This window comes from Sturnira hondurensis, unplaced genomic scaffold (assembly GCF_014824575.4).
Source record: "Sturnira hondurensis isolate 20B ecotype Veracruz unplaced genomic scaffold, ASM1482457v3 Scaffold0023357, whole genome shotgun sequence".
NCBI lineage: Eukaryota > Metazoa > Chordata > Mammalia > Chiroptera > Phyllostomidae > Sturnira > Sturnira hondurensis.
In genome coordinates this window covers 6,062,333-6,134,421 of record NW_028095988.1, presented here as the reverse complement: position 1 = coordinate 6,134,421, position 72,089 = coordinate 6,062,333, and the positions used below count along the sequence as shown (strand labels likewise).

Genomic DNA, 72,089 nt, shown 5'->3' with positions numbered 1-72,089 from the left:
TTTCTTCTATATATTTTTCCTTTCCTATATTTTCCTTCTTTTTTACAGCCATGGGAATATTTCACTGTGTAAGTGTACCACAGTGTTTTATTCACTCACCTACTGATCAGCACTTGGCTGTTTCCAGATTTGGCTATTATAAACAATGCTGCTATGAACACAGGAGTGCATAGGTCTTTGAATTGGTTTTTCAGGAGTGTTAGATATATTTCCAGAAGTGAGATTCCTTAGTCAAAAGGCAGTTCTATTTTTAATTTTTTGAGGAAATTCTATACTGTTTTCCACGGTGGCTACACCAGTCTGCATTGCCACCAACAGTGCACTGGGGTTCCCTTTTCTCCACATCCTCAACAGCACTTGTTGTTTGCTCATTTATTGATGATACCCATAGTTACAGATATGAGATGATATTTCATGAAGTTCTAATGTTCATTTCTCTGATGATTAGTGATGTTGGGCATTTTTTCATATGTCCATTGGCCATCTGTATGTCCCCTTTAGAGAAGTGTCTGTTCAGGTCCTTTGCCCATTTTTAAAATGGATTGTTTGTTTTTTGAATGTTGAGTTTTATAACTTCTCTATAAATTTTAAAGGGGACTCTGGTCCACTGTTGGTGGGATTGCAGACTGGTACAACCATTATGGAAAACAGTATGGAATTTTCTCAGAAAACTAAAATTGGACTTGCCTTTTGACCCAGCAATTCCACTGCTGGGATTGTATCCTAAGAACCCTAAAACACCAATCCCAAAGAACCTATGCACCCCAATGTTCATAGCAGCACAATTTACAATAGCCAAGAGTTGGAAGCAACCTAGGTGCCCGTCAGTAAATGAATGGATCAAAAAACTATGGTACATATACACAATGGAATTTTATGCTGCAGAAAGAAAGAAGGAGCTCCTACCTTTTGCAACAACATGGATGGAACTGGAAAGCATTATGCTGAGTGAAATAAGCCAGGTGTTGAAGGACAAATACCATATGATCTCACCTCTAACAGGAAGCTAAACAACAAAGCAAACAAGCAAGCAAAATATAACCAAAGACACTGAAATAGAGAACAGGCTGACAGTGACCAGAGGGGAGAGGGGAGGGAATTTCAGGGGAAATAAGGGAGGGATTTAGAGGAACCTATATAAAGGATACATGGACAACAACTGAGAAGGGTGGAAATGGGAGGGAGGGGGGAGGATGGGGGGTGGGATGGGATGGGAGTAATAGACAGAAAACTATACTTGAAAAATAATTAAATAAAAAAATTGAAAAAAAAATAAATTTTAGATATTAGCCCCTGATCAGATGTACCAGTGAATATTTTCTCTCAATAAGTGGGCTGATTTTTATGTCTTTTTTAATTGTTTATTTAATTGTTTTTTTTCCATTACCATTGAGTCCCCTTATTCCCATCCCCCCCACAATCACCACACTGTTGTTCATGTCCACAAGTCCTCTTTAATTTTGTTGATGGTCTCCTTTACTGTGCAAAAGCTTTTCAGTCTGATGTAGTCCCATTTGTTTATTGTTTCCTTTGTTTTCCTTGTTCTAGGAAATATACTGGCAAAAACATTGCTATGAGAGATATTTGAGATTTCACTGCTTTTGTTTCCTTCTAGGATTTTAATGGTTTCACAAGTTACATTTAAGTCTTTAATATAGTTTGAGTTAATTCTTGGGTGTGGTGTAAGTTGGTGGCCTAGATTCATTTTGTTGCACATACCTGTCTCTTTACTATTTCTGCCTCATCTACACTCTAATTATTCTGCTTTAGATCTCCTTATTACTACTGTGAACTCTTTCGATTACTTTTTATCCCTACCTCTAGTCTTCAAATATATTTCCCTTACATAATCACGTGGCTTTCATGATTAAAACACTAAATGTCTGTAAGATAAAATCTAAAACTTTTAGTAGATTGTATCTACAAGGCCTGCATGAAATGATGCCTAGTCATTTTCTCAGCCATGTGTTCAACTATTCTTATTTAGTATTTCAACCTTAAACAACCTTCTAGTGTTTGTAGCTTCCCTGCAAAGTAATACGAGGTCTCAGTGATACAGCTTTATTTTTTAGCCCTTCTGAGACTTCACTAAAATAAACACAGAAATCCATAAAAATAAAATTAATACATAACTGAGGAGAATTTAAGAGAGAAATTATGAGCAAATGAGAAATATCAACAGATTTCTAGAGACCGGAAAATGCAGAATAAACAATTAACAACTTTAAACTAGACTTTACACTCTATACAAAAATCAACTCAAAATATATAATAAATTTTAAATTTAATAAAGTTTTTCAGGCTATGGCCTTGGTGAAGAAATTTTAGATATGACATCAAAGTCATGAATAATAAATTTTTAGTTATAAATTGGGCTTCATCAAAATTGAAAACTTTTCCTCTGTAAGGGAACTTATTGAAAGGATTAAAAAACAAGCTCAAACTGGGAGAAAACATTTGAAAATCCTAAATATAACAAAGATCTTATATCTAGACTACCTGAAGCCCTTTTGAAACTCAAAAAAAGGACAATGAATTCGTTTGAAAATGGGCAAAAGACATGCAGAGTCTTTTCGTGGAAGATGGCATATAGGTGTGAGATAAGTACATGAAGAGCTGTTCAATATCACTAACTCCCAGGGAGATGCAAATTAAGACCATGGTAATATATCACTATACCTATTAGAACAACTAATATTTTAAAATATTGACAAGCTAAATGCTGTTGGAGATGTAAAGAAACTGGATCTTTTATATGTTGCTGGTGGGAATGTAAAATAGTACAGACACTCTGGAAAAATAGTTCAGTACTTTATCTCTAAAAAAAAAAAAACTAAACATACACTTACCACATAACCCATCAGTTAACACTCCTGGGTATTTATACCAGAAATACAACAACTTATGCCAACACAAAAACCTGTACATAATTGTTCAAGTAGCTTTACTTTGTAATAGCCAAAACCTGAAAATCACCAAAATATCCTTAACAAGATGACAGTTAAATAAATTGTGATACGTCCATATCATTGAATACAATTCAGCAAAAAAAAATGATACAGGCGACATCTTGGATCAATCTCCAGAATTATACTTACTAATAAAAGTGAATATCAAAAGTTCACATGCTGTATAATTCCTCTTACATAACATTCTCAAAATGACAAAATTATAGTGATAGAAAATAGATTAGTGGTTGCCAGGGTTAGGGTAGGTAGGTGGAGGGGTAGGCATGTTTAAAAAAAATAGAACCCTAGGAAATGAAGTCAAGGAATTCTCCTAGAGTGTAAAGCAGAAATGCAAAGAGTCAGAAAGCATACAGAAAAATATGAGTCATAGCACATCAGTTTAGAAATCCAACATCTGGAAAACAGAATTTTAAAAAAGAATGAATAAAGAAAATGGAGAAGAAATTAATTATATATTTCAGATTTGAGATGTATAAACATTTAAAGTGGAATAACGGTAATTACAGTCGTCACCTAGAGACAGTCATAAAACTCCAAGATGAAAAATCAGTTATCTAAAAAGAATGAGAATGAAAAGACTTATCACAACACTAAATACTAAAAAAGTGGATCAATGCCTTCTAGTTTACAGAGACATTTTTAAAAATATTTTTATTTATCTTTAGAGGGGAAGGGAAGGAGAGAGGGAGAGAAATAACAATGTGTGGTTGCTTCTGCCAATGTATTGTGTGTCCCCTGCCGGGAACTGGCCTGCAACCCAGGTATGTGCTCTGACTGGGAATCGAACCGCAAGCCTCTGGTTCGCGGGCCCGTGCTCAATCCACTGAGCTACACCAGCCAGGGCACAGAGACATTTTTTTGACTCTAGAATGATATACTCAGTCTAATCTCAGAGAGAGAGAGGCATTTGCTAATATGATATATATTTACTACTTATCTTTTCTTAAACAGTGACTTTATGGTGTTGACTTGAAAAATTAAAGAACAGAAAAGAAGAAGAGGAGAGGTGGGATTTAGAAAATGTAGATCACACCCAGGAAAGTAATGAAGAAAATTCCTGGAGAGAGGCTGTACAGTGGTCCTAAAATCAATCAATCTAATTTAGGTTAGCGTAGGACATTTCATGGTGCCAGGAGGAAAACCTTTGGGAAAAGATCCCAGTTTTATAGTATATGGGGAAATTTTATGAAAATGTAAAATGCATATTACTTTTTCTTTAAGACAAAAGAGAAAAGCCAATTGCTAACCCAAAAGAGGAAGAAAATACCAAGGTTGTGTACAAAGCTATGATTCAAATGTGGAGAAAATAAATCACTGGCATATTTTAAGCAATTGATAGCAAGAAAAAAGAATTCACTGTATCATAGTAAAGAGTATATGCCCAGCATAGTCATAAAAACATAAACTTTCAGAGTCAATTTATGAAGAAGGGTTAAATATTGGGTTGCTCTTTCATATCAAATTACAAGTGATAACAATCTTGAAATAGAAATAATAGGGTGGTGATGAAAGCAAAAAGGTGGAGGAAACAGTAGAGGTGATAATATCATCTCTTAATAACATAGCAGGGTATTATTTATTATTATAAAAGTAACCCCATAGATGTAATAAAATGATAAATAACTCTAAAACATACATGAAGAGTTATAATTCTATTATGTAGTGGTATGTAGGAATCACCAAAAGAAATGCAGGCAAAAATACTTAAAAGCTTGCCTCTAAGAAGCCAAATAACTAGCTGTTAAGTGAAAATACTTTTTTTGGTTTGGCCACTAAGTTTTTTAAAATTGTTTTATGTCCAGTGCTTTATTTGTAATTTCTTTAAAGTTTTTGAAGAGAGAGCTTACGAGCCGTCTCTTCCAGGAAGCCTTTCCTAAGCCTGAGGGTCCAAATGGCTCTTCTCTGTGGTTCCACACCACCAGATGCATACTTCCAGCCTGGCTTTAATTTTGTTGTACACATACTTGGTGTTCATCTCCTCCACCAGACATGGCTCCTTCTGGAGTAGAAACTATATCTTTCTTATTATTCTATCCTCATCAGCAGAGCAGGTAATGATGATATGTTCACTTAATTTATAAATAATCCACTACATTGGGTAATCTATATTAAAGTCAACATTTCAGTCTGTTTATGGGGATTAATATAGACATTCATAAGATACTTAATTCCCCCCTAACCTCATTGCATTTCTTAACCTTCTATGACAGTAGAATAGGATAGAGGTAATGTAAAGCTACATGTTTCCAAATCAGCATTATTTAGTAGGCACTACAAGGACATTTTAACCATAATGTAGCATTCAAACTTCTTCATAGCTAGAATTTTGTGTTGCAACCATTCAAGGCCCGACAGGCTCATGGTATTCGGGTGGACAGAAGGATATTCACGGGGCCATTGGGGTGTCTGTCATGCCTTTATTCAAGGGTGGGTGATCCACGCATGCTGCAAGTTGCATGTCTCCATGGCATGGCACCTGTCTCCTTGCATGGCACATGTCATGGCACCCAGCAGGGAGTCCCTAGCCCTTTAACTACTAGAATACAGACAAAACCAGCAGGACTCCAACAGATATTGTGCAACAGAGCTCCATACTATGCATGCGAGCCCACTCAAGGCTATGAGAACAATCAAGGCTAGGAGAACACCCCTTATCAGGCCCTTTCTCAAGATTATGGGAAACTGCTTCCCTTAGTTGCCCAGACACCTGGGCGAGGAAGCCAGACTGCCTCTGTTTACCCTACAAATTTAAATATAAATCAAAAATTGGTTCCCCCTGAATGGTATGGCTCACTTGGTTGAGCCTCATTCAACAAAGCAAAATGCCACTGGTTTGTTTCCCAGTCGGGGCACATGCCTAGGTTGTGAGTTCAGTGCCCCAGTTGGGACACGTACAATGGGCAACCAATAGATGTTTCTCTCTCACATCAATGTTTCTTGCCCTCTTTTTTTCCCTCCTTTCCTCTCTCTCAAAAAAAATTCAAAGATTTGGTTTTAAGTCTATCAGGTTTTAAATCAACTTACCAAGTTCAAAAATGTTAATATCCCTCACTAACTCACAGCATGCCGCTATCAGCCTTAATTTGGTACTATTTCATTAAAATGTTGCAAGTGCAATTTAGTCCACATTGATCAGCAAAAGTTAAAGGGCAAAATTAATTAATGGAAATAGTAAAGGGCAAAAAATTAATATGATGGCACATCTAAAATGCTTAGAGTGTAGAGAAGCACTGTTATTTTGAGATTATCCACATTGATTTGCAAAAGAACAGAAGGAGAAATCTATGTATGAAGCCGAATTTCAACACACTAAATTGTATGTCAGCATTTAAAAAATTATTACTAAAAATAAAAACCACTTTAAAGATTTGAAACTTCTTACTGATAAACCTAACAATAACTAATGACATTACAAATAAGCTGTTTAAAAAATGTACAGCATTGCATTAAAACTCTACCTTACAAGTTGATGTGTGGATTTATACCAAAACCTCATACATAAAAAAGTATGACTTGCCCTGAGCAGTGAGGTTCACTTGGTTGGGTGTTTTCTTTGTGAAGCTCACAAAGAAAAAGGGCACTGGTTCAGTTTCCTGTGAGGACACATGCCTGGGTTGTGGGTTCAGTCCCCAGTTAGGGCCCATATGATAGGCCATGGATTGATGTTTTCCTCTCACATTGACATTTCTCTTCCTCTCTTTCTCCCTCCCTTCCCCTCTCTCTAAAAGTAAATAAATAAAATATTTTCAACAAAGGACTTGTTATCAAAATGCATAAAAGTTTTAGATGCCATATCAAATATATATATTTAAATCACAAAAAATTTCTGGTGATACTATTTTCAATACCTAAGGAACAATATAATATTCAAACAATTCAACAGACTTGAAGAATGGATGGAGACTTTAGATTAATCAAGGATAAGTAGTTGGCGATAATGAATGTTCTTATCTTTTGGAAGGTTTGTGTGACTGTCAAAGTCTCAACATAAATCAAATACAAAAATGAAGTCAGAGTGTCGCATTTGCTATTTATAAACCTCACTCACTTTATCTCACTTGCTCTTAAGAATAAATTCCAGAGTTAGCCCTGGCAGGTATTTTGAATTCCATTTTAGATAGAAGGAACATGATAGATTAGAATGAGAAGCTCCACATCACAGTTACTTAGAAGTAGAATGGAGTCTAGGATTTGAATTTTTTGATGTTTAATGGTTTTTCCACTAAGGACTGCTTTCTAGTCCTTTTCAGCTAGTAAAACACACATACCCTATCAAGTTTCAATTACAAGTTACTTTGTAAAAATTGAAACTGTAATGAGCCATTTGCCAACTAAGTAATTTTTAAAGCCTCTCCAACTCCTATATCCCAAGAAATGGCTCACCACAAGTAAATGAGAAATGATAGAAGCTTCCTACTAAAGCTACAGCAATATTCCATGTGAGCCCCAAAAAGCAGTCAGGAGTGACAGTGAATTCGTTTTAACAGATTATGAAATAAGTTTAAGAAACATTTGATAAACTACATTTTAATAATCTACATTATTTTTATAACCTACATGTAGAAGTCTGCCTACAACATCCTACTAAGGATGCCTACATTCTGTAGTAGGATGCCTGCTACACCCTATGTCTTACAAAAATAATCTTTTTGAACAACTCGAGGAAACACAAATGTAAATCTGTGTTACTGTAAAATTTAACAAGCATATATATATATATATAGGTTATATTTATTTGACTTGGTTATAGGTATATCTCTTCAAAAGAATATAGTTTACTTTACCCTAAAACATTTTTTTCTAAGTACATTCTAGTAACATTAGAACAAAACAAAATGAAACAAAAAATATTTCTACCTGAGTTGTAAGCTGCCTAGTACCTTTGATCCAAGGAGTTTAGGTACCCTAAGATCCATGTAACCCATTCCACCAAGCAGGCAGATATTTTGATTGCATTTTTCATCACTTTGGACTTTACTATTAATACTTCAGATCTATCAAAGCATTTTAAAAACTTAAACATATAATCCATGCATGGATAACAGTAAAAAGAGATGCTCTCCACATCTGGGGGATGATTTATAATAGAAAAATAGGAACCATTACAGAAAAAAATATGTTCTTGTTTCCTAGGGTAGCACTTTGCAGAAAACCAAGATTTTCTGACCCCAAACAATAAAGTTTCCTAGTGGAAATAAATAGCCCCTTTAATCATGTAAAAAGACAATTTTGATGGATTAAGCTCTGCAGTAATTTTAAAAAAAGACAATAATGGCCTTAGTGCAGACATTAGCCACACAGAGCTGTGAGGTCAGTGGCAGAATAGCATCAGCAGTGGAAAGTCAAGGTGGACTGGTCAAAGGTTTAGAACAGAAAGCAGAACAGGACAGCAAAGGAGATAGAATGGCAGCCCAGGGTTTCTAAACAGACAAAGAATCTAGGAAATTCTCTGTAAATATGGTGTTCCATAGAAATGGGTGGAGAATAAATTGAGCATCAAGATTTAGGAGTAATCAGATCCTTTGCCCATTTTTTTAATTGGTAGTAACCAGAGGGAAGGTGAGAGGTAGATAATGGGGTAAAAAAGGGGAAGGGTCATTAAGGAACACATATAAAGGACACATGGACAAAGCCAAAGAAGATAGGATTGAAGGTGGGAGGTGGGGATAGGTGGGGAGAAAGGGACTGGTGAGGGTTAAATGGAGACAACTGTGCTTGAACAATAAAAAATAAAATAGGGCCAAGATGGAGGCATAGGTGAAAACACTGTGCCTCCTTGCACAACCAAGTTTAAAGACAACAAAGTTTTAGTAACAAAAATGCAACCAAAACACAGAAAATTGAACTGTACGGAAGTCCAACAACAGCGAACCATTTAGCCAGACCAATAAGAGGGGTGGAGCCAGCGGCTGGTGGAGCGGGGTCAAGTAGGAAAACTCAGCCAGACTGACCCAGGTGCGCAGGTGGCAGTTGGCAGATCCCAGGCGTGGGGTGGCAACAAACAGACCCAGTGAGGGCGCAAGGTGGCAGGTTGACTATGGTTGCACATTTGCACGCAGATAAACCAGGTGAAGGAGCAAGCAGTGAGACAGACCATGCAGGCCCCAGCGGCTCTCAGGAAGCAGCAGAGGGTACTGCCATTACCCCTCTCTGACCTGCCCCTACATACAGTGTCACAACCCAGCGACTGAGTAGCCCTGCCCTGGTGAACACTTAGGGCTTCACCCCTCATATGTAACAGGCACGAATAGTCCAAAACATTAGGGCTCAAGAAGAACTCAAAGCCCCAGAGCCAATAACTCTAAGTGACCAAGAAATAGCCAACCTGTCAGATGCACAATTCAAAATACTGGTGATCAGGATGCTCACAGAATTGGTCGATTTTAGTCACAAATTAGAGGAACAAATGAAGGCTAAACTGATTGAAATGAAGGAAAAATGCACAGGGAACCAATAGTGATGGAAAGGAAACTGGGACTCAAATCAAGGGAGTGGACCAGAAGGAAGAAAGAAACAACCAAACAGAAAAGAAGGAAGAAACAAGAATTCAAAAAAATGAGGAGAGGCTTAGAAATCTCCAGGACATCTTTAAACGTTCCAACATCCGAATTACAGGGGTACCAGAAGGGGAAGAGGAACAGCCACAAGTGGAAAACTTATTTGAACAAATAATAAAGGAGAACTTCCCCACTCTGGCAAAGGAAATAGTCTTCCAGAAAATCCAGGAAGCTCAGAGAGTCCCAAAGAACTTGGACCCAAGAAGGAACACACTAAGGCACATCATAATTACATTAGCCAAGATTAAAATGAAGGAGAGAATTCTAGAAGCAGCAAGAGATAAGGGGACAGTTACCTACAAAGGAGTGCCCATCAGACTGTCAGCAGATTTCTCAAAAGAGACCTTACAGGCAAGAAGGGGCTGGGAAGTATTCCAAGTCATGAAATCCAAAGACCTACAGCCAAGATTGCTCTATTCAGCAAAGCTTTCATTTAGAATGGAAGGGCAGATAAAGTGCTTCTCAGATAAGGTCAAGTTCAAGGAGTTCATCATCACCAAGCCCTTATTATATGAAATGTTAAAGGGACTTATCTAAGAAAAAGAATATAAAAAACTATGAACAGTGAAAGGACGGCAAACTCACAGTTATTTACAACCTAAAACAAAATCAAACTAAGAGGACAGCTACATCAGGAGTGGAACCATAGAAATGGAGATCACATGGAGGGTTAACAACAGGGAAGTGGGAGGAGGAGAAGGGGGGAGAAGGTACAGAGAATAAGTAGCATAGACAGTAGGTAGAAAATAGACAGGGGGGAGGTCTAGAATACTATGGGAAATAGAGAGTCTAAAGAACTTGTGACACATGGATATGAACAAAAGGGGGGGATGGTGGGGGAGGGGTGTGCAGGGTGGAGGGGAATGAAGGGGGGAATAGGACAACTGTAATGGTATAATCAATAAAATATATTAAAAATAAAACAATAAAGTAAAATGAACAGATTTGGGAGTAATCAAGTAATATCCCAATCCTAGAGTCCAAAGACCGAGGTTTGACACCCAGCTTTATCACCCATGAGCTGCGTGATTTTCCTCAGATTGTTTGGGTCCATATCCTCAGTTTTCTCATCTGTAGTCTAGCATAAAATATAATAAAGGAAATAATAAAAGCATTTAATCTATGGGTTTTAAGAGATAATAAAAAATAGTTAATTGGCATAGTATACTCAATAAAACATACCTATTAAGATCATTAATATAGCAGGAAATCATTGCATTCCTTGTAGCTTAATAAGGCAGCTAGGACTAATGACATAGGAGACCCAGGAAAAGGATGAAACACTGATTAGCTCCAGTCCCACCCCAAGTAATGGTAGTAGCTCTATGGTAGTGGGTAAGAGCACGAACTTGGGAACCAAATCGCCTGACACTCCTCCTTACTATGGAACCTAGGGAAAATTATTTAATCTTTATTCCTGTTTTCTCATTTGTAGAAAAAGAACTATAAAATGATGACAACAACATAGAATTATTTCAAGGATAGAGAAAATTGCTTTTATTTTTTAACATACTTTGATTTCTTTTTATTTTTTAAATTTTATTTTACTGATGACACTATTATAGTTGTCTCTTTTTGCTCTCCTCCACCCAGCTCCCCCAGCTCCCTCAGGCAATCCCCACACCATTGTTATTGTCCATGGGTCATGCATATAGGTTCTCTGGCTACTTCACTTCCTATACTGTACTTTGTATTTCTATGGTTATTCCGTACCTGCTTACTTGTACTTCTGAATCCCCTCACCTCTTCACCCTTTCCCCCACACCTCCCACCCACCTGGAAACCATCAAAACTCTCTCTGTATCTATCATTCTGTCTCTGTTCTTCTTGTTTGCTTAGTTTGTTTTTTAGATTCAATTGTTGATAGGTATTTGTTTTTATTGACATATAATTGACATAAAACACTATACCAGTTTCAGGTGTACAACATCATGATTTGATATATCATATATTGCAAAATTATCAGTAAAACAAGTATAATTAACATTTGTTAAGATACATAATTATAAGCCTTCAATGTCTATCCATATTGTCACAAATGGGAAGATTTCATTCTTTTTTAATGCTTGAAATATGTGTATTTATTTTCCACATTTTCTTCATCCACTCATTCATCGATGGACACTTAAGTTGTTTCCATATTTTGGCTATTATAAATAATGTTACAATAGACAGGGGAGTAAATACGTCTTTTGAGTCAGTATTTTCACTTTCTTCAGATAAATGCATGGAAGTGAGATTGCTGGATCATGTGGTAGTTCTGTTGTCATATTTTTTTGACAAAACTTCATAATCCACCCTCTCTTTACTTCTGAATGAAACTTTGCTTGAACTCTGACCTACCTTTAACTCACTAGCAATTCAATAAATTACATTTTTGGCTATTTTGTTCTGTATTATACAAATGAGGTCATGAACCCTATAAATCTAGAAATACTACCAACAAGAAACACAGTTGAACACATTCACAAATTTTATTTCTAAATATTACCACTATCACTTTTTTAATAATATGGAAAAATAAATACTATTGAAGGTAGTGGTGAAGCATCAGAAATATCTCCTAGATTCAACGGACTGATAAGCATTTATTGAATAATAATAAATGAGCAATATTTATTGGCTACTCGCTTTCTTCATAACAATAAACAAAAGTGATTTCCTTATGGAAATATTGAGGTTTAGATTAAGTAACATGAAATGCCAGTGAGCCGGGACTCAAATCCATGTCTATCAGATAGGAAAGCTCATGCTCTGAACCCACCTTGTAGCCAAACTTCAGTAAACTAAATATAATTATTGTTTAAGGGTAGTGTGCATTCCTAGGGAAATATTCTTTTCACTCACGAGAAAAATAAAGAATCAAATAATAACAAAGCACAAAAAAATAATAAACTTGTAAAATCTCAGAGAATGTTTCGGATTTCCCATGTCCTCAAGCAAGTAACAGGGTGGTGTCAAGGGGTGATGAGGCCTAGGTACAAGGGTATACAGGAAATGATGAGGCCAATGGTAAGGGTATGATTTCATAAGTCTTTTATTTCTATTGCATATGTGTATTTGCATGTGTGGATATATACATATACATGGCACAAGCACACACACATGTGTGTATATATGTGTATATATGGCACAATAACTCCCCTTTTTGTTACAAAACCTTTTATTACAAAGTCATAAGCATGTCATTCTGTAACATAACAATATCACCTTCAAGCACACCTTAAGACATTTTAGGTGACATGTTCCAATTGCTGTCTCTCTCGTGTGAGACATTCATGTACCCTACCAACCACACTCAAGAAAGACTTACTTCTCTCAGACCCGGTATATAGATAGGTATTTCCAGGAGGTATCCAGCCATGTACTATGAAAAACAGAGATATTTACTGAAGAAGATATGAGAAACATTGTACAAAGGACAATGACGCTTCAGTTCCCTTCAAAGTAGACACTTTGGGACCTCACACAGTTCTCCCAATTGCCATCAGCTGCCCCATCATATTTTCCTGAATCTTGTTGATGGTCTGAAATTTCTCCCCTTTCAAAGGTGATTTTTAGTTTGGGGAAAATCCAGAAGTCCCAGGGTGCCAAATCTGGGCCTTAAGGGTGCTGAATCACCTGGGTGATTTGATGTTTCACCAAAAAACTCTGCAGGAGACATGATGCATAAGCAGGCACATTGTCATGATGAAGCTGGCAATCACCACTTGCCCATAGCTGTGGGGCCTTCTGAATCATCTGAATAGGTTCCTTGGAGGAATGTTCTAGATTAACACAAAACTTGATGCAGATTCATCGCTTTACTCACTCAGTCATTTTGAACATGATAGTCACACAGTACACATGTTCACTCAAAGGTGTCTACCACCCCCACTAAGTACAATGAAGTCATCATTGTTCATACACACACATTCCAGCCTACTCTCCTTGGCTGTCAGTTTACACTGATGTGGTGCAAACTATTCTTGTTATGTTAATAATAGCTGAACTTTTTTCCAGACACACCATAATTATAAAATTATATAACTACATAATATGTATACTATATAATATATACATAAATAATTATATAATATAGAAATACTAATTACATGTAACAATTATATGTGATATGTATAATATCTAAATAATATGTATATAATTTTATATAATATATAAATATGAATTATAGGCAACACTTTTATATAATATGTACAATATATAAACAGTATGTATAATATATCTGGTTTGTGACCTAAACTGTGTTTCTTACTATGGGTTGAGGGAAAAGCAGTCTGAAAACCATCACTCTGAAAGTGATAACATTGAGAACTTGACCCAAGTTGGAGTTAGTTTACCAAGATATTTAATGTGTTACTCAGTGGGACTGAGTATCTTATATTCCGTTTTAATGAAGGAAGCCTTAAAGAAAATAAAATTACGGAACACAGAACACGGAGTGCTGGTGAACTCAGGGAAAAAGGCTGCAGTGGGGAATGTGGAACATCCATGAGGGTGCTGATCCGAACTAAAGAAACAAAAGGCCACGTGGAGAAATAGCGATTGTATGAAACACCAAATTTCAACTTTTACAACTTTGTCTATGAACCCTTCCTCTATACCTACCTCTGTATATTTATAATAGCTATGAAGCAAAAATATTTATTCCTGCCCTTTTCTCCTTCATAGGTGCACCAGAGGATAAGAACTATGAAGCTGCTTTGGGTTTGTCATAATAAATCAGTATGTGAGACCTGCCTTTAGCCCAAGCAGCTAGAGATCAGAATCACTTAATCTTTCCCCAGCACTTTAATATGGCATAGTTTGGGGATCATCAGAATGACGGTTTTAAACAACAAAACAAACAAGCAAGCAAAATATAACCAAAGACACTGAAATAGAGAACAGGCTGACAGTAACCAGAGGGGAGAGGGGAGGGAATTTCAGGGGAAATAGGGGAGGGATTTAGAGGAACAAATATAAAGGATACATGGACAACAACTAAGAAGGGTGGAAATGGGAGGGAGGGGGGAGCATGGCGGGGTGGGATGGGATGGGAGTAATAGACAGAAAACTGTACTTGAAAAACAATTAAATAAATTTAAAAAAAGAAAAGTTTGTATTAATTTATACTAGGAAATTACCACAGTACTTTCCTGGTCCTCGATATACTATGCTTTTCACTTTTCTCTCCTCCCTCTTGCACTCATTTCCCTTGTTACCAGTTTAAATTCTTTTGATCAATTATTACAATCACTACATTTTACACCCCTAATTCTCTTTCCTCTCTCACTTCATGTTCATTTTGGCTGAATCACAATATTGGCGAAATATACTTCCTTGCCTTGTTAGTTCTGGAACCCCAGCAGCTAACATGGCTGAAGAAAACATATAACGTGTAATCTAGTGTCTTAAATTTATGAACATGAATCTTAGGGAGGTCCATAATGCTGCTTGTCAATCATGTTAGATTTGCCTATTTCCAGCTCTCCTAGACAAGCATTTTATAACTTATTTGTCCCCTTCACACTGTAAGTGTCTCAATGGACTAGGAGGAGACTTACGGGAGGTTCCAGCAGGACATACTTTTGAAAAGATCTTGCTTCCTGTCCATTAAGAAAATTAAAGCAATTAGGCCCTGGCTGGTGTGGCTCAGTGGATTGAGCGCCGGCCTGTGAACCAGAGGGTCGACGGTTGGATTCCAGGTCAGGGCACAGGCCTGGGTTTCCATCCAGATCTGTATGAGAGGCAACCACAGACTGATGGTTCTCTCCCCTTCTCTCTCCTTTCCCCTCTCTCTAAAAATAAATAAATAAAATCTTTTAAAAGAGTAAATTAAAGCAATTAGAAGAGAATACCTTTCTGTACCCATGTACTTTGCTTTCCTTCTTGTAGTGAAAGAAAACTATTGGTACTTCTACCTAAGTCCAACCCCTCCCATCTGTGTTCTTGATCCTAACTCACTTCCCCACTCAAGCACATGATTTTGGAAATTCTTTTCTTTCTCCCCTATATCATCAAATGTTCCTTCTCTACTGGATCATTTACATCAGCAATTAAACATGCTTTCTCTCCCATTTTAAAAAGAGAAAAACTTCTCTTGGCTGCACTTCCCCCTAGTTAATGCCTCATCAAATTTTTTGTTTGCAAAATGCTTAATAAATTGCCTGTACTCTCTATCTCAAATTCCCTTCTGATTTATTTTTCATTATCATCCAAGAGACTTTCATCTCCACCATTCTAGTGAAACTGTTCTCATGGTCACCAGTGACCTCCATATTGTTAAATCCAATCAATATTCTGTCCTTGTCCTAGTTGGTCCATCAGCAGTATTTGACACAACTGATTACCAACACTCCTTTTCTTGGTTTCCAGGTCATCACACACTGTTAGTGTTCCTCTAATTCAGCTACTATTCCTTTTTAGGCTCCTAGTCTTTCCTCCTCCTCTTCTCTGTTTGTTAGTTAAATTTATTGAGGTGACATTGGTTAATTAAATTATGTAGGTTTCAAGTGTACCTTTCCATGATACATAAATCTGTATATTACACTGTGTGACTACCACCCAAAGTCAAATCTTTTGTCACCATATATTTTCCCCTTAACCCTTGACTACCCTAACAACCCCCTTCCCTCTGGTAACCACCATATTGTCTGTATCTATGAGTTTCAGTTTTATATCCCACAGATGAGTGAAATCATATGGTCCTTAGCTTTGTATGACTGTCTTATTTCACTTAGTATGTTATTCTCAAGGTCCATTCATGTTGTTCACAAATGGCAATTTTAGTCTTTTCTTATAGCTGAGTAGTAGTACTCCATAGTGTATATGTACCACATCTTCTTTATTCAGTTCTCTATTGAAGGATACTTTGGTTGTTTCCATGTCTTGGCCACCATAAAACACTCTGCAATAGACATAGAGATGCATATGTCTTTGTGAATAAATGTTTCCAATTTTCTCAGGTAGATAGCCAGGAGAGGGTTTGCTGGGCCATATGGTAACTCTATAATTTTTTGAGGAACCACCATACTGTTTTCTTAGTGGCTGTACCAGTTTACATCTCTCCAGCAGCAGTGAATGAAGATGTTCACCTTCACTACCTATTAGGGAAATGGAAATCAAATCTACAAGATACTTAGCCCTGGCTGGTGTAGCTCAGTGGATTGAGTGCGGGCCTGTGAACCAGACGATCATGGTTCGATTCCCAGTCAGGGCACATGCCTGGGTTGCAGGCCAGTTCCTGGCAGGGGCCAGTTCCCAGCAGGGGATGCATGAGAAGCAACCATACATTGATGTTTCTCGTCCTCTCTCCTTCCCTTCCTCTCTAAAGATAAATAAATAAAAAATGTTTTTTAAAAATCTGCAAGATACCATCTCACACTTGTGAGAATGGCTAGTAAGAACAAGACAGGTAATAACAAGTGTCTGAGGGTTTGTGGAGAAAAACAGACCCTCAACTTCTTAATACAGGAATTCACTGGATTGGGTCCTTTTCTCTACATACTTATTCTCTTTGTTATCTCTTTTAGCCTTACCAGCTTTAATTATCTTTTACTTAGGCTGATAACTCACAGATTTATAACCCTTGCCAGACTAGTCTTCTGACCTTCAGGCTCACATATCCAATTGCCCACGTGACACTTCCACTTGGATGTCAACTAAATATCTTAAACTTAACCTAATCAAAATCAATATTCTGATGTCGTGTCAAACCTGGTCCACTGGAAGTGTCTTTCTTCTCAGTAAACTGAAATTCTGGTTTTTCCATGTTCAGACAAATGTCTAAGCAATGATGACTCCCTTCTTTTTTTTTCACATCATGTTTATCCCATCAGGCCAACCTATAGACTGTATCTTCAAAATACTCATATGCATAAAATACAACCTGTTCTTACCATTCCTCTGCTAATGACCTAGTCCAAGAGCCTCATGATCTCTCACCTGAATTTTTGCAATAGCCTTCTAACTTGTCTACTAACCTCCCACTCTGATCCTCAGTAGTTTATTCCCAGCAGGGTAGCAGGAGGAATTATTTTACAGTGTCAGATTATACTACCTATCTTCTCAAAATCATCCACAACGGCTCCATCCATGCACCAATTTCACTCATATTAAAGTTAGTCTTTACAATGACCTACAAGCCTATATAATATACTACATTCCATTATGTCTCTGATTTTGTCTTCTAATCCCTTAATGTTTCTGTTTACCTGTACAGTCCCTTTCCCCAATCTTGCTGTTGTTTAAACATGTTAAATACTTGAATTTCATGACCTTGAGGGGGTTGTTCCACTGCCTGGAATGCTCTTCGCCCAGATACCTACATGTCTCCTTCTCTCAAAACCTTTATGTCTGCTCAAATACTACTCCTCCTGTTATTGGTAGGATTCTAAGAAGGCCCCAAGATTTCTGCCCCCTGGTGTACACACACCCTTGAGTGTGGGGGGCACTTGTGAATATAATGGAATATCACTTGTGTTTAAGTTACTATATAGTTGACTGTCAGCTAAGCAAAATGATGACTAGTCAGATTATGATGAATGGGCTTGTCCTAAATGGAGAAGCCTTTTAAATAAGGTGAAGTCTCAAAGAAATACTCTAGCTTGCTTCAAAGACACAAGCCACTCTATTATGAATTGCCTGTGGGGAGGAGGGGGCACATGCCAATGAAATGCAGGTGGCCTCTAGGGCCTGAGAGTGACCTCAGCCAAAAGCTAGCAAGAGAACAGGAACCTCAGTCCTACAACCACAAGGAACTGAATTCTACCAACAACCCGAATAACCTTGGAAGATAATCCTGAGCTCTAAATGAGAACTATGAGAACCAGAGCACAGCCATCACCTTGATTTCTTGATTTCAGACTTCTGAGCTGTGTGCAGGGGACACAGGTAAACTATGCCTGGACAACTGTCCTGACTCACAGAATAAATAAAATAATAAATGTGTTATTTCAGGCATCTAAGTTTCTGGTAATTGTTTGATAGCAGTAGAAAACTAATATAATCAGAGGTCTCTACCAGCTAATCTATTGAAAATTGTACCCAGTCTATTTTGTAAATTTTGTACCCTTAATTCTCCTCCATTATATTTTTCATGTCACTAATATTTTTGTTTATTGTCTTTGACCAAATGAAATGTAAGTCCCCCAAGAGCAAAGGTTTTTATCTTTCCTGTAAAGTTTTGTCAACTACCGCCTCTGGCACATAGTAGTAGTTGGATAAATATTTGTTGAATAAATAAAATTATTAGATACATAATTAAAAAGCAAGAATAACCAAATTAATCAATTATTTAATTTATAATGCCATGTACACAAAATCTTACCTAAATTTTAAATTTACTTAATAATGACTGTTAGTATTTAATTTATCTTTAGGTATTTAAAGTATTATTTTTACTATTAAAAGCAATGAAAAAACTTTAAAATTCATAAGTTTGAATACTGTAAGCAATAATAGAAGTGCACATCTTTATTTTGGGCTTACAATTTGCTATTACTCTTCTAAGTATCTTTCTTACTAGTTTAAATCAGTTTATCCTGGTAAAAATATTATTACCCCCATTTTAAACTTAGTGAAGCTGAAGAACAAGAGGCTTAATAATTCAGGCCAGGTTGCATAGCCAGTAAGTGATGAAATGAGATTCAGACACAGGCAATGCAACTCTAGGGCTTGAGCTCTTTATACATAATATCTGTATTTTTCCAGAACCAAAAATTATAAGTCAAAAGACCAATGAAAAACTGTCAAAGATATTTGAGCCAGATGACAAAGGGTTAATAGTCTTACATGGAAAAACCCTTAAAATAAATAAGAAAAGCACAATATACAATTTAAAAATGAACAAAAACCACAACAAATAGATCACAAAAGAAGAAATTTAAAATGTAAATGACACCCCTGGCTGGTGTGACTCAGCGGATTGAGAGCCAGCCTGTGAACCAAAGGGTTGCCAGTTGGATTCCCAGTCAGGGCACATGCCTGGGTTGTCGGCCAGATTCCCAGGGGGGGACACGTGAGAGGCAACCACTCATTGATATTTCTCTCCCTCTCTTTCTTCTTCCCTTTTACTCTCTAAAAATAAATAAATAAAACCTATTTTTTAAATGTAAGTAACACTTGAAAAATATATTCAATTTGTTAGGTAGATAAAGACATATACATTAAATCCAGTCATATGTATGTGTGTGTGTATATATACACATGTTTTTTTTTCTTTCTTTGTGGCCTGGTAAAAGAAGTTTTACTATTTGGTGAGGGTCTAATAAACAGGCACTTTTACAAATTTTCAGGGAAAGTGTATATTAGTACAGTCTTAACGAAACAGAATTCAATAATATGTGGCAACTGTCTTTTTAAAAATCATATTAGGTGGACCCCAAAATTTCTTTCTTTATAAAATCTATTAATAGGAAATAATCAGGGGTAGAGAAATAGATTTATGTGCAAGATGCATATCTCAAGTCATTTAAATGATGAAAAATTAGAAACAACCTAAATATGAAGCAATGGTTAATGGACAATACTGTTCATTATTAATCCATAAATTAATATAGCCATTTGTAATAGTAATTTCCAAAAGTTAGAATAGTGATGGAGAAACGCTTATGGTAAAATATGGAATGAAAAAAGGCAAAACACATCCTCACAGGATGATCCAAATTATTTTAAATGTACTATATAGTATTTGTAACCTATGCATAGAAAAGGCCTTATTTTTAAGTTATGCAAAATGTTAACTAATGTTATCTATGCATTTCCATTCAATAGGTGATTTATTTTCTTCTTTATAATTGGCTGGAAAATTTTTTTACAGCATGCCTGTGTTCAGCTGAAATCAGAAGTAAGCAAAAAGTTAGATTATTTTATAATTTTTTGATTAAAATATACACTTCTAACTCATATATAAAAACAGGTGAGTCTTCTGATTCTTACCTTGTGCCCTGGTCCACATGTTTCAGGAAGACAGTGGCATGCCTGCCTTACAGATGACCCCACCATGAGACCACACCATAAATCCTCCAAATGAAGGTTGAAACTTCCTAGCTAACAACGCAGAATCGGTTTTATATTATGGAGCTTTTTCCAAAATATGGACTATTTTTTTAAAGATTTTATTTATTTATTTTTAGAGAGAGGGAAAGGAAGGAGAAATAGAAGGAGAGGAACATCAGTGTGTGGTTGCCTCTCATGCACCCTGCAGTGGGGACCTAGTCTGCAACCCAGGCATGTGCCCTGACTGGGAATTGAACTGGTGACTCTTTGGTTCACAAGCCAGTGCTCAATCCACTGAGCCACACCAGGCAGGGGGTGACTATTTTTTAAATATAAACATATACCTTAGGAACTCTGAGATTTCTCAGAATTCCTATTAAAAATTAAATATTTTCCAGCAACTATTTTTAAAATATCTGAGAATATACTGAAATTTGTAATTGTCATATTATCAAGATTTTTTGCTGTTATAGTTTTTGGTTCTTCATGTGGTAGCTGTCAAGCTACGTTTATTACTAGATGTGATTTCCAAGAAGCTGTGGCATTATTTTACCTGAATCCAAGTCAAAGCAGATAAATAAATACAACATTTCATGTGGTTATGAGATGTATGTATATAACATCTCTGAAGCATGGGTGTGTAGGTACACCTCAAAATATGATATGTTTTAAATAAATTTACAGCATTTTTTCTTTCTTCATGATCTGTAAAAATAATTCACCTCACAATGGACAATATATTGAATTCAATTAAACAGATTGACCCTTTTCTTCTTTCATTTGATCACTTAAAATCAATAATGTTAAACCTTGATTATCTAAATACCAAATTGCCAAACTCTAAAACTTAAGAACATCCTCCAAGTTCAGAGCTCTTCTCTCAAAAATAACAAACCCCTCATCCTGACAAACAAGAATTGTTTTCTGGAGTAAAAGACAGGCAATACGTGGACAAGTGCGCTGTTTCCCAAAGTCCGTGTAGGGCAAAGTACCCAGCAGCTCTATAAACATGTTCATGATCTTTTCAAGTTTGCCATGAATGATATGCAAATAAACTAATTGACACCGGTGGCCAAAGACATTGCAAACATGTCAAGGCCAGCTTGGCTGGGACTCTGAAAATAGACAGTCAGCATAAAGGTATAAAATCATCTAAGCTTCATCCTCAACTAGGAGAGTGACACACTGCTTTCTGACAAGTAGGTTAACTATCTCTGGCAGATGGCTCAGAACCAGGGTGAGGGCGGTCACATGATTCCTGAGGAAGGACAGGCAGCTCATTGTGGCCCTGGGTCTCTGATTTCAGGCTAGAAAGACGTCTTCAATCAATATAGCATTTTAAAAATGTGTATGTCATGAATGCAAATGCTACTTTACTTTGTTTTTGTTTTGTTTTGTTTTTCCCCAACTAAGGGCATGTTTCACTTAGGACAAACACTCATTTCCAACACACCTGATAAAGAAGAGCATGTGATTATACCTGCTTAGTTATGATCAGTAGTTCTGTCACATAGAAAAGGAAATGTTTTTTGCCATTTGGCTAGTGACATCTATTGGAGATCATCTGTTAAAAAAAAGCAAAAGACCCAGAGAGTGAACATGAAAATAAAGAGGATAGAAAATACAGTAACAACGCCCATCGTCGAGGGCAGTAAAAGCAGGCCTTTCAGGACAGCTGTTACCGTGGATGACCAGACGGCCACCAGCAGGAGAGAAGACTGCAATAGAACCAAAAGATGAAAACATCTTTGCAGCTGAGGGATTCACACACTCATCTGCATCAATCTCTTTTATAAGCCCATACTATATTCACAATAAATTTATAAATGAATAAATAACACACTATATGTTGATAGCATACATTACCCCTATCTAACCTCTGGTTACACCTCTCTGAACCCTAATACCCACATTCTCAAAAGTATGGAATCACTACAGTGTGTATGTGGTAGAAAACAGAAATAGTAATGCCCTATTCCTTTAAAGGGCATTTTACTTACTAGTTTGTTTAATGTTTATTTTCCTCAGCTAGGAAGCAAGCTCAGTAAAGGCAGCGGTGTTTTGTTTATGTGTTTTTGTTTCTTCATCCAATGCTGTATTCTCAGCACCAAGAATAGTACCGGCATATAATATGTGTCTGATACATATTTGTGGAATAAATGAAAAAGTGTACATATCATTTAGGAACATCATATAATTCGCTATATTTTTATAACATCAAAGATAAAATAGTTACTATTCCTTAAAACTGAGTGAGTACAAGTTCAGAAATTTTTGGTCTAGTATCATATCAGCTGAGGCGTATTTCAACTTGATAATTAAATAGAAGGTTCACACTTTCCAGTCAGTACTTCCAAATATTCTATCCCAAATACTTGAAAGTTGTAAAAGTCAAATACACTCCTTCATGACCCATCCACAAACTCATAAGAAGTAAGTGAGAACATAAGATATAAGTAGACATGAGAAAACCTGGGTTCTACTCTCCTGGGCTATAAAAACAATATACAGCATTGTTAATAATACTCCCCTAGTTCATTTGTTGCCAGGGATGTAGAAAGCTAAGCAGCTCTGGTGGCTGGGTACCAGTAGAGGGCAGCAGAGAGCTACTTTGAAGAAAACGCACACAAAAGGAAGATTTAGCTCCCCTCTGAGAGTAGTAGTAGGGTCCTTAGCCAGATCCACAGTGTGCTAATGAAGAGACAGTATGTTTGGAAAACCAGTCCACAGGGTAGCCAGCAAGAACTGAGTTCCCAAATACATTAATATATGAAGCCAAGGAGCAAAGGAGATGGCAGGAAACAACACCAGAATACTCAGAATAATTCAGACTCTGACTCAGCACAGCTCCCAGGAGCCACGGATTCAGACAGAGAGTGATTGCTCTGTAGAGCTTCTGAACCAGATGAAGTCTCACTTTTATTACAGATCCAAATTTTTGGATCCGAAGATCATTAACAAACATATTGGGAATACAGTGTGCACACAAATATTATTTCTCCTGTAGAAAGAATAGAAAATTGTTAGTATTAAGATAAGAAAATCATATTTGAACGAAGAGTAGCAAGTACTGACTCTACCATGTTGCAAGTAGTCCCTGAAATTCTCTAAAAGTTGAGATTTCTCAAATGGAATCTTCGTGAGAAGCCTAATGTACAGTGGCAGGGTCAGTCAGTAACCTTGGGTCCCAGTGTGAGGGGCCCCAACTCTGAGGACAGCAAGGGGTGAAATGCAACCTATTCAAGAACAGGATTCACCCTCCTTTTCTGTGTCTTCCTAGTGGAATGAGCTTAAGTTAGTAACTTAGCCTCTCTAGATCAGTTTCCTCACTTCTAAAAGAAAATAATGTCTGTCACTCTTTGGTCTAAGACAAACTCACAAGAGAAAACATGCCTTGTCAACTTCATACAAATATAGGGTATTGTTATTACCAGCCTGAATAGTAGGAAGAGCAGGAAGATACCTAGGGAACAAAAGAAAAGCAACTAAAAACCAACTTTTGGCCGATTCGAAATTTTCTTTGTAATGAATGGACCCAGTTCTTCTATCAGTCCAGGTCAGTATAGTTTTGATTCTCCTTGTATATGTCTTTGGCCTGACTGGGGCATAGAATAAATGCTGAGCTTATTCTCATTGTGGAGTAATATTTACCTCCTGTGAACAGTCTTCTCCTTGCTGAATGTGGGTAATGAAGTTCCAAGGCCATCTCCTGAAGGAATATGTTCATAGGGCCACAGAAGCAAAAAGGAAATGTGAGCTGTTTGCAGCCAGAACACTTTGGCTCTGGTTAATAACAATAACAATAATAATAAAAATAATAACCATTACCATGAGGACATGGGAACATGTTAGAGAAACTCAAATACAGACACCAGAGTTTTGTATTCAGTTTATTTCCATACTGTGATAATTCTGGATGGACAGCAAGAGAGAGCTAAGCACGTGCCGATGAGTTAGTAAATGTTGGCTGAAAAGCTAGGATTTGTGTAATTCTTTAAATCAGAGAAAGGGGGAGATAGTTGCAACATAAAGAATGATTTGTCAATTCAGCATAAACATGGAAGAGTCAAAAATGAAAGCAAGGCACCAGAACAGAGTCATCACAAGAGGGTTGATAATCGATTTATAGATATTTTTAACTATAAGAGAAAGTGGAAAGTTCAACCTCCTCATTTTGCATATAAGGAAACTAACGTCGAGAGAAGTGGTGTGACTAGCTCAAAATCTCCCAGGTGTTAACGACATTATTTTATTATTCTAGAATATTAACTGCTAAACTAGATAGTATCCCCATCAGGAGCCAAATCCATAGTAAGTGCATAGAACATATGGGTCAAAAATAAAATGGAAGAGACAAAATTGGCTTCCTTTAAAGTTACCAATTACAAAACCTGGGTCCTTATGTTCCAGTAGTCAACTGCTTTGCTGATAGGAAATGAAACACACTTGTGCTTCAGCCAGTGCCTGAACAAACTCATGTGCCCACGCACATGACCAGCTTATAGTCAGAGAGAAAGAGATGAACTCTTCTTTACCTCTGCCAAAAGTGTTAAATGCCAAGAAAATGCTAAATCGTTACTCTGAAAAGCCTTAGGCTATGTGTCTCTCTGCTGTTGCTAAGACCTGTGCTCAAATATTCCACTTAATTTATGCTATATAAAGAAGGGATCAAGTTCCTCCAGAAAAGGGAATCCCATTTCTTTGAAGTTCAAAATGTGTTGAGAAAAGGTGACATAGACAGGGCATATATGTGGTGAGTTAAAACATATTTTCAGTATGCTCCCTGATATTGACTACACAGCTATCTCAAGTCAACTAAACAGTTGGTTCAGACAAAAGAAAATCTCACAAGTTTCTACCTTTTCCAATTTTGTTACGCATTTGTGAAGGGATACATTTGTGTTTTTTTTTAAATATTTTATTTATTTATCTTTAGAGGGGAAGGGAAGGAGAGAGGACGAGAAACATCAATGTATGGTTGCTTCTTGTGCATCCCCTGCTGGGAACTGGCCCCTGCTGGGAACTGGCCTGCAACCCAGGAATGTGCCCTGACTGGGAATTGAACCGCGATTGTCTGGTTCACAGGCCCGTGCTCAATCCACTGAGCTACACCAGCCAGGGCACATTTGGTTTTAATTTAGGAAATTATTTAAATAAAGCACAACCCACAAAATTATTTTTTAGAATAAGTCCCTTTACATGAAATTTGAAACATTTAGAAGACTATTCTTACAAATTTCAATTCCCCTGTGTACAGACTTGAGGTAGTTAAGAATTATTTTCCTTTCTGTATCTCAACGTAATCTAAATTCAGTAAAATACCCTTTGATATCCAAAGAGCACTGCTTGCCAGGCAGACTACTCTGAAAACCTGGGTAAGCGATCCCTTACCTTCATCCGTGTTATTGAGCATTATCGTCACTAGATGTCGCTGATGCCGTTTGAATGGGATTCCTTCCCCCACCCACCCACTTCCTTTTTTTTTTTTTAAGATTTTTATGATTTGGGGAATTGTTTTTTATTGCAGTTGGAATTTTGGTGAGTGGATAATATTTTATATATTAATGAATGCAGATCACTTATTTTTGGGATGAAAAAAGAACTAGAAAGGTGAAGTCACTTGCCTAAAGATCCATAGGAAGAAAGCCAGAGTTGGAAAACTCTGTTCTCATGTTTACACTCACAGGCTTTTAAAAAGCAAAAATGTTCCAGATGGAAGCAGTGAAGGCAATCATCTTTTTATACCAAAATCCATTGAATAATAGTTATTACACGTTGCACTGGTTTTATTTTGCTTTCTCCCTGATGGCCTTCTCCTTGGAAACTGGATACACATGAAGCATGAGGTCACATGACTTTCCCAGGCCAGACTTTGAAGAGTAAGAGAAACTGACAAAAAGGTTTCATGTGAGTCCAGGCGAATTCTGCCCTCCAGGGAGGCTCCCGAGGGGTGTGGGAGGACAGAAAGCTCCCCTATAAAATTGTTAAAACTAGACAAACATGCACAACAAACCGTCTTAGAAAGACGGCATCTCCAACTCAGCTTTCCTGCCAACAGAAAAGAAAGCCAGCGGAGTTTTCTTCAGAAGGCTACAGCTAAGCGGGATGCAGCGGAGGCTGTGAGAGCAACTCTGAACCATTTTCACAGACTGAGCTGAGAAGAAAGGAAAGGGAAGGGATAACTGAAGCAAATATGAAGGCAAATTAACTAAGTGCCACGAATGAAGCTTTCAGATATCCCTGCTCTCAAGGGAAAACCAAAAATTCACCACCTCTTGGGTGGATTGGCAGGCAGAACCTAGAAGAGAGAGTTCTTATACACTCATTCAAAGTTGTTGGACCCTTTATTTGGCCCCACCTCAAGAAAAAAAAAGGTGGGGGAGAAATGGACGGGCTCTGAAAAGAAAGGAAAAAGGAGCCAGCATCGAGGCCAGCCTTGGGGAAATCTCCACAGATGAGCATTTTTGTTGCATTAAGTGGCCAGCATTAGCATCCTAAACACGTAGGAGAAGGCTAACATCGCCTGTTAATATAATGTGGAAGAGGAATGATGAACCTGGGAGTTGAGAGTGGAAGCACTAGTTTTACATAAAACAAAAAAAAAACCATAACATTGCTGAGGACTGAAGTCCTTGAGGGGGAGCAGATGGAGTGAGTTTGGGGTGAGCCCCATTCCACGGGGGTGGGGATATATATATATATATATATATATATATATATACACACATATACATATACATATACGTATATGTATATATATGTATATCTATATATACACACCACACACATATATATGTATATATACAATCTTAGAAATTAATTTCTACAGCATGAAAATAGCTTCTTGGTCCATGGTTCTGAGGTCACGTCTGGGAGGGAGGGCAGGAAGAGGCATCTTCAGGATGCCTTCTTTAACCTCCTGCATTTGGACTGAGAATTGGCAAACAAGTAGATTCTGCAACTCAGCATTATAACGGTCCCCTCTAAAGCCATTCCGCTGTTTCCTTTTCTCACACTTAGAAGAGATAGAGGTATCGAAAAGGATAAAGATAGGGACGGGGACAGGGACAGGGACAGGGAGGGATAGGGATAGGGATGAGGGGAGGGTGCAGGAAAGAGAAGAGGGAAGAGGAGGGGGAAAGGGAATGGAGGGAGGAAATGAAAGGGAGGGCAGGGGAAAAGAGAGAGAGAGAAAAGGAAAAACTGCAGGAATAAAACCCATTTGAAGTCCAATTACTTACGAGAGTGGTTTTTTTCCCCCAAACAAATCCAAAGTGCTTGTTCCTTCCTCATCTTTCTAGCAGATTTTCAGCTTGAACAGTGTTCTAGGTACATTAAATGAAAACTTTGGATGGACGGGGGGTAGAGAAATGTCTGGAGGGCCAGCACGCAGCTGTGAAAAATCTGCCACTCTGGAATGAGCCAGACAGTGAGTGCACTCAGAACTCTGGTCACTCCTCTTTCCATGGCCCCTACACCCTCATTTAGCATCCGCTGTCCCCAAGAAACGCTTGAGACTGGCTGGGCAAGATCCAGGAGTGAGGACGGCTTTTTCTGCCTGAGGAGCCTGTGGGTTCCACCAGACTAAAATACGAAGAGGCCTCCAGTCGCTTGGGGCCCAGCCCCAACAACAGTCCTCTCTCCCCTGCTGTGCTGGTTTCTGGAAACGTGGGGACTCGACTGTAAAGACCGGGGATTTTGCCTCTCCGTTAATGCCTTTACCTCAGGACGTCAAGCAATTCATTTGGGGAAATCAGAAGAGCCGTTAGGCTCTAAGAATTAATCAGGCAGAGCCAGGATCACAGACCTCAGTGTCTGGGGATTCGGAGGGAAGTGTGGACTGGGGAGAAGTCGCGGAAAGCCCCTGCAAGCAATTGGTCCATAGAGGGACCCAGGCTGTGTTTGTCTGCAAGAAAGCCCTATAAAGCACTGGAATGTGGTGGTTCTGGAATCAGTTATTGCTTCATAAGACCAGAATTCAGGCTTGTCTAGATAAATTTTGGGTGAAAACCGTTTATCTCCCCAGACCCCAATACTCCCGGACCTGCTTCCCTAACGCGCGGCGGCGTTTTGCTAGAGAACCGCGTTGCCACCAACTCAGTGCTCTGTCACTTGTGCAGAGCAATTACTAAGAAAATATTGTGACGATGTTGTGGGGCGAACGGGAATGCGGAGGAGGGCGTTAGTTTGGAGAGCAATTTGCAAAAGGAATATTAAGTCTGATTCCCGAGGTCACCGCCGGAAACCGGGTTGCCGTTGGGTGAGCTACAGAGCTCTTCCTCTAGGTGGCAGGCGTTGACACCAACACCCGTTTCGCGGGTGCTGCCTCCAAACCCAGTATTAAGCGTCTTGCTGGTTAAAAATAATAGTAGTAATAATATAGAGGTATGGGGCTTTTCCCCCCTTTTGGATATTTATTTATTGCAGGGAGAAGTCATTGATTTTCCTAAGCAAACTGTGTTTCTTCTTCACTTGGTGGAAAATAAAAACTGTTTGAATAAATAAGTTATTTCTGAACATTTTGTTGTCAAAGTGTTAAATGTTCCCGTCATTTTTATTCAAACACTAACATGATTACAGCCAATTATATATTCACCAGTGTTCTTTATTTTAGAGTAATTGTACTTGTCACTAATAAAACAGAAGCATAATGGATCGCTACTGTTCTGGATTTTCAAGCAATTTTGTGTAATTTGATTGAATTATACATCTTATCTGCTACTTTTTTATTTTTATATTTGGGGATCTTATTTTCTTGAAAATTGCAGCTCCATGCTTGTTTTGTTGTTTCTCCAGTAACGTACACTTCGGTAACACTGATAAATAGAAAGGGTCCCTTAGACTTGCTGAAAATCAGCTGTTTCTTTCCCCAGCCCTATCCCCACCCCCTCGTTAGTCTTCAGCGGGGAAGACCCGAACTCGGCGCTGCCAGTCAGTCTGAGCCACTGGGGTGCGCTTACCGGAAAAGCCCAAAGCCAAGACAAACTCTCCATTCACTCCAAAGGCAGCCTCCTCCCTGCCTGGAGTCTTTGGGGTTTTGTCTCTTTCCTGTAATGATACTGTTGGGTGTCTGGGGCTTCAAACATGCCAAGACAAGCCAACCATGGGTCCAGTTCATATGCAATATGTATCAAGGGAAAGAGTATACACAATGCGGCCAGAAGATAAACTGTATATATTACTCCAATTACACAACCCCCAATGTCCTACCTACCCAGCTTCCCACCCCCCAATAACAACTATTTGTATGCTCTCCTGTTCTTGTTTTCTGATACACATAGAAAACTGGCATCACTAGTTTCTCCCTTTAGGAAAAAAAGACAGTTTCAATGAAAAGATAGCAGAAAAAAAGACATATCTACCCGGTGTTCCCAGATCTGAACAAATTAAGAAATAAACGCGACAGCAGATAGACAGGACCAGCTACGCAACTGAAGGAGTGAGACTGTGCAATTCTTTTCCCAATGAATCCCTCCATTTCCTAGGACACAACTCCAACGCCCCGCTAGGAGCTACAGCTGCGAGATGGAGCCAAAGGCTCTGACAAGTGGCTTGTGTATGACCCAATATTTATCAATAACAACAGCAACAAAACCAAGTGAAACCAAGGCTGGGGATTTTGAACTGCTTCTAAAGCCCTGGCATGGACACGCACGTGGGCGGGAGAAAAATGTTGCTGGAGATGAGTTGGTTCCATTTGTCAGCCCTGGGGAGCAATCGTGGGGCAAAATCCAGTGCTAATTGATCCCAACCAGCTACGCTATCTGAAACGGTTCGAGTGGACAAAGAATAAGGAGTGTATGCTAAAGATACCCTTTTTTTTTTCCAAGTAAAATGCGGTGTGTAGTCAATAGTGTGTATACACATATAAATAGGAAAAGAGAATTACTTCGAATTAATGAGGAAAATAATGTTCCATGTGTGATTCCGGACTTCTTTAAAATCTAGTGTCTCACACAGTCTGATTGTTTTGTGGTCGGGACTTCGAATTTCCTCCAGGAAAACCTGAGGACCCCACTTAATGTGTTCCCAGCTGAAGAGAAGTCACTCATTACAATTAGAAACCATTCTCTCCTCTTCTGGGGTGTTTACTCTCAGGCCAAAGGGTAGGTCGGGTGGGCAGCGGGGGCTGTTGTTGAGCGCCGCGCTGGGCTCCCGGGCGGCCCGCGGAGGCGTGAGTGGGGACCGCCCGGAGCCAGCCCGGCGCCCCTCGGCTCCCCGCGCGCGCCCCGCAGCCGCCTGCCAGCCTCACAGGCCCTGTCCAAAGGCGCCTGGCGTTTTCAGACTTTTCATTTCCTCGTGTCCTCCTCTATCTTATCTAACAAGTTCACGCCCCAGGAGCAAAGAAAAGGGTGACAATAAAAGGAAACCCCTTCACGGTAGTGATTCATCGTTCACAGGCACCGAAGCCAAATTTCCCGACCATGCTTTCTTCTCCAACCTTACTTTCCCTCCCGCGTGCCTTAGTACCAACCCACAAAGGAGATACTCAAATTGGTAAACAAGAATATATCTAGAATTGTTTTAAAAATAAGAGTGACCCCCCACTACCACTACCTTTGTTGTAGATTCTGAAATGGAGGGGTCAGATTGGTTTGTTTTCATATCCTAACGGTAACGTGTTCCAGACGCCATTCCGCATCTATCTCATCCCAGCCGCTGCTCCTTCCGAAGGGCTGGAGAGAAATGGGGTATAACGTCTCTCCCCTAATGGGTTCAGCGCCCGTTATATGTAATTGAATATTCGAATTAACTTCGCCTGCATGCAACCCCAGTCTATTAACTCTGAGCTGTGCTTTATATAAATAATAAGCTTAAAACCTTTAACTGGTCTCTATTTTTCCCCAGTCTTCACCGTGGCAGATGACCTCTTAGACCCCAAATATTGATCTGTGTGCGTGCTTCCGGTGTGATGTGCAAACATGAGACATCTCGGCTGAAAAGGTAACTTGAAGGGGGGAAAATCTGGAAATGAAACCTAAAAGCAAGTCTTCTAGCTTGACTGCGCTCGGCAGGCGCAGGCGACAAAGGAGCACGGGGCAAGCGCGCACGGAGCAGCACCGGAACCCTTGCGGTTTCAGCCTCCAAGGGTGAGCGGGCGAGGGAGAAGATCAAGGCTTTTTGGCACACTGCTCCCACAGATTTTCGACTGCTTCAGTTTGGAGGGGTAAGGGAAAGACCTCCAGGAATGGCAGTTCAAGAGTGAGGAGGAAGGTGGGTGTGAAATTGGCGCAAAGTAAACCTGACTCATTGGTTTGTTCACCTGGGATTTTAGAAAGGAAGAGAATGTGTTTGATTAGTAAATCTCTACTATGACTCTCCCCATGCAAAACGGGGCATTGGGATGGATGGTTCTCTGTGTGCCTGCTGGCCTGCTTGCCCCATGCATTTTTCTATCCTCTCATTCCTTCACAGACCATCAGAGGGTGTGAGCATTTTCTAAAATTTATTCATCGATCTCCTATACGGACCTTGGGCTATTCAGTGCTCCGCATAGATTTGTAAGTATTGAGAAGGTAGTTGGTTGAGAGTTGGCCACCTAATTGCGACTGGGTCACACCATTCCATCATTTCTCATAAGGAAGTTAGTTTAGGGGAACTTTTGGAAGAGTGCTTGAAAATAGGAGAGACTCGATGCCCCGCATTCTCTAAAGAGTGCAACACCACTTTGCCCAAGTATCTTATTCAGGCTTCTATGGGAAATCAAACTGAAGCTCCAACTAATTATAGAGAACAGTGATGGGATAGAAGCTCAGCATTTTGAGGCCTGTAAGCTTTTCTTTCAACCTGATATATACATTTATAAAGTTATTTTCCCCGTTTGTTGTGTCACTGATGGAAAATTCAAGGTAGCATTGTCTTGTGTGCTGACTTTTGACAACTCTCACTTTCTTTCTTCCTCTTTAGATAGACTCCAGGATTAAAACTAAGGACCTGAGCTCTAACCTGCACCATTCCCCTTTACCATCACCCTTCCAATTCTTTGTCTTTCTTTTTAGCATTTCCGGATCCCCTTGAAGGATGGGCTGAGCCTTTCCTTGGGCAACCAGAGGGAAAAAAGGAATTGGCTTTTTAATGTGTGCTTGCCTGAAAGGTGTGGGACCATTTCTCCCACTTGAATGGGATCAAAGAATGGACAGGCCTGCCCTTATACAATCAAGGATTCAACTTTATCTGCAAATTGTCCACCCTCAAAGATCCTGGAGTGTGCTGGAAATAATGGGAAACAAGTAAAGGGGCAGTGGGCATTTTATATTCACAAAAGATGTGTAGATTATTCAACTGAAAGGTTGTTCATAGACTTCTTTTTAAGGACATGGTCCTGGGGTGGTAATGTTCCATCATGGATCTCTCTGCACCTGTCTTTCTGCAGAGAAATATTGTGAAGAAGCTTCTTCCCACTGTGTTTCGTTGCAGGTCTCCTGAGACCATTCCTTTTGATGAGTTTGTACTTGCCTTCAGAGAGCTTGGGACCTCTGATAGAATCAAAGAAACCTGCGTGGAGAGTCCCAGGGATCTATATGTAGCCCACTCTTCGTTTCTTTTCTTTCTTTCTTTAACCTTGGACTTCCATGCTTCCAAAGTGGTTCCCTAGCTGATACAAGTTAAACATTTCGACTCTCAAATACCAGGCTCTCCCATAGACTTTTTTTCTTGAGGTTCTCAAGGAAAATTGTCGTTGCCACAATGTTATGATGGAAAGATGCTGAAATGACAGGCCTAGTAGACGCTTGTCTTAATCATCGGCTTCTTAATTTAGTTTTAGTGCGGTGTGTGTGTGCGCACGCACACATACATATACACGAACGAACACACACTCACACATTAGTGCGCGCCCCCGGGGATATTGAGGGTACGCGCTCGCTCGTACAGAGAGCAACCGCTTGACAACCTGCAGCTCCCTAATGAGTGACGACGCAGGGCTACTGCAGAAAAGTAACACTTCCCTGGTGTGAAGACCTCTTACTGAGAAGTTTAGTTCACTACTGTTCTCGCAAACCTAATCGTGTAGCCTGTAACCAAAACCCACAGAACAAGGATAAAACACGCTAAAGAGTAACTCATAATCACTAAATGTTTGCACCATTACCTGCTGTTAGGAAGGGATTACAGAGGAGTTGGCTCAAGCGAGGGCGGGCCTTGCTCCTTACAGGATCTCTGCAAACACCTGGATGCCCCTGCGTGGACTCCCCTCTCCCAAACATCACGGAGCCAGGGACTCCCTGAGCATCTGCTGGAAGAGAGATTTAGTTAGAGGTCCATGCTGGGTGCCCTTCAAGGACACCCAGTTCTGGGAGCCCAGAGTGATTTTTAGGTAGAAATAACTTGCCCTCCTTTAATCAGCAAGTAACAACGGGGGGGAAAATGACGGAAACACCAAAAGCGAGAAGGAGCCCTTAAGACAATGTAACACTCCCAAAACGGACAAAGTAATGTGCTGCTCCCTGCTCGGACACAATAGTCTGTGGAGCCTTGGTTATTAATTACAACTGGAAATGGAATAATCTAATTCATTTTCTAAGCAATTCCTCCATTGGAACTGTTCACTTTTTACAAGGTCTGTCCTCTTTTTGAGGGAGGGGGGAAGACTGTGGACAGAGAAGGAAAGTTTACCACTATATATGCCAGAAAATTACATTTGCTCTGACATAGGCTTTGATTCATTAACACTGTACATTTATAAAAGTCTGTGTGTGAGAGATCCAAATTAAGCTGATGATGAGAAAATATTTGAATGATAATTTGTTTCAGATCTAAGACCACTGGATGCCCTGTCTTCTGACAATAATCACCGAGACTGAGTGAGATGAAAATACCGAGTTAGCGCTTCATGTGTTTAAGAAAGAAGCCCGAAGTAGACATGGGCAGTCCTTCAGATCAAATTTGCACCCAACTTATCCAGTATGATATACAAAGCTTCATCTAGGTACTTTCAACCTGCAAAATACCGGTCCAAGAACTGCCCCCCCCTTCATTTCATCTAGTAGCAGTTTTAAAAAGAAGCCATTGCTGAGACAAATGTGGGCTGCTGAGTAAACAGTGCATGTTTTGTTGAACAAGCCTACTCCCACACCTATATATGGCACTCTGTCTCACTACAAAGTCCAATTAAAATTATTAACAAGAATTCAAACTCACTTCACCCAAAATTTCAAATAACCTTTTTCACGAGAAAGACTAGATCTTTAATATTGTAAACTATAATCTATTTATTCCTATACAATATCCTATTTTGGAAGACTTGCATTCATGCACTCTTTAAAATAATGTAACACATTCTTAATTTGCATGCAAAACATTTTTTCTAGTCAATATAAGTTCCTGGCACATAAAATCAGATTATTACAGCTCTCATCAGGAGACTTCAGTTTTTGCTATTCAAAAGTAAACAGAAGAGAAACTTATTTCCACCTGCTAAAATTTCATGCAGCAATACAAAAACAATGCACACTCAGCTTTGACCTAAGAAACACCTTAAAATATTAAAAATTCATCAGTCAGTGCTGGTGTTGTATTCAAGGAATGCTCCTCCAGTTTGCTGCTGAGCTTGGATTTGAATAAAATGCCCAATGTTAACAAACAATACCCACGTTTGGCACTTTGTGTATTAAATTGATCAAACAGATTTTAGGAAGCACAATGCACAATTTGTACAGACCTGATTGAGTTAATATAATATCAGCAAATTTTACATCGAAATGATTCTGTTTCTTTTCTTTGTGTTTAAAACCAGCACAGATTACAAATTTTAATGATCTGAAAATGTTTGGTATACAAAATCATGCTTATTTCAGTATTAGCAAAAACACAAGAAATTTTTCAACACAAACACCCAGCTGTGTCTATTTTAAAAGCAGTTCAATGACAGCTTGCACTTATGAGCATGCAATCAGCTAATTTCGCTTTTTTTTTCTTCTGTGTTAATCAACACTTTCCTTCCTGCATATCAGAGTACAAATAGTATAGTTACTCCACATCAGTAAATGTTTACGTAACCTGTCCTTTCCCAAGAATCCGGTTACACCGAATCATTTCACGCTAGACCGACTACGAAAACGTACCGGGCCGTCCACCTCAGAGGGAGCCCTTGTGTGCCATTATAAGTGGCAATGGGAAGGGGGGCTGTTGGGGGGGAGGAATGGAGTGAGGGAGAGGAACAGAGGAAGGAGACGGGGTGGGGAAGTGTGGGGGGAGGTGGCAGAGAAGAGGGGGGAGGAAAACCAGTAGAGGAAGAGTAGGAATAACAGGCCTCAGGAGGGAAACCGGGAGGAGGTAAAGGCAGCGGAAAGAGGAAGGCCCAGAGATCTCTTCAGCCTGGTCCGAAAGCCCGTCCCCTCACCCGGCTCTGTGAGGAATCTGAGCTTCGAAGTCAATGTTGGGGGCCATGTCACCATCGACGTTGGGAGGTGAAGCCCTTGACTTTCCCACGCGTAAATATAATTGATTTTAAAGTAAGACAATGTGCAGAAGGAGGGGGTGAGACGTACATAGTGGAAGGACAGTTGAGGTTAGTCCAGCGTCCAAAGCTCTAATAGAAACCATTTTAACAATCACTAGCTGTTTTGTAATTGTCTATTTTTCTCTTCAGAGTCTATTCTCTCAGAATTTCCAGGCGAGGGTGGGGGCGGAAAGAGTGGAAAAACTCCCTCTTCACCTGAGTATTCATCGACTGCATTCTTCACAGTGGGGTTGAAGTGTAACGTCATGCATAGGCACCGATTTTCCTTCCTTCGTTCTCTTAAATACCACATCTGCCAGATAACTTGACTTTATCATAGCGAAGAAATGTTTACATAGTATTATTTACCTTGTGGAGGAGAAAAAAAGGGCGCTTTCATTTATGCTTCTCCTCCACCTCCCTCTTCTCTCGGGGCTACACCCTCCGTGAAGTGCGGGCGCTGCGCGCCCAGTGGGCACGAAGCGGCCTTTGATCAGCGGTCTCCGCACCGAATTCCGATCCCCGGGAAATGCGGGGCCGTAGCCCTGCCCCCGGCCACGGGGTCCTTTAAAGCCCCCGAAGCGCTAGGCACGCTCTCACTTCAGCCCTCGGCGAGCCGTCCCACTGCGGACGCCGGAGAAGCTGGGACGCCGGGCGCACGCCCCCAGGCCCCTCGGCGCCTTCCAGCGGCCACCGCGTGGGAAAGGGCTGGCTTCCGCCCGCGGATGGCTCAGCAGTGAGGCTCGCACACATTAAAAGTATTTCAGACACGGAAAGGAGAAATGGGGAGTGAAAATAGGAAGTCTTTAAAAAACGGAAAGCAACAGACGCCCACCCTGATTGTCCCTCCACTGTTAACAAGCAATATGCAAACATTTCCAGGGTGATCACTCGAGGCTACTCGCCTCCAACTTGGATTAAAAACTGAGGAGAAGCTGGAGCGGCGAGGAGGAAACGACCCATCACCCAAGAGCGTGAGCCTCGGGCTGCGGCGGGGCAGAGGGAAAGGAAGAGACGCACGTACACAGCATGTGTTACCTGGTTTATTTCGAGACTGTGTGGCACTGTTCTCTCTCTGAGCACCCCTCACTTCGGGAGGCCCCCACGGGAGCCCACCTCTGAGCCGCCCCCGCCCGCCGCCGCCTCCACCGCGGCGCCGCGAGCCCCTGGCCCGCCTTCCCCGCAGAGCCCAAGCCTCGAGTCCCAGGCTCGCCGCCGCCCAGGCCACAAGAACCGAGTAAGTAACCCCTGCTTTGCCCCGCGCACGCCAGGCCACGTCCTCCTCCCCGTCCCGTCGTTTCCGACCTTCTCCGAGACCCTCCTCCCCCCCAAGGTGGAGGGCACCCCTCCCGCGCCAGGGGTGGGCCTTCCCTGCCCGGCCATCCAGAGCCGGGCTAGAGTGTTACCCACAAGGGGCACAGTTTTCCTAAGGACGCGGAAAGGCCGGCCCGGCCTGCAGGGCAGACTGGGGGAAGTAGTACCTCGCTTCTTCCTCCTCCATTTCCTGCCCTTTCCTTACATCCGCTCCCCGCACTCCTACACGTCTCTCCACCGCTACCGCCGCCCCCGCTTTTAAAAATAAAATTGGATACAAACTTTGATCAATAAGGACAAATACTGATGCTCAAAGAAAAATGACCCAAGAGACAGTGAGACGGGCGGCGGAAATATGAGACATCTGCCCTAAGAAGGGGATTTCGGCTGAGCTGCCCCGCGGAATGGTGGGGGCACAGGGGGCGCAGATAAGGGTCGCAGATGAGGGCCGCGGCGCAGCGTGCTCCCACCGGCATATCCCTACGCCGCTCCGCAAGGCCGGACCCACAGAAAGGGGGAGGTGAGCGCCCGAGGGGGCGGGAGCCGGCGGGCGGGGCGTGGGTGGGTGGGCCCAGGCCCGCTGATTGGTCGACGGCGGGAGAGACGCACCCGCACGCCGCCGGCTCTGATTGGCCCAGCGGTAGGAAAGGTTAAACCAAAAATTTTTTTACAGCCCTAGTGTGCGCCTGTAGCTCGGAAAATTAATTGTGGCTATAGCCGCCTCGATCGCTGTCTCCCCAGCCTCGTCGCGGCCGCTCCGGGACGCGCCCGCCCGCCGCCCGGCTCTCCCCCCCTTTGGGCTGCTGCTGCTGCTGCTGCTGTGACTGCTGCTGCGAGAGGAGGAGGAGGAGGAAGCAGCAGGGGGGGGGGGAGCGGGGGGTGGGGGGGGAGACCAAGAAGTAGAGTTGGGAGCGAGGGAGCTTCACCCCCGGGGCGGTGGTTGTTTCTTTTTTTCTCTTTCTTTCTTTTTTTCTTTTCCTTTTTTCCCCTTCTAATTCCTGAGGGGTGGTTGCTGCTTTTGCTACATGACTTGCCAGCGCCGGAGCCTGCGGTCCAACTGCGCTGCTGCTGGAGCGCTCAGTGCCGCTGCCCGCGCCGCCCGCGCCCAGCTCGACACCCACCGGTCGCCGCAGTCCGCCGCGCCGCTGCCCCGCTCCTGCGCCTCCGCCGCTGTCCCTCGACGACTGGGTGATGCTGGACATGGGAGATAGGAAAGAGGTGAAAATGATCCCCAAGTCCTCGTTCAGCATCAACAGCCTGGTACCAGAAGCGGTCCAAAACGACAACCACCACGCGAGCCACGGCCACCACAACAGCCACCACCCCCAGCACCACCACCACCATCACCACCACCACCATCACCCGCCGCCTCCGCCGCCCGCTCCGCAACCGCCTCCGCCGCCGCCGCAGCAGCCGCCGCCTCCCCAGGCACCGCAGCCCCCTCAGGCGCGGGGCGCCCCGGGCGCAGACGACGACAAGGGCCCCCAGCAGCTGCTGCTCCCGCCTCCGCCACCGTCTTCAGCCGCCTCCCTGGACGGGGCCAAATCTGACGGGCTGGGCGGCAAGGGAGAGCCGGGCGGCGGGGCCGGGGAGCTGGCGCCCGTCGGGCCGGACGAGAAGGAAAAGGGCTCCAGCACCGGGGGGGAGGAGAAGAAGGGGGCGGGCGAGGGCGGCAAGGACGGGGAGGGGGGCAAGGAGGGCGAGAAGAAGAACGGCAAGTATGAGAAGCCGCCGTTCAGCTACAACGCGCTCATCATGATGGCCATCCGGCAGAGCCCGGAGAAGCGGCTCACGCTCAACGGCATCTACGAGTTCATCATGAAGAACTTCCCCTACTACCGTGAGAACAAGCAGGGCTGGCAGAACTCCATCCGCCACAACCTGTCTCTCAACAAGTGCTTCGTGAAGGTGCCGCGCCACTACGACGACCCGGGCAAGGGCAACTACTGGATGCTGGACCCGTCGAGCGACGACGTGTTCATCGGCGGCACCACGGGCAAGCTGCGGCGCCGCTCCACCACGTCGCGGGCCAAGCTGGCCTTCAAACGCGGGGCGCGCCTCACCTCCACCGGCCTCACCTTCATGGACCGCGCCGGCTCCCTCTACTGGCCCATGTCGCCCTTCCTGTCCCTGCACCACCCCCGCGCCAGCAGCACTTTGAGTTACAACGGCACCACGTCGGCCTACCCCAGCCACCCCATGCCCTACAGCTCCGTGTTGACTCAGAACTCCCTGGGCAACAACCACTCCTTCTCCACGGCCAACGGCCTGAGCGTGGACCGGCTGGTCAACGGGGAGATCCCGTACGCCACGCACCACCTCACGGCCGCGGCGCTCGCCGCCTCAGTGCCCTGCGGCCTGTCGGTGCCCTGCTCTGGGACCTACTCCCTCAACCCCTGCTCGGTCAACCTGCTTGCGGGCCAGACCAGTTACTTTTTCCCCCACGTCCCGCACCCGTCAATGACTTCGCAGAGCAGCACGTCCATGAGCGCCCGGGCTGCGTCCTCCTCCACGTCTCCGCAGGCTCCCTCGACCCTGCCCTGTGAGTCTTTAAGACCCTCTTTGCCAAGTTTCACGACGGGACTGTCCGGGGGACTGTCTGATTATTTCACACATCAAAATCAGGGGTCTTCTTCCAACCCTTTAATACATTAACATCCCTGGGACCAGACTGTAAGTGAACGTTTTACACACATTTGCATTGTAAATGATAATTAAAAAATAAGTCCAGGTATTTTTTATTAAGCCCCCCCCCCAATTCTGTACGTTTGTTCAGTCTTTAGGGTTGTTTATTATTCTAACAAGGTGTGGAGTGTCAGCGAGGTGCAATGTGGGGAGAATACATTGTAGAATATAAGGTTTGGAAGTCAAAATTATAGTAGAATGTGTATCTACATAGTGACTGTTTTGCCATTTCATTCAAACCTGACAAGTCTGTAAGAGCCGCCAAATTTCCATGTGTGCAGTATTATAAGTTATCATGGATCTAAATGGTGGATGCAGACCTTGAGAACAACCTAAATTATGGGGAGAGTTTTTAAATGTTAAACTGTAATTTGTATTTAAGACACATTCGTAGTAAAGGTGCCCAAGAAATTATTTTGGCCATTTATTGTTTTGTCCTTTTCTTTTAAAAACTGTTTTTTCTTTTGTTTACTTTTAGACCAAAGATTGGGTTCTAGAAAATGCACTTGGTATACTAAGTATTAACAAACAAACAAACAGAAAAGTGAAAGTTGTTTCAGTTGGCAGCACTGCCCATTCAAATGAATTGGAAGGGGACAAAATTAATGATTGCCTTCAGTTTGTGTTGTGTATATTTTGATGTATGTGGTCACTAACAGGTCACTTTTATTTTTTCTAAATGTAGTGAAATGTTAATACCTATTGTACTTATAGGTAAACCTTGCAAATATGTAACCTGTGTTGCGCAGATGCCGCATAAATTTGAGTGATTGTTAATGTTGTCTTAAAATTTCTTGATTGTGATACTGTGGTCATATGCCCGTGTTTGTCACTTACAAAAATGTTTACTATGAACACACAGAAATAAAAATAGGCTAAATTCATATATATCTTGATACTTTTGTCTCTTTTATTAAGTAGAGCTAATTTCTAAAAGATCATTTAAGTTTTAGGGAATTCAAAGGCTTTTTCAGCCACTAAAATTTAATCTGCTCCTTTCACTTGAACTAAGACTTTAAAAATGAAAATAGTGTTTTTTTCATTGTGGAATTACATTTTACCAGGAGCAGACCAATGAATAAACACTAGCTTTAAAGAAAATATAGGCTTTTCAGCTTATATCTTTAAGTTTCTGTAGATATACTAAAAATATACATACTTTAATGTACATAGTTACTTGTGTTTATTTTCAAATTGGTCAATAGAATGCTTTTCATATATTTTTGTTTCAGATATCTTGTTTATACCACTTGGCAAGCTATAAATAAATGTATATGGCTAGATAGAAGTGGATATAATGCACACATATGTAATATATATAAACACAGAGTCCTTCAGTTCAGGTAAAATTTGCACTCTGAATGCTGCAAATATTTTTGTTTAAATATTTGTATTTATACTAAGTCAGCATTTATTTTGGTGGCTGTTTACCCACAATGGAAGAGTTCTAATAAAGATGTGCTGAAGTTGGAATATAGATTTTGCTTAAGTGATCACCTGTTGTAATGACTTGCAGATCGTTTATATTTTATTTTTAAATTATAACAATTTAAAATTCTAGCTGTTCAGAAGCAGTAAAATGCCTTTCTCACTTTCACATTTTACAATGTAGAGGTATTTATTTGATTCCCTTTTAGATAAGTCTGTAAAATCTAGAGATTTGTTTTCTTTTGCTTACAGTCATAATTTTAACTTGCAATATACATATGCATAAATGCATATATATATATATATAAATCTAAAACAAAATGGAAACATTTTTGAATTGTTTAAGCAGTCCAATTGCTATGACTCCAGAAAATAATTAGAAAACCTAAGTAAAAGGTTTAGTAACTAATTGGATCCTGTGGTGAGTCCGTGGAGGACAAGTTGTTCATTTGTTACAATTGTATAGTCTGAAATGTGTTCTGCAGTAATGCAATAAGCTGGCTCCTTCTTTCAATGGGCCCAATGAAAAATAATCTGTCCCCAAGATGTTATCGGCAAACACTTAGAGAGTTGCTCAGGGAGGAAAAAAAAGCCTAGGAGAAAAGCAAGGGTGACTCACATAGATTTGAAATAGAAATACAGAACAATAAATATTGGAATAAGGAGATGGGTGAGTTGTGAATGGAGAGATAAAAGGAGAGAATGAGGAGAGGAAAGGGGGAAAGGGACATTTTAACTGCAAAAAATCTATGACTACCAAAAAAGAAAGAAAGAACGAGAAAAAGGAGAGAGGGAGAGAAAAGAGAGAGAGAGAAATCTAAGACAGAAAGATAAGCTCCAGGAATATTGAAAGAATTGGAACCAAATATATACAACTAGGAAATGGACCAAACATACTAAGACAGCTAGTTTATTTACTTCCTTTAAACAGACTGAACACGATTTTATTTTCTTGGTATGAGAGCAGTCCTTGAAATTTAACAGTTCTTTAGAATGAAGCATGAAGGAAAATTCCACAAATAAATTGTTTTAGAAGCCAATTTTATGGCTGATATTAAAAATCGTGAGAGTCTACTGAATGAGATTAGGTAAAGGAGATACTAACATATTTGTGAACAAAAACAGCTCAAAGAAACCATGTGTTTAGACTGAAAAAGGTGAAGATGTATTGTTTGCTTTTATCTTGGATTTTATTTGTGGAATGAGAATGTACTGGCACACAAGAATATAGCATTTTCCCAATCAAAAGTTGAAAAGAAAGTTGAACTCTTATACTCCGTTAAAAGGACATAGACATGAAAAGAAAATTTCTCCCTTGAGTATTTTTGGCTATATTAAGTAGCTATATTTAACATTATTTTTGATAAATGTTTATTTGCATGATGGAGAAATCAAATTTCAGTGGCAAATGTTTGAGGTCAAGATCAAAACTGGCTTATTTAAATTCATAGGAGCTAAGAACTGGAGTGAAAATTCTGCTTGGAAACTTGTCCAAGTTACATATATAATGTATGTGATTAGAAGTAAAAAATAGCTTTACTATTTTTGTAAAGCTTTACTATTTGTTTAATAGGCTTACCAGATACAAAAGAGAACAGAGAGAGAGAAATTTGTGAAGGCCTCCTGCAGTCCAATATGAACATTTCATATACCTCAATCTGTCCTATCACCCTTCAAATTATCTTCTTCAAAAGACATGTCAGTCTAGCATGGCATTTAATAGAGTTTGCAGCAAATTGGTTGTGATATGGTGTTCGATATTTATTGTCACTACCAACCTTTGCCAGTTAAAATTAGATTATGCCAGAAAAACACTTCAAAACTTTTTGAAGTGTTTCTTTTTTCGTACTTATAACAGTTTTTTTAATGAGATCAAAGTTGCTCTTTTTGAGATTTTGGAACTGAAAGTGGCCACAATTTATAACAAAATATCAAATTATAGTTTATTTCCAGGTTTAAAAAATTGTATTTGAATTCATCTGGTATAAAGTTAATACAAGTTATTAATACATAAAACATTGCAAAAATGATTTAGGTGGAGCAGGAAGGTGTACTTCCAAATACGTTTTTTCAACTAGGTACAAAATTGGAAATCAAGTGAACATGAAGTCCAGGACCAACAATATTTAATACAAATACCTTTTTGATTATGGAAGACTTGATGTGCTTTCTATGATTTACATAAAATTAAGGGTAGAGGAAAATAACATATTATATATATTTAAGTTGGACATTTTACCCAAATAGATGGATAAATTGAATATATTTAGAAATCTAAATATATAAATGTGGTTTCTAAAAATTGTATTGTCTACAACATTGTTGAGAAATTTGCATGCATTGAAGTCATTTTGCTTTTGAGATATTAATTTTATGAATAGCTAATGTGTCTGGTCGTATCTGGGACTAAATGCCTGTTGGAGAAATAGGCTAACAAAGGGTGAAGGTGAAGATCATTAGACTTTTTGGAGCCGTTTAAGGCGGGTTGCGGAGGTTGTGTAACTGTGCCTAGAGGGCGGGGTTCCTGTACATTCCTACTTCACCAGATAACCTGCCCCCAACACCACTTCAGCTTCTGCCAGACAGATGGAACTCTCCAACATGAAAATCTGCTCAGCCATTCCAACAAGCAGGGTAGGTGAAACTTAAATTAAAATTCTATCCTCTTTTTTTTTCCTACTTGAGGCCAGATCCTGAAGATATGGAAAGAATAGGGGTCATCTAGATTCTCCCCTCAGGCAGCATACAAGCGCATCTGCATTCTCTCTAAGAGCCACCTACCTGTAAGAGTTCAAAGACATTATCTTACACGGTACTTCATTCTCGATTTTTTTTTTTGGCATGCCTTTTTTTTTCTTTTAAGTTTGTCTTTTCTAATCCCAATCATTCTCTCTAGTCCCTCTTCAGGGCCTCCCCTCCCCCCAACCACCAGCAGTTAAAATAATCCACCTCTTAGTTTTCCACCCCCAAACCGACCTCTTCCCCACTGTAGCGGCCATTCATTGGGAACTTGTCCTGAGGATGTAGGCCAAGGTAGCTCCAGGTAATATGTTATGTACTGTTATGTTTTGAGTCTATTTTCTCCCTTCCGATTTGTGTTTTTTCCCTCCACCCAAGACTCTGCCTGAGGTTGTCTCAAGGATGCCGAAGAAAAAGACTTGTGGTCTGGGAGCGCTCTTACCCAACATTGGTAAGTGAAAGTGATTTTCAGAGGGGAGGAGGGGCCATGCTTGACTGCTTTTGACTGAGGCTTAAACCACGATTTTGAGATCCAGGTCTAAAGTGCTCTGCTTTGCTTTTCTCTTTTCTTCTCTCTTCTCTACTTTTCTTTTCCTTTCCTTTTCTTTTTTCTTTTTAAATTTCCTTAGCGGGGTGTGCTATCATGGAAGTAGCTGAGAGATACATGCATTTCATCCATGTCAGCAGAAAGTCACACTGCATCCCTAAGTAAAGTGGATGTAGACATGGCCAAGGGGACATGGAGAAATTAAAAGAAACCAGGCAAATTTATATGGACAAGGGTTAGTGGGGGACTGAAATAGGTCCCAAAGTGCAAAATAATTCGTTTTGTGGAAATATGACTTCTGAGTTTAATAGCAATTGGGAGAATATCCTCACTGGACTTTCTTAATATTTAAACCTGTAGATATTTTCTCGCCCTGTTTGAGACAAAGCTCTTTGCTCTAGAGCCAAGGACTTGCCTTATGCCAAAGTTCTTTTTCCTTTTCCTTTTTTTTTTTTTGGCGGGGGGGGGCGTGGGTAGAAGGCTCCTCCTCCCCGTTTTCACACTAACATTACCATCTCCCCCAGACCTGGCCGCCGCAGCCTTGGCCTCCTAGGTCTGGGTCATGCCAAGGGATCCCTCTGATTTGCCGCACTGCCACAGGTAGAGTGCGGCAAGGAACTTAAGGAGCCAGGAACCAGACTGGGTGGGAGACTTCTCTGCCTGTTCGAAGGACTAGGGAAATGAGCACCGTTCTGGGCTTGACTTTGTCCCTGCTGGGAATATCCCAGTTCCCGGCTTTGGGAATCTCAGGCAAATAATTGATTCTTAATGCACACTTAGGGGACAGCGGGGTAAGCACAGAGCCTGGCTGTCCCGAGAGTGGCTGCGAGCGCCCCAAACACCAGTTGGCTCGGCCTGAAGCGAATTTCGGGCCTTTGCTGAGGTTTCCAGTCACCCTTCCCCGAATCTCCGGGGCTCTTGGGTGAAGTTAGAGAGGGGCATGATGGCGGGAATTGGTATCCGCTGGGACCCAGCCGGGTTGTTTTCTCGGGTTGTGGAATCATGCAAAGTGATTTAGACGTGATTCACGGCAGCGGTCAGAGCGCAGCCGGGAAGGAGAGGCGCTCTCCGGACAAAGCCTTAGGTTCTGGCCTGGGGTAAGCCGAGCGCTGCGCGGGAAGCAGCAAGGTGAGGGCGCTCTTGCCCAGGACAAGCAGAGCTTTGCGTTCCGTAGCTCACCCTGGCTGATGCAAGGAAAATTGACTCCGGAACCCTGGCTGGCGCACTTCCCCACCTTTCTCTTTTCTTCTTATTCTCCCATGTTCTCCCCCTCCTTCCCTTTCCCTCTAAAAGTTTTCTTTTGTTTACCTTGTGCTGTTTCAGATCTCAGCACTTATCTGCTAGTTGATAAAACTGTTTTCTCTGTAATAGACATCTTTTTTCTTTTCCACTCCCTACTCACTCCTCTTCCATTTGACTTTCCTCCTCTTTTTCCTTTTCTGCTAAAGTCTCTGGGCAAAAGTGAAGGGTTTTTACAGAAAAGAGGTACCCTTGGGGTGGAAACTCTCTTAGCACTAAGGGGAGTCCTGTGTTGGGGAGAGGGAGGCAGAGGTTTGGGTGGGCAGAGCATCCCTGCCTGTGTGGGAGATTATCAGGCGGTGGTCTTCAGCTTTGGCAATGCTAGGGGAAGGAAAGGACAATGCAGAACAGAGCTCGTCTACTTCCGATTGTTCTTCCATTCTCCTAAGACCTAATTTCCATGCTTCAACATCATCCTTACCTGGACTTCTGTCAAATTTGAGGTAGGCAGAAATTTTGAAATTGTAATCATAGAGGGCATTTAAAGTAACAAGTAACTCTCAAAATTATTTTTGTGGGAGTGGAAGGGGAGATAAAATGCCCCAGATCCTTTCCATGGTCTGTTGCCTGACATGTAAAATCCTCTCCCATGGTATTTGGCCTTTCGGAAGAGCTGCACGGGAGGAAAGCACATAGCATGTTATGAGATCTGGAAATTCCTGTCCAAATGAAATGAGTGTACAGTTTTGCCAGACATATTTGGATAACCATTTTTGCCTTGGTTTAATTTGCTTACCCAAGTAACACCTCCAGAATCCAGTTGTGTCTTCAGTTTTACTCCCCCTTTCCCAGTCTCATTCTTTAAATCTGAATGTTCTTAAAATGCAAACATTTTCCTCAGCGTCTGTATGGTCAGGTGTTGTTGATGCCACTGATTGATCAGGAAGAATAAAAACTGTACTGGGGTTAGAGAGGGAGAGTTGTCTCTCAGTTCTTCATTTTTCCACTACTCTGAAATAGTGATCTGATCATTGTCGTTTGAAGTTAAATTATCTGTTAAATTAGCCCTAAACAATAACTGATGATATTTTCCCTTTGGGTCCGGTTGCCCCTAAATTATTTTTCCTAGATGGGAAGGAAGGAGAGGAATCAAATAGAATACATAAAAATGTGAAGATAATAAAAGTCACTGTTTATGTGCTGGTAATGCTGTTTAAGAGAAATCACTTTCAAAGAAGCTATATTTTATAAATTCTTTTAGAGGACTGTACTTTAGAAGGACCACACTAATTCATGGATGAATGTAAATAAGCATCTTTGTTGATTAAGAAAAAATGTGAACACTATTTTCATTACTCTACAAAACCTAAATGCTCAAACTCATCGTCTACCGGTGCTTGCTAATCAAAATTAATTCTGTCAACCAGGGATATTCTCAAAAAAGGAAATTTAACTTTAAGCACAATCTAAAATGTTTTAGATATGTGAATTTCTAGAAATCTAAAGTATATTTATTTCTTTGAGTCAGACACTTGTTTGTTTTGCAATCATTATATGAGACAATTTTGGAATAGCGCAGATGCTCCCCGCCACCTCCCCCCACCCTCCTTGTTTCAGATTGCTTGCATATGCAAGCATAGGCTTCAGAGCTTCCAGGGTATATTAAGAAAATGACATTTTTCTCATTTATTTTAACAAAAGCCCAAAGAATCTTTAAACCCCAAGGTACTACCGGTAGTTCAAAAATCTTTAAACATAATGAGCACTATTGTGTTTTTCCTATTTAAAAGAGCTGAATGAATAATTAGAGGCTATGATGAAAGTTGAAAAATTTAAAACAAGAATAAGGTGATAATTTTATTATTTAATACTTTTATAATTAGTAATGTAGTTTTAAAGTTGGCAAGCTTTCTTAGAAAAAGTAGTGCACTCCTCCCACCCCATCAAAAGTACTTTAGATCAAACGAAGAATCAAGTAGCACTGGCAGCAGGGCTTGTTTATTATTTACTCTAGTAGTCATATTAGTAGATATAAAAATATAATTCTAATTATACATTTTGAGCTTACTGCAGGTTGGAAGACTAAAATTGATCATTCCTGCATCAATAGTGTTGTCTATTACTGCATTGATTTATTTATGCAGAGGCTTTTTGGTTATTTACGTACATATTTCAGCATCTGCTTCTTGATTATTATAAGAAGTTGGTTTTCATGAAAGCGCTTATATAGGAAACATACTTAATAAATCAATTTTAAGTAAATCTAATAGTGAATTATGGTTACTCAAAGAGTTTATGAAATTATTTATTCGTATTTGCTCTTTAGTAATTAGGAAACTATTTTTTTAAAACTTCATGCTACTTGAAAACTTCCATTCTTCTCACATATTGTATTGCTGTTTCAATAAATAGAAAAAGACAATTTTATGGTGTCAGATATGATAAAATGAAACTGATCAATAAGCCTTTTTGGGTTTTTGTTGGCATGGCTAGGTTATCCTTATAACAATAAGGTGGCGGCTGGGTTTACTAATGTTGTAGATGAAAAATCAAGGAGCAGCAGGATTTGAATATAGAAATGGCGTTGTTCTAAAAACACCTAAGTTATGCCAGAGGTACCTATGCTGCACAGGATATTCCAGAGTTCTTCAGTACATATTAAATGCATACACTCATCGATTCTATTATTTAGTGTATGTGTACCATTATACCTTATAAAAATATACGTATTTCTCTTGAACTAACAGCTCACATATGAATGTTATATATCAGGGCTCATTTGAACAAATATAAGACCACAGGGTGTGTCCTACATGTACAAAGCAATAGTGGAAGAGCGATGCATTAGAGTTCATGCTTATCTTATTGTCATTACAAAATGTTGAAAGATGACTTGGAAATTGAAAAAATAGCTTAATTTATCGAGGGCTATTCCCTCCTCATTTTACAGGGCTTTTCTTCTTGCTTGGAAGATGAATCTTTCCTTGCTAATAGTTTGGAATACATCTACCAAATATGGTTTACAGCCCTATTCTTTATCTCTTTGAGCTCTCCCACTTTCTCCAATATTTGTGAGAAATATAAGGAGCAAAATTAACCAAATTCTTCCTTGAGGACCAAAATGTCTTGGGAGATGGAAACGTAATCCCTTCACCCTGGTGAGTTTTCCTGAAATTACTGAACTTCAGCACCCTTGCTGTGAGAGGTGGAGCCTCCCAGTCCCAGGGCTGCAGGCAGAAGGTGGCCAAGCCTCAAGCTTTGCAGAGGTTGAAAGAAGAAGCAGAAGGAGAGCTTAGAGTTTATTTGGTTAACTTTTTTGTCCTGTGCCAAGCCCTTGAAGTTAACACAGGAACATAGCCCTTTAGGACCAAGCACTCTTGGCATTCTTTCGAGACTGAAATTCCAGAGCATCTGATAAACAGTACTTATAGCTAGGGTGTGCTCACCCACCCCTCCCTCTATCTTTTTACGCACGCACCAGCTCGTCTTCACGTGCATCTGGGTAGTGGACAGTGTTGACTTGAATTGCTCTTGCTCGCTCCAAGCCTTTCCTGTGAATGAACCCAAAAACACTCGACAGGTCGTGAATAATCGTTTTAATGAGTGTGCAAAGCGTGCGATGGGGTGCACAGAGCTGTCGGGTTAAACAAACAACTTGTACCCTGACCAAATCCGATTGTTAAAGTGCAAAGTGATGTCAGCTCCATTTCCATTGCCTGTCAGAGAACCACAGATCTGACATTTGGGAGTCCAATTTTTCTCATTAAAAAAAAAAACACACCACAATATTTTCCAACTGTATATATGTTCTTCTTTAATACTAATCTGAACCAAACAGAACTTCATTTGAGAACCACAGAAACAGTGGTGTTACTGCTTCAAAAACCATTGAAAGAAAAGGATGAAATCAGAACACATAACAAGTCTGAGAATTTCTTTTTGATAGCTCACACATCATTGTTGACCCATATTGTAAAAATCTTACCTTTATTTTATATAGCTCACTAGTGACAAATATCAGGTTAACTGTATCTAGTCAACTAGGATTGGTAATTTGGTCCTGTACTAATAGAATCTCTGAACTTGTAAGGATATTTTCTATGGAAAATTTAACTAAAATTTGTTGTTTATGTTAGCTTGTGAGGATGAATGGATAGGTAGTTCCCACATTTATGCTTTCAAGGAAAACAGTTTGGAGGAAAGTAATGGGAAAGGAACCCTGATGGACCAATCTAAAACAAGAAGAAAAAGCACAAACACAAGTGAGCTATTTAGAAATCACACTGTCTTCCCCCCTCTTTTGCACAACTGTACCACAGAAATACTGCTTTCCCATCCAGTTAAAAGATCTATTTGGGCTCAGCCACTCGTGCTCCTTTCCTCACTGATCAAAAAAAATCTTTCACAATTCCAAACATCAAAAAAAAAACACATAAAAGCATAATAAAATCCCAAAAGATTTTTTTAAAAATCCCTTCTACATAATCCTTCTAAAAACTTTATGGAGAGATGTGTAAAATGTTTCTCCTGCTAGCACCTTCTGTACATTCATAACTCAAATAAAATAGCTAAAATGCTTGGAAATCAACCTAGAAACAATTTAGAAAATTAAGGTTTATATTTCTATTGGATAACTACAGAATATATATTTTACTTTATTACAAACTGAAAACATTATGTTCTACAGTCTAAAGGTTATTTTTCTTCTATTATAATCTGCTTGTAGAAATGAAATATTAGGAATAGGGTACACTTTAGTATAGAAGCTCAGCAGCATTTGATCACTCATTCCCTATTGGTCATATTGTCATCTGCATATCTGTCAGTCTCTTTGGCCATCTATTTTACATATGAATGTCAATATACAACCAATTACAATTAAACAAATTGATCTGCCTAAAACATAACTGAAGTATTTGACTGAGTAAGCAGTTTCTTATAGAAGTCATAGTTTTGTTATTATGGTTGCTAGTTTTTATACATTTGTGTCAGTTTAGCCTTACTTGGATAAAATGCAAAGTCAGTTTTCATCACTAAAACTTTGAAAAGACAATCACAGTTTAGGATGGTGATTTTTGTTTAACTATTATCTAGTGAATGCTTCTATCAGAATATAAATTCAGAATAGCATTTATTTTCTAGGAAGTTTGATAGAAAATGATTATCAAAAAGAAGAGGCTTGCACTTTTATTGTTTTAAACATTTTGGGGCACACATCCAACCATGCAGTTATTCTTTAAACAGAGTTCTTCTCTTTGAGCTGACTGGGTTGATGAATTTTAGGAGTCAGTGAAAGAGCTACATCTATTTCTGTTTTAGATACACAAATAGCAAAGCTAGAGGGTGCATCTGTTTGTGTGTGCATATATGCGCACACACCACCACCAAAACATTAATTGTATTTGAAAGAGCAGGGAGCTTATTGTGGAGAGAAGTGAAATACTGAATTTATATTCCATGAAATCTGTCTGTGGAAAGGACTGGAATTATATACCTGTCTTAAATGATACACCATCTTCAGTGAGGTGCATAACAAGATCAAATAGATGAAGGAAGCAAACTTGGAGGGGAATGATCTTAGATATTTGGATGGTCCTAAGCAGAGGGAATCCACGTGTAAATGCAAATCACATGAAGAACAAGCATGGGGTCTTTGTTCTGTCAACAAAAACAAGTGTAATTTTTTTTCCCTACGAAGCAAATCACAAAATGATCTTAGCTGAATTTGGAGGAGGGGAGAAGTTGAGTCACTAAGAATATTTCAATTATCATATTTCTGATCCCCAAGTCCTGTTTACTTCATAGATGCCAAATTTTATATCCAAAATTTAGTTCTGTTCCTCCCAAATCCTACATGGGTATGAATCATCCTTGATCATTTTTAGTTTTTGGCTTAATTACTAGTTTTCAGCTTTAAATTAATGATAAACTAATTAATCTGACTAATGTTCCTAAACTTGTATTGAATGGTATAATAGATGCAATAACAATACAAATAAAATAAAATCTGCAGCAATAATGACAAAAATAAAATGTTAATAGTAATAATGCAAACAATAATAGCAGAAACTATTTTAAAATAATTTATCTGGCTGACAGGATGAAGAGGAAATTTGTTTCACAGCTGCACTTGCGCATTCCTCTAATTTCTTGTTTCACTGGTTAGATGGATGATCTGTCCTGGCCCAACTCAAGTATTCTAATAGAAACCCTCTTGGTTTAATATAATAGAGCTTTTTAATGGCACTGGGTACATTTTTACCCACTCATCTTCATTGATATGGGCATGTTCCTCTTGGACACCATTTAGAAGTAAGTAAACTACTGAGGGAGACTGGGGGCAGAGGCAGACATGTGAAGGGATTATTGGGTAGAAGGACCTGGTTCCTCTGGCAGGAGTTCTGCTTGTAAATGAGCAACTTGTCATATTTGGGATCATGTTATCTGAGCTGAGGAGTCTGAGAAGGGCAAAGTACTTCAGTTATGAGGTTTCTGTGAGTCCAAAGAGTGGCCATGAGGAACTCAACCCATAGGGCAAGACACAAAAATTAAGAATTAGGTCCCTTTGGACATTTTTTAAAAAATTCCTTTAAGGATGGAGGGATGGAAAGGGGACAGTAAGTGAAGGGAATAGAAGTGGAAGGAGGAGGCCAGGTTGAAGATGTAACTGGTAGTGATCTACCTAATAAAGCTAAGCTCACTATAGAGGAGGCAGAGGTGTTTTTGTCAGTTGTAAACTTAACAAGGTTTATCTATCTAGGTGTGAAACAGCCACCAGTTCCTGAGGCTAAGCTGGAAAGAATCTGCCAGAGAGTCTGTCTGTATCTGTGGGAACCTAACTCTCCTCTCAGCCCAATATTCTGAGTCCCCCAGTGTCCCCGCCCCCCCGCAAAGAAAAAGAAAAAAAAAAAAGGCAGGGAATGGGAGGGAATTAGATTCAGTGTTTGTCAGAGAGATGTTGGAATTAAAGCAGGATTTTGAGGAGGGGAAAGAAATGCCTTCATTTGTGGAGGGGAAAGAAAGCTGGTTAGGAGAGGGAGGCTAGTTATAGGAGAGGAGAAACACAGGTTGACCTAGAAATTCCAGGGCAGCCCAGTGGCCAGGGTCAAAGGGATAAGAACCCTAGCTATAGAAGGATAGTTGGGGAGCAAGGAAGGATAGCCATTAAATGTTTTTGCTTCTGTATTCCTGGAAGTTAATGTATCACTGACAATTTATGAAAAAAAAAAAACCAAGATCTGCATGCCTTGTTAAAAAAACAAATTATGAAAAGAAAGACATAACTACCAATATACCCTGTTCTGTTATCTACAAAATGTTTTTTTTCTTTAGATATTGTTGTCAAACACACACTCACACAATCCATAACTAAAGCAAACAGTAGTTGAAGGAAGAAAAGGAGGGGAAAAAGAAAAATGCAACTTCCCTGCTGGTTGTAAGTGCATCCACCTCTTCACTTTGCACAGAAGGGAGGCTGAAGAATTCTTTTTAATTTCAGTCTAGTCTTTTCACTTAAGAGAAATACGAAAATATTCCAGTTCAATGAGAAAGTTATTTCACTAGCGATTTTCCAAGAATGAGGACAGGAACTTTCACCTCTAGAGATTAATTCACCAAGGTGATGCTTAGTCTGCAATGGGACAAAAAGGCTTTGGCTGCAACTATATATTGCTCTGCTTTTTAATCATACTCCCAGGTTTTCTCCCTGTACTACTAATAATTAATAACTAAGTTCATTTCAACACTTCTGAAAGTACAACTATGCAATTTGAACTCAAACTGGAGCTTTCCATACAAAATCCAATTCTAATAAAAATAATACTTTAAGAAAAAACATTATTGTGATTGTTTCTCATTTGTTTACCTTGTTTCTTTCATTAAGAGAAAACTATCATTTGTTCCAATGAGACAATTAAAAGAAATCAATACTGCCAGTAAAAAATGGCCTTCAATCCTGTATATACAACCCCCATATGTGACTTTTAAGAATTTTTTTCAAATACTTTATTTTTAATTGTATATAACTGACAACCCCTAAGTCACTGGAGACATGCCTAACTAAAAGAAACCAAATTAATACTATAGGAATATTTTACAAAAAATAAGGAAACAATAAAAGTAGTTATTTCACAAAGTAGTAGAAGTCATACAGATACCAGGTGCACTCAGTTTATGCACCCATTTAATAAAATTAACAGGCTTTTATATTTTAATATCTTAAAAATATTTAGCCAACATAAAGCAGATATTTAAGTGCATATATATATATATATATATATATATATATATATATACACACACACCATGCTACACATAGTTCAAATATGTATGCTTGTTTATTTTTATAGAAACTAAGTAAAAAATATTAGCATTTCTAACTTTCTAGCCACCAAAACTTGGGGTTTATTTTTGACCTGTAAACACTGAAGGGAAGCCAAAACCACTACATTCTGTTTAGGTTTTATTATGAAGCAAATACAGATTTTTATCTTGGGGTGTGCAACAGTAAGGAATTTAGGGATGAGTAGAGTTAAGATCTGCATATACTTTTAGTAAACCAAGATGTAGTCATTTCATTTTTAAGCACTAATATCCTACTATTAAATGAAAGAAATACACAGTTTCAAAGACAGATGGGTAAGCCAAGGTTAAACAATATTTCAGAAAGGTAATGGCTTCAAATGATGCTAACGTCTTTTTCCCAACATTTTCAAGGCAGATACAGTCAGATCTTTTGCACAAGTGGCAAAGCAAATATTTTAGAAATGGGATGCAGGGAATTTAATGGACTGACACTGAGTATTTATTAAGGGTCCTACTCCTTTGAATAGGGTTACAGTGCTCCTTAAAAGCGGGGAGAGGAAGGTTTGGGGGTGAACAAGTCCATGCATCCTAAGTATTGCTAATGGTGAACGGATATGACTGTAAAATAGGAAAGGGTTCCATGCCATGAGAGGAACTGCAAAAGTCGATTGGTCCTATCAGGTTTATTCTTTTTTCAAGTACACATTTCAGAAAAAGAAACGTATCCTTTCCACTAGGCTCTCATTTGCAGTTATGGTTTCACAGATAGTAGCCAGCTTGTATTATAGTTCAATGCATCAGTTCAGTTTTTAAAACAACGGACAGGAAAAATAAAGTTAGTCTTTTCAATAAAATTCTCATCGCATTTGGAGACTAGCAACAAGGGAGGCTTCAAAACAAGGCGGTGGGAGAAGAGCAATACTCTTTAAGAGCGTTTTAGGAAGATACTAAGTAAAATGATGTTCAGAAATTGGGATTAATAGAGCAGCTTAAATACAAATCTGCCGGAAATCGTGCTCCGTGTGAATGAAAATGAAGGAATTTATGCATATTCTAATTTTCCCTCTTTGGCTGCTATTTTGGAGGAAGAGACTTCTTTTGCTGATGGTGGAACTTTTTTGTTCTGCACAGGAAATGTGTAAATGAACACAAATATTTTTTCTTCCCCTTCCATTTCTTCCCTGTATTCCTCCTCCCTCTGTATAATCAGATGGTGTTAGGGTCCTCAGTTCTGCAGCCACTGATCCTAAGATTTCTCCCCACTCCCAGAGAGGAGGGGGAAGGCAGTGAAGAGAAAGGGATTTAGGGTTCCTCTGAGTCATTAGACCTTTGGACATTAACAAGAGTTTCCATTCCATCTTTGGACATTGGAGGAGTGTAGAGTGACGATTCAGACGTTTCATGAGATGAACGTTAATATCAAAAACACTCTCTCACAACCAAATTCCCTGGGACGACAAGGTTGAGGAGATCTTAAAAATGATCTTATAAACATGTGACGACCTGCTGACCTTCGGAGACGAGTCCAAACACTTCCCCTCTCACGTCCATGGAAACAAACAGGGCTAGTGCATTTTAATTACATTAAGCCCAGCAAGGAACTCTGTAACTTGCCTATTCTGACTAAGTTATAGTTAGTCACCTAATGATTGAGAACGAGAGAAGTGGAGCGCTATGTTTCCGTGGAAGATGTAAGGGACTCCTGAGACCGTCCAAAGAAGTGAGTGGGGTGCTGGCCGGGTGAGTAACCCCGGGAGAGAAACGGAGAAGGACAGATGGAGAGAGGGAAAGAGGCGCTCCCTCTTGTCCGGCTCCGGCATTTGCAGGCCTAGCAGGGAGCTTCAGAATTAATTTGGGGGCGGGGGTAGACAAGCTGAAATAAACTCCGAGTTTCTAGACCCGGATAAGAACCCTGGAGACAACCTGATTCCTAGTAATTTAATTTCAAAAGAGCCGGTGATGACCCCCCCACCCCTCCCTTCGCCCCCTCGGCAGCTCACAGGGCGCCGCCTGGGCTTCTGCTCAGGCCCACCGGTTGGTTTGGTGCCAGCTTCTCCACCCGCACTCTAGGCCCCCAGCCTCGGAAAGGACAGGGCGGCGGAACAGCCTCGCCTCCCGCCCCAGCCCGCTTCCACCGAGGGCCCCTCGGTCAGATACTCGGCAGTGCCGCCCTGGAAGCGCTGGTACCAGACAGCCCGCTTTCTAACACCCAGTTCTCCAGACGCCGTCCGCCGCCCACTCCTAGTCTTCCCCACAGGAAGGGGGCACCGCCGCACCGGTGGGTCGGCGCTCCCCACCCCCACCGGCCCGCGTGATTCGGGCCCAGGTGTCCCTTGGCTCCCAGGACACCAGTAGGCGTGTGGGGGTGCAGATTCGTCTGGCAGAACACTGTATATGGGTGCACAGACCTGTCTTTGAAGAACTCACGTCAAGCTATCGTCACCTTCGTTAATGCTCAAAAATCCCTATTTTACAGATAGTCTGTTGTGATCATGATAAGGTCTTGTGGGCAGAGAACACCCTGGCAGGCTCGTGGGCTTTGGCTCCGGAGTATAGCCCTTCCCAAGGTCTTTCCTCCCGGGCACTCGGGAGCCCGACTTCCTGCCGCTCTGGGGGGCCCTGAACCTTACCTGCCGTAGCACTTCCGCCCGATGGACTCGGCACTTCCGCTAGTCACGTGGCTGAGGGATACTGAGGAGAACTCTGTCTTTCAGAAGGCTGATGGGTCCTTTACCTGTTCCCTTTATTTCTCTTTATTTTGAATTTCTTTTAATGCCTTCCCTTTCTTAAACTTTGGAGTATGGGGGAGAAAGTGAAGCAAACCTGGAGGGTGAGAGTTCAGGCACATTGAAGATAATTTTTTAAGGGGGGCGGTCTGCACAAATTCATATCAACATCTTTTTAATCCCCCCTCCCCCACACCCAGGGCTAGGCTGATATCTGCACTTAGCATGCAATAAACCTTGAAAGAATTACTGAATAAATGACGTTTGCTTCTTTGGGCACCTGGTGCTTAGGGCTGGTGGGTAGCCTCGGAAATTAGCTGACTTCTGACTAGTGTGTTGTTGAAGTTAGTAGAGAAGTTAATAAGTAATTTTTACAAGCATTTTGATGTCTTCAGGAACTCCCCCCAAACTGGGAGAAATGTCAAAGTTGTCGAATATGTATCTCTTGAACTTTTTTCTTTTGTATGGGGTGAAATGCTGTGATTTTAGAATTTGGTGGTTAATCAGCTTTTCTGTGGCTTTTCCTTTCCATTTTGCTTTCATTTTAAAGTTTTACTTTCTGCAACAAGAAGTCAAGGCCTTATGAAGTTAATCTCCTGTAGCCAATTTGAGGCAGAAACTAAGAGATTTCTCTTTTGCTTTCAAGCTATGTTATAGTTTAACTCTTGTCAACCTTAACTCACTTGTTTTGTATTTTCTGCATCATTCAGCTGTTCTTGTTCTTTACAATAACATTTGTTTTTAAATATCATAGAACTATTCGAAACCAGGAGAGAAATTTTATAGTTGTGAGACTAGATTCCATCGGTTGATATATATTAAATGCATATGCTATTGAGCATTAGTTGTATAACTCATAGCCTAGTCCCTAGAGCATTTAATGTCCCACTTTTGTGGACTGTAACATAGTGAAAATATATAACCAATAAGGTAACAACAATGAAGGTAATTTGAAATCATATAATTGCGAATTAAATTTAAAGTATATTTGTTAGCATCATTATTAAGAGACATTAGAGGGATACAGAAAAGATCCATTCATATCCTCTGGCAATTTACAATCTACGTGGGCATAAATAATGTAAATGTAAATTGATAGAAACAGCTACTAAGTTACATTCAGTGTCTGGCATATGAAAAACATTCAGCAGATAATTGTCTTACATATTAATTTCTAGTCATGTCATTCTTTTAACAGAAATATGATACTGATAAGAAATAAAGGAAGGATTCATTAGGAGAACTTTCACAGAGGAAATGAATTTGTACTTCATGTGTCCCAAAGGAAGATTAGAATAAGTAAGCTGTTTATGTTTGGGGACTGGTTAAAAGTTGCATACATGGAGAATGAAAAGTTTGATGAGATCAAGTTGGGTGGTAATTTGTAGTAAACAAACCTTAAAGAACAGAGGAGTATGTGATAGTAGAGGTGCTGGAGACCTATCCTCTATGCAGAGAATGACATGGTTAAAATTGAGATTCATATTAAAAAAAAATTCTACCCAGCAACTGAGCGTAGTGAAAACTGAGAGAGAGAGTAGAGAAAAAGATTTTGGTGCAGTTCTGGAATGGGATGTTACTAGAGAGTGGCTGTAGACAGACCCATCATTAGGACCTTTCTCCCCAATTACTGTACAATGAAAACTATAATGAGATGATAAAATCAGTAATAAGCCTTGACTAGAGCAAAGCCACAGTACCAACTGGAATCAGTACCACCCCAATTCTTCATTGCTGGTGGTGGTAGGGAATGTGTTGATTGATAATGATTTAAAGTTAGTCATTTATCCATTATTTACATTTACCTGTTATTCGGTAACAGAAGTTCTGAACTGGGTGTGATTTTTGAACTCCTCAAGCCCAAGGGGCACATTTGGCAATGTCTGGTGACATTTTTTACTTGTAATAACTATGGGCTACTCCTGCCATCTAATTAGTAGAAGCCAGAGGTGGATATTGCTAATCATCTTATGATGTGCAGGAGAGCCGCCCACAACAACACATTTTCCTGTCCCAAATGTCAGCAGTGCCCGGGCTGACAACCCTTCTGTGATGGATATGAAGCATGAGCTCTTACTCTGGAGAGCTGTACAGTGAGGCCCAGAATCTAACTTCTACCACAGTAACATTTCAACTGAAGAAATGTTTTGTTTAGTGGGTCAAATGAAGTTCTGACAATGGCAGTTATCTGCCCAGCCCCAAGGCCTTAGAAGCAGGAAAATCAGAAGGCTACCTGCTTGGATTTTCTACTCTTTATAAAATGGAGTTAGAAATTTTCCTTAAGGATTTAAATTAATAAAAATATGCCTTTGGAGTTGCTTAGCAACTTATGAAAAAGCTTGTTTTTTAGAAGTTCATTTGTTTGTGTAAAACTAGGGTAGGTTGCATATTATTAGCTACATTACATAAATCAACAAAGAAATGTACACTGAAAATGGAATAAGATGTTTCAACACATTTTCTGCTCTCTGTGTCTGGCAATTAAAACACTCTAATTGTCTGGTAGAATTGCATCAAGTATTCGACAAACATTATTTATGTATGAAACTTCAACATAATATTGAGTATGTAAGAGAACCAAAGGGGAAAAATTAAGCAGATTTGTCATAAAGTATGTGTTTATCTTAACCTTTCTTCTTCAAAAATCTTATCAACTAAGTACTTTTATCAGACACTAATTGTACGCTTTCTGAAAAGAATTTCTCCAACACCCTTCAGTGCTTGCACCCTTTAATCATATCTCATTACATCTACCTAATCCATATCTTTTTCACATTGCCAGGGCTCATTAACAGTTTTAAAAGCCAATCTTGGACATTATTATTCCTTGTAATTGAGATGAAAATAATGCCAATAATATTTTATTTCTAAAATGTAATGGATCATTTAAAATTTGTTCTGAAGCCACTTCTTTTTAAAATATTAATGAGAAATTAACTTTTAAACATGCATCAAGCTAGCAGGAATGGTGAGATGTCTCTGAAAACCCTGAAGCCCCTTTTCAGACACAAAGTTATTTTTATAAGCTGTGTTAACAGTGGATCATCCGTCACTTTGAAGGGAAGTGATCCTTGATTAACAGTTGGCTGATATGTGTTTCTACAGATGTGTGGAAGCAATACAGGTGTCACCTATGAACCATGGCAGATCTGAGCATTTTCTTTTTATCATTGAAAAATATAAGTTCTTGCCCTGGATGGTGTAGCTCAGTGGATTGAGCTCGGGCCTGCAAACCACACGATCACGGTTCGATTCCTAGTCAGGGTACATGCCTGGGTTGCAGGCCAGTTCCCAGCAGGGGACTCACGAGGGGCAACCATACAATGATATTTCTCTCCTTCTCTCCTTTCCTTCCTCTCTAAAGATAAATAAATAAAGTCTTTAAAAAATTAGTTTAAAAAATATAAGTTCTTGAATGGGCCTAATCTTTGTGTATTAGCCCATTTAATTTTAGACAAGACAAACTGAATATCCAACTCAAATAATGAAACATAGGTACTATGCTTCTCATAAACTTAAAAGATTATGGCTAGCCAAATATGGCTAGCACTTTATCCCTGCTGATTTCTCATTTTTAGAAACGGAAACTCAGATCCAATTTGCAGTTACATGACTAACGTAGAGCCTCATGCAATGACATTTTAGGACTTGAAAGTCAAGTCCTGTCTCTCAGAATATAACTATATAGGACTAATGTTATTCTCAAAAACGAAAGCTGCCTCCAACATTATTATTGAGCTTGAGTTTCTTTCCCAAAAGTCATCTCTAAGAGCCTAAAGTAAAGTTTAATGGCTTATCATTTATTATGCACATACTATTAAGCTACATTTGAAAGACACACAAACCAAAGTAATAATCCAAAAAAGCCCGAATTTTGTATAAGTACCTCTGCTATTACTCAATAGTAGTGGAAATGAAATAAATCTTTCATTCAGATTGATTTTCCCCATTTATTATTCCTGCCAAAGAGTATCTCTTATTTTAGGTTTTTTATTAGCTATATATTTTTTAGTCCTCATCTGAGGACTTTTAATAAACTTGGCTTTAGAGAAAGAGGAAGGGAGGGAAACATGAATGTGAGAGAGGAGCACTGACTGGTGGTCTCCAGTACCTGCCCGGACTAGGAATCAAATCTGCAACCTTTTGGTTATGGGGCAACGCTCCAACCAATTGAGTCAAAGTGGCCAGGGCTTATTATATATTTCTTTAGTTTTTTTCTTTCAAATATTTCCTTTTAGAATTTTATATTTGCTCTGATTTGTCTCTGTTATAAGGTTCAGCGTGTTGTTGACTATAGAAGATTGTTGTTCAATAGAATCAAGTGAAACGGTATAAAATTTGATGTGTTAGGTGTGCTGTGTCTTATCTTTTTTTTTCAAGTACAGTTGTCTCCATTTCCCACTGCCACTCTCTTCTGCCCTACTCACTCCCACCTTTCACCCTCAGTCCTACCTCCTTTGGCTTTATCCAGGGGTCCTGTATACATGTTCCTTGATGACCCTTTCCCTTTTTTCCCCTGTTCTCCCCCTCCTCCCACCCCTCTGGTTACTGTCAGTTTGTTCTTTATTTCAGTATCTCTGGTTCTATTTTGCTTGCTTCTTTGTTTTGTTGATTAAGTTCCACTTATAGGTGAGATTGTATTGTATTTGTCTTTCACTTCCTGACTTACTTCACTTAGAATAATGCTCTCCAGTTCCATCCATGCTGTTGTGAAGGGTAGGAGCTCCTTCTNAGTCCTACCTCCTTTGGCTTTATCCAGGGGTCCTGTATACATGTTCCTTGATGACCCTTTCCCTTTTTTCCCCTGTTCTCCCCCTCCTCCCACCCCTCTGGTTACTGTCAGTTTGTTCTTTATTTCAGTATCTCTGGTTCTATTTTGCTTGCTTCTTTGTTTTGTTGATTAAGTTCCACTTATAGGTGAGATGGTATTGTATTTGTCTTTCACTTCCTGACTTACTTCACTTAGAATAATGCTCTCCAGTTCCATCCATGCTGTTGCGAAGGGTAGGAGCTCCTTCTTTCTTTCTGCTGAATAGAATTCCATTGTGTATATGTACCATATTTTTTTTATAATGTACAGGTACAAAGCCTTTCTTTTTTTAAAGATTTTATTTATTTATCTTTAGAGAGGAAGGGAAGAAGAGAAGGAGAGAAATATCAATGTATGGTTGCCTCTCATGAGTCCCCTGCTGGGAACTGGCCTGCAACCCAGGCATGTGCCATGACTGGGAATTGAACCACGATCATGTGATTCACAGGCCTAAGCTCAATCCACTGAGCTACACAAGCCAGTACACCAAAAATTATGTACCATAATTTTTTGATCCATTCGTTTACTGACAGGCACCTAGGTTTCTTCCAGCTCTTGCTATTGTAAATTGTGCTGCTATAAACATTGGGGTGCATAGGTTCTTTTGGATTGGTGTTTCAGGATTTTTAGGATGTAATCTCGGAATGGCTGGGTCAAAAGGCAGTTCTATTTTTAGTTTTCTGAGGAAGTTCCATACTGTTTTCCACAGTGGCTGCACCACTCTGCATTCCCACCAACAGTGCAGTAGGGTTCCCTTTTCTCCAAAACCTTGCCATTATTTGTTGTTTGTTGATTTGCTTATGATAGCCATTCTGACATGCGTGAAGTGGTATCTCCTTGTGGTTTTAATCTGCATCTCTCTGACAGCTAGTGATGCTGAGCATCCTTTCATATGCCCCTGAGCCCTCTGTATGTCCTCCTTGGAAAAGTGTTCAAGTCCTTTGCCCATTTCTTAATTGGATTGTGGGTCTTCCTGGAGTGTAGCTGTGTCAGTTCTTTATATATTTTGAAGATCAAACTCTTGTCTGAGGTATCATTGGCAAATACATATTCCCACACAGTTGGTTTACTTTTCATTTTGCTGATGTTTTCGTTAGCTGTGCAGAAGCTTTTTATTTTGATGAAGTCCCATTTGTTTATTTTTTTCTTTATGTCCCTTGCTCTAGGGTATGTATTGGTGAAAACATTGCTGCATGGAATATCTGAGGGCGATCTGGCTGCAACATCTGTCACCCCATTGATTGCCCAGGTTATGTCTTATCTTTTACTGTTGCTAAGAACTGAATAGAGTAAGCAATTAGACTTTTAGGATTTGTAACATTTCTTTTTCAAAAGTCACTCTATTGACATTTTTTCTTTTAAATTCTCTTAATTTCTTTACTCATCTTTGAGGAAGGTAACTTTGCACTTTGCATGTTCTCAGTTATACACAAGTTTTCGTGTGTGTGTGTTTTGCTTTAATGAAATAGCTTGAGTATTCAAGCCCTACAAAATACCAAAGACAATGTTTACTTTAGTGAAATTTTCCTCATTTTATTATCAATTAAATTATTTCTACTAATAAAAAATTGCTAAACTTAACAACATACTATATTACAACAATTTAAGAAAATACAAATTTAGTATTAATATAGTTTAAAACTATTAAACATTAAAACTGTTTTTGTTTTTATAACATTTTTATCTTTGTTTTTTGTTATTAAAATGGTTTTTCCTTTTCTGTACTGATTATGTTTTTTCTTGTCCTTTTCATGTTATTTTCAGAGGTGTCTCACTGGTTTGCACAATGACGATTGATAGCATGATCATCCAACTTGCATCAAAGGATAACTATTCATCAGTGTGCTGTTATCAAGGAGAGATTTCCAAATATTACTTCTTTAACTCAAAGAAAAGTAGCTGCATCCAGGCAGAAAGGCACCTGGGAACCCCCTCCGTGTGTATGATTTGTCTCCTGACAAAGTTGCTTCAGCATTTTTGTTTGCTTATTTGTTTTTGAAATACTTCTCTCTGTAGTATCCTCCAGACTCTAAACTACTAGATGGGTTCCTAAGTTCCTTCAGATGTGTCCCATGTCAGAATTCTTTATCCACTTCTCACCTTCTAGCTCCATGGCTTAAGAAGAAATAATAATAAAAGAATAAAAATCATTTGTTTCTGTTTGAATCATCTCAGGCTTGAAGTGCCTTAATGGATTAATTAGCCTTATTACTGCATTTACTATCTTCCACACACTTGTTAGTGGGAAGGTGTTCCTCTTGGCCTTTGCCTTGTTACAAGAAAAAGGAACATCAGGTCTGTGGCATTTGCTCTTGAAGTACATGGCACTATGGCAACATCAAGCTTGAGCAAGCTTAGTTTTTCATCGATGGGATTTCGATGGCAGAGAACCATCTTTCCCTGTCATTGTATGCTGGCTTTGATTTATTCTGGGCCATACCCGCTTCCAGAGCAGCAGTTCTAGTTGAGTATGGGGTTTAGTACCATTAGAGAGAGAAGCATGGTGCCTCTTGGAGGAGTTTTGAGAGCTTTCCCCTAGCAATCAAGATGTGTGTTATGACGAACCAAATCCTGCAAATATATTCCTTCTAGCCTAAGTGAGAGAAAAAGAGAACAGCTGCTATTATTTATCATCATTCATTTCTCATAAATAACCAAGATTTTCAGTAAATATTGTCTTGTCCTGGAATTAATTCTTTCAATTCTTGTCATAGCTTTCGTTCCTATAGATTATAATGAGAGAGGTATTGACAAGAAATTTAAAAAATGGACTCAAGACGAGCTTTCCTTTTGGTTCTTAAACTTCAAGATCAACACTGGAGAGCATTATACTAAGTGAAATAAACCAGGCAGTGAAAGACAAATACCATATGATCTCACCTATAAGTAGAACCTAATCAACAAAACAAAGAAGCAGGCAAAATAGAATCAGAAACATTGAAATAAAGAACAAACTGACAGTAACCAGAGGGGCAGGGGGAGTGAGATAACAGGGGAAAGAAAGGGAAGGTTCGCCAAGGAACATGTATAAAGGACCCATGGACAAAGCCAAAGTGGAGAAGGATTGAGGGTGGGAGGTAGGGGTAAGTGGGGTGGGGGGAAAGTGGTGGTGGGAAAATGGAGACAACTGTACTTGAACAACAATAAAAAAATGCTTTTTTAAAATATTTTATTTATTTATCTTTAGAGGGGAAGGGAAGGACAGAAGGAAAGAAATATCAATGTATGGTTGCCTCTCATGAGTCCCCTGCTGGGAACTGGCCTGCAACCCAGGCATGTGCCCTGACTGGGAATCCAACCTCGATCGTGTAGTTCGCAGGCCCGCGCTCAATCCACTGAGCTACACCAGCTAGGACAAAAAGAATTCTTAATAAATAGATGCGGTACCACTTAAAGCTAAAAAACATCCTTATTTTAAATATATGTTATTCAAACACTATTCTTTTTCTTAAATATTTTATTTATTTATTTTCAGAGAGAAGGAAAGGGAGGGAGGGAGAGAGGGAGTGAAACATCAATATGCAAGAGAAACATGAATCAAGAGCATGGCCCCTAACTGAGGACCTAGCATGTAACCCAGGCATGTGTCCTGACTGAGAATCGAACTGGTGACCTCTTCCTTTTCAGGATGATGCCCAACCCACTGAGTCATGGTGGTCAGGAATCAAGCAATATTCTCTGCTCTTAGAATATAAAATAATCATGTCAATTTCAAATATATCATCTATAATGGTAATTATCTTTGTGTGAGTAAGTATTATATTCCAGGCCTTCAGTAATTTTTTTAATTTAAGTTATTCATCATAAGTGACTAATTTGATTTCTGGATCAAAACTTTAGTGATTACTGTGTATCTATCATCAATAGATGGATCCGTTTTTGGCTTGTTGATAAAATTAGGGTATAAAGTTTCCACTACAGGGGGTAGATCTGTGGGAGCGACTTTGCCCACAAGTCCCCCCATCCACCACAGATGAAAGTAACACTACCAAGACATGATCTGCTTGGGGAGGAGAGGTGGCCAATCTCTCAGAGGAGAAAGACCAAGAGCCCCTTCCTCAAAAGGCATTTATTGAGTTGTAATACACAGGAATACAGGTGGTGAGGATCAAACAGTAGATAACATTTCAAAGAAATCTGAGGGCTTAGTCTGCATCAGTTTCTGTCAAGAAAGGGGATTGCAGAAACTTTGGGACACATACTCATTTCCTGCTCTGACCCTTATATGAATGAAAGCACTCTTAGCAAAGCAGGCTTCACAGGACTTTTAGGAATTCTTTCTTATGCCAGATTACCCTGGATCCTGCTCTAGCCAGCAGAGGACTGCACTGCCTCCCCCATCATAGGTTTTCAGGCTTAAGTGGATTAGAGCCAGGAAGTGCTTTCCCCAGAGGACATGGGCACTCGAACTATGTCAGAATAGCCAGGGGGCGAGGGTCCATCACTCCCTCTTTGTTGCAGCCCCCTGAGTTCTTCCATGATCATGCCTCCCAAGTGATCATGCCTGGCTTAGGTTGCCCCTCCTCAGAGGGGTTGTACCCATCATGGACTAACCTGATCATGCATTGGGGGCAGGGGGATGAAGCAAAGGCAGCATTTGCTACCAGAGACAAGTTTTGTCTCCTTGTGGCTTGCATTCTGGAGGGTGCTCACTCAGCCTTTGCCATGATGGGTAGTTACAATTCCTGAAACTAGGCAGAGCAGTTCCCAATACAGATCAAAGGTTATAATACATTTTCTGAGGTCAACCCTTTTTGTGATCTATAAAATAAACATAAAACTGTATAGTTCTGTTTGGGATAGGAGAGTAGTTGAAGTAAATTACCATTGCTCAAACAAGAACTTAAGTTCTAAATTCACCATTTACTATCTGTGAGATCACTTAAACATTTACAGACATCAGTTTCCTCTGTAAAATGAATATATTTTCAAAAATCCTTCATATGGTCATTGTGAAATTAAATGAAATAATTCACATAAAGTGCTTAGCTCTATGCCCAGAGTATGGTGAGAAATGAATGGTAGCTAATGCACTGCGCATGTTATCACTAGGAGTAATAATAATATTATTATAATAAGGGAACATAAATTCAGCACATGTTTAGGTAAGCAAGACTTTAACAGGGACCAACTGCAGAATATTTGAGACACTAGAGTTTCTAAAAACTATTCCTATTCTATTTTTAGATCCAGTTCAATTATCACCTTTGCCTTCCTATGAAGTACCAAATTTTATTTTTGCCCCCTATAATTCTTGCATTTTCAATTAAAAATTTATTTATTTATTTATGAGAGAGTGAAAAGGAGGGGGAGAGAGAGAGAGAGAGAGAGAGCGAGCAAAGTTTCGATTGGTTGTTCCACTTAGTTATCCATTCATTGGCTGATTCTTGCATGCGCCCTGACCAGGGATCAAACTCACAACCTTTGGTGTATCAGGTTGGTACTCTAACCAACTTAGCTACCTGGCCAGGGCCACCCCTTACAATTCTTTATTTTTCATACTATTTGAGGAATAAATTGATAAATGAAAAATCTTCTAGTCTTTCCTAAGTCTCAGGGCTTACTAATATCAAGATGTATTACTCCTTTATGTCACATTATAATGTAGGTCAGGTAGAGAGTGGGGGTGATTCTTCATTTTGTTTAGTTCCTTTTGGCTATTCAGGGACCCAGGAGTGGCTTGGCCATCTTCTAGCACCCTGGAGTCCTCCATTGGATATTCTGCACTGGGTTATGAGGGAAGAAAACTTGTTGAGGATTCTAAAGGATATCTTATTCCATTGGCCAGAAGTCACATTGCACAATCTAATTGCAGGGGAGGTTTTGAAGTGCAATTTAGTGGTGTGTTTGGGAGGAAAAATAACGCATTGCTGAACACAGCATTATTTCTGCCTTACCAATCAACCAAATACTTTCACCAGCAAAACTAAGTCAATTATCTAAAGATTAGCTGAGGAACTCCTACCTACAAAATTTATTGCACATAATCTCATATTATGAAGACTTTGTCAACAGGGGTTGGGGTCTAGGAAGCCTTTATACTACCTTTTGACATGTTTAGCTTTACAGGAATTCTCTGGGTAACTTTTTGTGGAGCATTTATCCTGCTTCATTTCTACTTAAAGCTTGTATATGTATGTGAAAGAGACTATATCATCAAATGAGCATTTTCCTTGCTTTTATCATCTTGTGTCATTATCCCAACATTCTTTTATTACAGCTGTTATTGAGAACATACTTTCAGATTTAGCATGGAGATTAACCATGAAATAAGTAAATAGAAAATTGTTTTTTTAGAATGAAATCTAAAAGTCAATGCTTTTAAGAGTTTTTTATTGTTAACTGCTATTTCTGAATGACTATAATACTCAAAAAACAGCAGATTGATAACCTTAGATTTAATTTTTTTCTATAAAGAACTGCTGTGATGGTAAATTCTATGCTCAGTGCACACTTTGCTATGATAATCCAAAATATGACTTTTTCTGAAGTTACACTTTACTGATGAGAGAGCTGCTTATATTACAATGCATTTAGTACATGAATTCCTAGGCACTATCCCAAAGACAGACTTGTGATGTTTTCACGACTATGTTTATTCACCACGGTTCAGGAAATACATCAAATGTCCTGCTGGTTTTACACTTTACCAACCAGTTGCAAACAATAGCAACTAGCACTCAGCACTCACATGAATACCAATAATCTGTTGAGGCTGGCTGTGTGTATGCATGATTTGATTTCCATTAAGAATATGTTTAATATTTTGAAAGGAACACATATTTAAATTATTTTGTCATAATTAATGTACATACATAAAATTAATAATATATTTTGATATTTTATTAAAAATCAAACTATTTCTTATTATTCATGTTTCACCAAAAGATATTTTGCAATCTCATTAAGATACATCATTAAGAATGACATTTTAGTAATTAAGTAAAATACTGATATTATTTAGATGATTATGTATTCATGTGCATACTTTTGTTTTTAGGGATTATAACACTAAAGAATTTTGACATAAAATATTTATTGTTTTCCAAATGCATTTTTAGCACATGCCATAATTTTTCATATAATTGCGTGTTTGCAAACTAAAAGAAATCATAGAATTCAAAATAATATCATAAGTTTTGTTTCCATGCTAGTCTAACGAACTCTACCTTTATTAAATAAATAAATGTAGAAAAATGAGTATCCATAAATACATTAGTTTTTTTAATTGCAAATGCACATTATTTAATCGAACAATTCTGAGAGAGAAAAGTGCTTGCAAGTATGCATTTTATAAAAGTGGAAAATGGTATTTTTACTATTTTATTAAGTAGAAATAAATTACTAAGTGTGTAGTCATGTGAAAATAAATGTAAAATATTTATGACTAAATATTTTAGGTGTTATGTATTATAAGCTCAGTTATCTTGCATTATCTATCTTTGCATGCAGACTTTCAGTTATTATATTGTTTGGGATATGTAAATAATTTTCTTTATCTTTTAAATAATTATTGATAAAGGTTAGGGAGCATTTACAGAGAAAATAATTTAAGTTATATTAACTTTTAACAAGTATTCTAAAACTTTCATTTTGTTTACTCTAGTGAATGTGAACCTCTAGAAATATTTTCAAGTTTATAGTCTGTTTGAACATACAAGTTAGTGAGTATTCATATTAAAATTTATTACCTTGAGTGCTGCATATTCTTTATGAGATTTCATATACTTTATTAAGTATTAAAAGGGTTTAAGTGCTAAAGAATTCATTATTTTGTTTCTTTTGTCAAATTGGTATTACAAATTCTACATTTGTATCACAACTTTTAGGTTACTTACAGAACATAGACATTTTAACCTAAGATTTTATACATATTTGACAAAAATAATTTTAGTCCTATAGTAGTTAAGTAGAAATTGTTTAGCAGTTGCAGTTTTAATGTAAGTGCTAATTATAATTCATTGGCAAATTATTTAAAATTTTATGTAAGTTGGCTTTACGACAATTTCTTCTAAAACAGTTGTTGTATTTCCCCATGTTTCTTGCATCATGCATTTTGAATTTAGCATCTGACATATTTTTTCAACTACTGGTTTATAACAAAAACATGTAGGTACTCGAGGGAATGTGTTAAAAGCAAAAATTCTATGATCCTTGAAAGGTAAATGATGGCACTGAGATCATCACATCTGGAAAGGAAATATTTCACTTGTTTATCTATCTAAACAAACACAAATAAAATAATTAGGATCTTAACAATGCATAATTTAGAAAACAACCTATGGCTTTGATTAGGTCAAAATTCAATTTTTTTAAATTTTTCTTTGCTTCCACAAATGAGTAAAGATGGATTGACCTTAAAACATCAAATGCCTTTGAGTAATTTCAGCAAATATATTTTATATTTTGAAATTTAAAGGTAAAATTAACCCTTGGCTTTCAAGCATTCATATATATATTATGCACTTAAATATATTTTATATACATATACACGTAAATACACATGCATGCACATATATAATCATGTAATTATTGTATGCCTAATTATTCAAAAAAGTTTACCTCACTATATTTTATTCTTTTTAAAACTAATATATATATCACAATTGCTAAACTGTAACTGTTAAAAACCAGTCACAACCAAAGTTAAGTGAATTTCTTATAAGATCACACTTGTTTAATTTAAAATAAGTTCTTGGCATCATAGGAAACTATTAATTGACTTGTAAATTTACCTTCGTACGTAGATTTGTAAATTATAAAAGATATTTTAATGTGAACTAATTCTTAAAACTATTTTGATATCCCAGAGACAGAAATTTTAGTATAATCATGCTTTCCTGCTGACTTGAAAACGTCTTTAAATTCTAGTCACATGGCTTACTATTAAATTAATACCATTATACTCTCTTGTTTAGTTACTAGATAAGTAATTGTTTAATTAAACATGTCACTTGTTTACCATGTAGTGTTTCAGAAATGCTAGTTTAAAAGATAGAATAAGGATTTATATCAAACATTTCAATCTGACAAGTAAATTACATTTCTTCCACCATAAAGAGGGAAGCAGAAAACTGTAGCAGTGATGAAAAGACATAGTCTTATTACTCAGAGATATGATATGCATCAGTCTACCAAAATATGACCTTTTCTGCTTTCAAGATCAAGACAAAGTCTCTACAACCAGTAACATAAGGATTTGCCTTGACTTTCAGTATTTTAAATACTATATTAAAATGATCATTTCTTTCTATTACTCAACTCAGAGGCCAAAAAATAATGTTATAGGTTTTAATATGAAAATCTGGGTCAAATGAAATCTATAGGCATTGTATACACACGAAAAAATTTGTCTCAGCAAACGCCAATTCAAGAGTAAAACATATAAAATGTCCCTCTTTTGCCAAAGCAGGATTATTTTTTGTACATTTTATTGTTTATATTTTGTTAACCAGGATTTGTTGTGATTTCTCCTTTTCTTGTTATAGCAATTACCATTGTGCTTACTACAGTAAAAGGCATTCTCCCAACTTTTTGGTTAAACATGTGCAGTAAAAAAAGTAACAATACAATCACATGTGGAAAGTAAAAAAATTTTTGATTCTCAAATTTCAAGAAAGTTTGTATAATTTTCTAAAAATTTTATGGCACTAGAATGCAGGTTTTGTATTTTGGTTATATTTGATATAACCAAAGTACAATATTTGTCTTTGAGATAGTATTTCTGATTTTGATTTTCCCATAGGAATGAAGAGATATAAAAAAACTAAAAGATTTCCAATTGTTATGCATGTGCATCAGAACATGGCAAATTGATGGTGGTATGTCATAAAATATGAACAAACTAATTTTCTGTTATTTACTCAAAGTTTAGCTTTGTGAACTTGTTAAATGCTTTCAAAAGTGCTGAAATATTGCCTCTTTAGTCTATGAATTATAAGCTAACTATAAACATCTATTTCCTTAGCCCCTAACTGATTCTCTGTATATTCCTCTGTTAATTTTAAAAATTATTCTAATAGGAAGGTTTATATTAACTAATATATTGAGTGACTATTATGTATAAGACACTTTATGTACATTTTCCATTTGGATTAATTTGGTCACCTCTCCATACATGACACACTGTTATGTTCACAATAAATTTACATTGTTGAGTAGATTAAAATTATGTATGGAAGCAAAATGATGAACTGGTCTGTTATAATTAAATTAATGAAAGGGGGTGTTAAAGTGTGGTAAAACCAATCTGGTATTATTTTATTTTGGCAGTTATATTTTTTTCACTCCTCAGTGAACCACAAAGAAAGAAGATGGGTATGAGTTTTAGAGGGGTGAAATAGGTTGTCTGT

The 72,089-nt window shown here is 39.2% G+C and overlaps 1 protein-coding gene and 1 long non-coding RNA gene across 5 annotated transcripts; both read left to right on the top strand.

Moving 5' to 3' along the window:
- Positions 1–35,816: 35,816 nt before the first annotated feature.
- FOXG1 (forkhead box G1) lies at positions 35,817–40,832 on the top strand. 3 transcript variants are annotated; one of them, XM_037037623.1, is made up of 3 exons: positions 35,817–35,913; positions 36,828–37,182; positions 38,297–40,832. In XM_037037623.1, exon 3 carries the CDS (start codon positions 38,451–38,453, stop codon positions 39,912–39,914), a length of 1,464 nt encoding a protein of 487 aa, XP_036893518.1. In that variant the 5' UTR covers positions 35,817–35,913; positions 36,828–37,182; positions 38,297–38,450; the 3' UTR covers positions 39,915–40,832. The 3 variants fall into 3 exon arrangements, with proteins under 3 accessions (XP_036893518.1, XP_036893519.1, XP_036893521.1); XM_037037624.1 differs by having other exon boundaries at positions 35,819–35,937; XM_037037626.1 differs by lacking the exon at positions 35,817–35,913 and adding an exon at positions 36,431–36,703.
- A 3,097-nt stretch (positions 40,833–43,929) lies between these two features.
- LOC118980849 (uncharacterized) lies at positions 43,930–63,858 on the top strand. Of its 2 annotated transcripts, none has more exons than XR_005065231.1 (3): positions 43,930–44,006; positions 44,490–44,562; positions 63,502–63,858. It is a non-coding gene; the product is annotated as an uncharacterized LOC118980849 (long non-coding RNA). The 2 variants fall into 2 exon arrangements; XR_005065230.1 differs by lacking the exon at positions 63,502–63,858 and adding an exon at positions 62,904–62,936.
- The last annotated feature ends 8,231 nt before the right edge of the window (positions 63,859–72,089 follow it).

Bases quoted from the DNA above. Each gene is read 5' to 3' on its own strand.
- FOXG1 (XM_037037623.1), top strand. From the start codon at position 38,451: ATGCTGGACATGGGAGATAGGAAAGAGGTGAAAATGATCCCCAAGTCC.